This window comes from Sinohyriopsis cumingii, chromosome 19 (genome assembly GCF_028554795.1).
Source record: "Sinohyriopsis cumingii isolate HCF-2022 chromosome 19, ASM2855479v2, whole genome shotgun sequence".
In the NCBI taxonomy this organism is placed as follows: domain Eukaryota; kingdom Metazoa; phylum Mollusca; class Bivalvia; order Unionida; family Unionidae; genus Sinohyriopsis; species Sinohyriopsis cumingii.
Window position 1 is genome coordinate 50,603,742 of NC_142979.1, and position 53,642 is coordinate 50,657,383.

At 37.1% G+C, this 53,642-nt stretch overlaps 2 protein-coding genes across 2 annotated transcripts; one reads left to right on the top strand and one right to left on the bottom strand.

Annotated features, from left to right (window-relative positions):
• Positions 1-7,821: 7,821 nt before the first annotated feature.
• On the top strand, positions 7,822-22,312 carry LOC149775690 (chitin-binding domain protein cbd-1-like). Its single transcript, XM_089943995.1, has 4 exons — positions 7,822-8,040; positions 13,194-13,344; positions 18,717-18,862; positions 21,636-22,312. Exons 1-4 carry the CDS (start codon positions 7,980-7,982, stop codon positions 21,713-21,715), a joined length of 438 nt encoding a protein of 145 aa, XP_089800121.1. The 5' UTR covers positions 7,822-7,979; the 3' UTR covers positions 21,716-22,312.
• Positions 22,313-23,418: 1,106 nt separating this feature from the next.
• Positions 23,419-49,926, bottom strand: LOC149775691 (uncharacterized). The gene is made up of 5 exons (XM_089943994.1): positions 49,791-49,926; positions 48,385-48,570; positions 46,622-46,846; positions 43,864-44,015; positions 23,419-23,683 (listed from the first exon to the last, which is right to left on the bottom strand). The coding sequence occupies exons 1-5, from the start codon at positions 49,855-49,857 to the stop codon at positions 23,474-23,476; spliced, it is 840 nt and encodes a 279-aa protein (XP_089800120.1). The 5' UTR covers positions 49,858-49,926; the 3' UTR covers positions 23,419-23,473.
• Between the last annotated feature and the right edge of the window lie 3,716 nt (positions 49,927-53,642).

Sequence of the window (53,642 nt, forward strand, 5' to 3'; positions counted from 1 at the left end):
GTACCTTTAGACTTTGCCAGGGATCATTTGAGTGGAAACACAAGACACATAGATTTGTCAATGAAAATGTGCCAAATTGTGCCTCATTAAAAATACATTCCATAATGTCTTACACGTCCTCTGTTACAAAACACAGTTCTATTTGTCTTAATCCAAATTAATCACCATTCAAGTGGTATTACAGAAGCGTTATATTATCCGTATCTGTTGTTGGAATGATATCGGCACAATTATCGCTGTATCGGCACAATTATCGCTGCATCGGCGCAATTAACTACATCATCAGCAAAAATGAGTGCTAAAAGATCAGGACATTTTCTGAAATAAAAATACTTCGACCACAACTTTCTCCCAGAACCGAATCCAATCGTTAATAAAATAAAGAAAATAATAGCGGACTCAAAACACAACCTTGTCTAGTCCACACGTACAATCAAAGTATTTGGTTAAGCCTTCTTTTGAGTTAACCCATGGTTGCAAATTAGAGTACATTGGATTTAAAATTGTCACAAATTTCTCATCGATCTCTTTGAGACACTACACTTCCACAATATAATCCGTTGTTTATCTTGACATTAGCTTTCAAAACTATCTTCACAGATTTAAAGCAATATGTTATTCACAAATTATATTCAATTATTCGTATATACTCGGTATTAAAAAAAATACCAACCGGCAAAATATAATTCCCAAAGTTAACAAGTCTTTTAAGTGAGGGTACTGTATTGGATAAAATCCAAAGCATTCCAATTTATTCCTAGCAAGCAAAGCACAGAAGTGTAAAGCCGTCGTCATCAGCTTATTCCGTTAACGGAACCAGTCTTTACATACATTACATTGAATACAGATAACATTGGTGCTCGCATCTTTGATGGTATTTGGATGCTTCGATTGTGTCTCAGCACATCGACAAACTCTAAAAGTATATTGCATGTGACTTATGTCTGTTGTTTTGCTATCATCAATGTTTCCAGCTGCTCACATTCATGCTTCTTCCTTTCTTCCAGTCGATCAGTTTTTTCTTAATTACATCCTCTTCTTTTTCTCCTTCTTTTCTTCTTTCCTCATCTCCACATCTTCTTTCTTCCTTCTCTCATGTTCATATACGTCCCAATTTCATTCAACATGTTATCACCCTGATCCAGTACCTGTTCTTCTTCTTGTGGCTTGGCTGGAAAAAGACATAATATATCAGCGCAGTTTTCTTATAAACCCTTCAAGCTCCAATGGATTTCCTCTAAGATAGCTCCCACCAAGTGTTCTTATAAACCCTTCAAGCTCCAATGGATTTCCTCTAAGATAGCTCCCACCAAGTTTACAGGGTGTACATGTTTGCGTAATGGCTGCGGTTTGCGTAATGGCTGCAGATATAGACTGAGATAGCACTGTGCTTCTGTATTGCTTCTTTTCTGCTTTTTTCTGTCAGTTTATGGCTATTCATTAGTTGAGATATGTCGACAGCATCATAGCTGAAGTGAATCATGCTAGTCTTTCTGAATGCGTCTTTCACGTGTGCTGGTGACCAGAACTGGTCGATAGCATATAATTACTGGAAATTTTAATTTACCAGTACTTTGAGATTTATTGGCATAGACAAGATTAACTACAAGTTTTGAAAACGTGGATTTTACCAAAATATGGTAACATCTACTGGCTGCAAAATGTCTTTAGTATGGGGGCAGCTCTAGAAGCTCAATTTCATTTGCTCTTGCAAGTTTAAATACATTGAGGCCAACGTGGATGTCATGATTTTTAAGTATTACAAGAAGTGGACGGGATCTGCCACAATTTAGAACGAAAATCTTTTCAAAGTCATGTTTAATCAAATCTGTGTTTATGTACTCGCTTTCCGATGTTCCATGCAAACAACTTTCAGGCAAACCATATTTGTAAACGCCATGCGGAAGAGAAGATCCAAAAAATAAAAATGTTGGAATCAGTCGTCCGTCACCTGATATGCGCAGATGTGAGGTAATGTGTTTTATACTCGTGATGGCGTGCTGCGAGGAAGTTTCTTCTTTAACATCAAATACACTCTGGAGACTGTCCTCCTTTCCCCTCCAGTCTGTCTCATCATAACTAAAATACGTTCATGTTTAGAAATGATATCCTTCACCCAGAGGATTGAGAGTATCTGCAATCAGTTCAAGTACTCGTCCATGATATGACATTATCCCATCCTGTGTCGACTTCTTTCTTGTTTCTGTGGATCCCTCTGTGAAATTTCTGGGTGTCGTGCACTACGATATCTCAACAATGTGTTACTTGGGCCACTCTACCATGTCGTCTGACTACTGAGTATATGAAATGACGAATCATTTCACGCGTCATGGTAAAAACCTTTTCGTGACAACTATTCTACATGCAATGGGGCAACCTTTTCTTGACATATTGTACATGTCATAGGGCAACCTTTTCTTGACATATTGTACATGTCATAGGGCAACCTTGTCTTTACATATTGTACATGTCATAGGGCAACCTTGTCTTTACATATTGTACATGTCATAGGGCAACCTTTTCTTGACATATTTATACATTATATGTGTCATAAGGAAACCTTGACATGACATGTTTTATCTATTGAAGAAAGGCTTCTACATCTTCAGATGTCAACTGTGAAGATGGTCCTGGTGGTTTTACGGGTACTCTCATTTTTGTGTTCTTTAGCAGCGTTTTGTATTGAAATGCCTTTACATTTTACATCTGAAAGTGCAGCTTAGAGACCCTCTTTGCTGTAATGTTTGGACAAAGCTGTCAAAAAATATTGTCGAGATAGTGGGAATTAAATGATGAATGACAAAGTTTCAAATGCGTCTATTGTATGAAATCAGACATTAAGTTTATTGGGTATCTTTTGTTCTTACAATTAAAAATAAAATTTAAACCATGCACAATTTATGTACATATTCTCTCTCTCTCTCTCTCTCTCTCTCTCTCTCTCTCTCTCTCTCTCAATTTTAAGGGTTTCACTCTCATTGTTGTTTTTCCCGAAACGTCCCTAAAGCTTTAACAGAGAATACTTTATAAATTTTTACACACACACACATTTATTATTATACAACTAAATATCCCACTAAAAACTCGATTTTTGAAGCGATACAAATTAAAGACGTCTATGTATTTATTTGTTTAAGTGACCAATATAATCTTATCCAACCTACGTAACCAATGTACCGCTATCCCCTCCAAGAAAACAATTGGACAATGTGCTCATGGGAGAAATATTGCTTGACTGATTGCTGATATGACTTACTTATAGCTTGTTTTCGCATGATATCGTCAACTCTGCGTTTTCTTCATACCGTAAAAACCAGTATCTGAACCAGTATTCGCCAAAAATATAATCATGGCGACAGTTAATATGTAGCTACAATTAGTAAAACTTTTACACATAACATCAATAAAATATATTCCCCTAAAATTATTAGCATTAGCTAAAAAAAAAAACTTTTAATGTAATGACCATACAATACCTTCTCCACAAGTACCAGTATTAAAAAACCCCAGTTAAACAGTACTACTAATAATGGTGTAATAGCGGCATAGTATACTTAAAAAAGCCAGTTCCATATTCCAATGTATCTATGTATGTGTGTATCTATATTTTATGATTACATACGAGTGTGTCATACACTGTAACTAGAGTTATATTTGTACATTTGCATTTCCCGTCCCTCTTGGGTATCATAACCTGTTGTATCAAAGATCGGAGGTGAAAGGAGAATAAGGAAGTATGTGATCACCAAAATGATGCCTTCATGACGTCATCCAAGAGAGAATAATCTTAATATGCCATGTGGCAACAACGACTCGAACTTTATGGTCTTTTAGTTTCATAAAAAGAAAAATCTCTATAGTAAGGAATTGATATGCTCTTTGACGGTACTGACAATCTACCGTGAGATAGTGGAGGTCGAAATATCAACAGACACCTGATGAAGAAGGAAACAATACCTACCATTCCTTGGGGGGTGGGGCTGTAGGAGCACCCGGCGCCACTGCCCGTAGCTCACGGTGGCGAATAGTGGCTCCATGTGTGCTAGAAGTTCCAGTGGGAAGACAAGACAACCTGATGACGAGAGGTTGGATCCAGTCATGTAAAATGATATCCTCCCCCCAAAAGGAAATATCTAAAACATATCAAAACAATTTTGACACAATCCGTATGCTGTACACGAGTGCACATGCAGAGATGTCTTCAAATTATTGTGTACATCTATTCAAACCATAGTGGTTACTGATATTATGAGTAATTAACTACGATGTGAGATTTTTATGCTAATTAAATTAATACAAAGCAAAATCGGAATCTATTTTTACTTTATTTTAAATTTTTGGTTGCTGAGATTTTGAAATTAAAAAAGTGCTTGTGAAAGAAACAGATGAATGACTATTTATACATATTCATTATTATTATTATTATTATTATTATTATTCTCTGTACAGTAGTAGCTGTGGGTCGTGGAACTATCGCACCGGCTACCTGACGACAAGTAATTATAAGAGCAAATTACTTTACAGGGAATAACCGTTAGCACTAGTACAAACTAGTATATTCTAAGTCCCATACAGAATTTAATATTGCCTACTTTATAGAGAGAAAATGAATTCCAAATTTATTTTAAAAAATCATCAATTAATCGTATTAATTGACTAAATCGTTTACACACAGAATTCTCTTTTTCACCCAGTGCATGTACATAACACTAGAATTTCTAACTTTAATAATAAGATTCATCCATATTGGAGTACTTAGAAAATCATTCGATTTCTCTACACTAAATTTATTATGTAATTCAATATATGCTTCAAATACATCAGACCAGGATGCATTCCAAGTATTTCTCACTTTTATTATAAAATTATACGCCAAAAGTGAAACCATGTCTATATTTAGCATGGAAGTTGTTAAAAACTCTTTCTATTTAGATTTAGAAGTGACGAATCTTCACACTTAAGTAAGTTTCAAAGAATGTACAAACATGTTTATATCTAACATTTTCAAACCTCCTTCAAAATACTCTTGACATAAGACTTTCCTTATAATTTTATCGTTTCCACCACCCCATATAAAATTATGGAAAAGTGAATCTGACTCTTGAAGTTTGGTTTCAGGTGGGTTCGGTAAGCTTAGAAATAGGTGAGTAATCTTAGATAGGGCCAAGCTTTTCGCAACTACAATTTTTCCAAGTGTGTTAAGTCATATTTTTGACCACTGTAAAAGTACAGATTTAACTTCACTAATTTCGCTTTCGTAATTCAGCTGGACCATATCAACTTAGGTTTTTTTCTTCAATATTTATCCTGAGCAATGAAAATTTAGAATATTTGTAGATAAGATTTAGAGCTGACTTGAGGAACTTCACTGAGCCATCCAAGGTGAGAGCGATGTCATCAGCATACTCTGAACCGAATATTCTACTTTTGTTGATTTTAATTCCTTTATATTTGGTTTGTTCCGAATCAAATGTGTCAATATCTCTGCACATAAAAGAAAAATTTGTCGGCTATTTATACCTGTTTATAATGACAAAAATGTAGTCTATGTACTCCTATTAGTTAGAATTCATTTTAGGTATAGATTGTGCTGTGCTGATCGGAATTCATTTGGTCAAAATACATGATATAATGACCAAGAAAGGCACTTAAACCGTAATGGACATGGTACATCAGAGGTTTCCTTGTCTGCCTCAGGTAGACCTTAGCCGACGTCCTATGAATTTTAATCCCTTTGCACGGTCGACTACCACGCTACTCGTCGCATCTTCCAAAGGAAGCTTAATGTGTGTCTCGTGAGCGAAATGGGCGACTAATGACATCATTACCACACCCACGGCCCTACACTTGCCCTCTGCCAGGTTTAAGAGCACGTGCACTTTGTTTACCATCATATATCAGGTCAAACATATCCTCGTGATGCTTATAAATTAAATCATCAATCATTATCTTGTCATATTTCAAAAAATGCAAAACGGTTCCATTATTTAGCTTCATTTAAATATGGAAATAATATCTTCTTGATAGCTCGTACTGTCAGTGAAAAGTCCTCAGATACCCGTTGAGACGAACCTCTCCAAAGTGGTTCACGGGCTTTTTTGCAGTACGGTTTTATTGCCCTTAGAGCTGTTGGATTTGACAGATATGGGTGACCAGGCTTATTGTCTTTGGATGGCAGTCCGTGGGCACACTGTACGTCGAAAATCTCTGCATGCGGTCGATCAAGTTTGTCATGGATAAAGGACTTAATCTTGGACTCGCAGATGTACCAGTTTTCGTTGCATGGAAATAATTCCATAAAAAGCTAATTGATTCGGCGAGAATGTGTTTAGGGCTCCTCCATTTAGCTGCCATTAACATAATAATTCAATGTTTTATTTTCACATTTAAGACTCATTGTCGAAGCACAAACAAACTGACTTCAGTTTGATTTATGCAAGATAAGTGAAATATTGACAGGATCAATAAAACAGGATCAGTAAAAATGTTGTTATGATGATTCTCTGGGTTAGTGGAAAAAAATCCTTATTTCAAGCTCTTTAATACACTCTCTTTCTCTGTCTCTGTCTCTGTCTCTCTCTCTCTCTCTCTCACACACACACACACTTTCTGTGAGACAATAATTCTTAATCATCAAACACATTACGTTAAATTTAGTTACCGCTCCGGTGGCCTAGTGGTTATAGCGTCCGCCTCGGATACGGGAGGTCGCCAGGTTCGAACCCCGGCCGAGTAATACCAAAGACTTATCAAAATGGTACTAACAGCTACCTCGCTAGCGATCAGCACTAAGATGTTAGTGTTAGGACTGGTCGGCCTGGTGTCAGGATAATGTGACTGAGTGGGACTGAAACATTGTTAAACCTACGTATAAAATCCAAATCACAAATCACACGTTAAATTTATAATAATGTTTAAAATTATGCACCCAAAGTCCTCAAAAGTACAATGAGCTGACAACACAAAAATAGAGATTTTCAGTATTGTTCTCGCCTGTCACTAGACGTATACATTTCTGTCTGTCCCTTCTGTTAAAATGAAATTCCAGTAGGAGGCTATAGCGACATATGCAGTGTTAAACTTCCATCGTGTTTCTAACGTAATGTTAAATTCCCATATGGGGCTATCCAAGACTAATGTTAAATTCCGATAGAGGGCTATACCATCCAAAATTGTCCGCAATGTTAAATTTCCATATCCGCCAGAGATGCCAGAAAGTAATGTTAAATGCCCATAGGGGACCATGGTGTCGTTAGTAATATATAATTCTAATTGTGTGTCATACTGTCTTAATCTTTATCCGTGATCTTAATTTATATAGGTGGACATATCACCCGATAATGTAATATTAAATTCGCGTAGTGGGTCATAGAACCTCGACCCTTTCTAACATGGACTGTCCAAGTCGTCCCAAACTACATTTAAGCCGTTGTGATGTCTGCATTACGATGCTATCAGTCAACTCCCGAAACATCTAGCTGAATATACTCCTTGATGAATACCTAAAACGAAAGCAGGAGTAAACATACCAATCTAAACCATTAGCAACTAATCACACTTAGTCCAATATAGTAAAAGAGAAATTTAGTTAGAAATCAATTATCAAAGATTTCGACGTTGGCAAGTAACTGTTACAAACATCAACTCAAAGAAACGAAAAAAAAGCAGTTTTACGCCCATGGAGGAACGATGACGCATTTCTGATTCATATTACTTCATGTTGTAGAAGACTTTGACTTCCTAGTGCAACTTCATTTATATTTTTCCGTAATAGTTACATCAAAAGATGCGGAATAAATAAACTCGAATTAAAACACAGTGCTAGTAGAGAGAAGTTACAAGCGTATGGCATGTGAAGTGAAATTTGCTAATCCAAGTTTGACAAATATGCCCTAAGTACAGAACCACCCACCAAACACCAGATATAAGACTCCGATACTTAATGTGAAGTAGCAAATTATCCAGTACAGCTGTACAGCATGGCGTGTCTACTTGAGCTTGTTTGCGCCTCCCTAGCGTATGTGGCACTCTCGTCAGCCGGTAAGTTAAACAGGAATTAGTCCATAACACCTACTGAATACTAGTAGTAGTAGTGATAATAATAATAATAATAATAATAATAATAATAATAATAATAATAATAATAGTAGTAGTAGTAGTAGTAATAATAATAATAATAATAATAATAATAATAATAACAACATGAGATAGCTTACTCATCTATCATGATTTATCGTAACTGTCTCAAAGGTCTGATGTAACAAAACTTGGCCTGGTAATCTTGGTGGAAAGATCTAAATATCGATCATCAAATTTGATTAAAGACGTATTATATTCTTTGGAGTCGTCTAAACTGCTCTGTAGCAAATTAACGTTTAAACAGACTAAAGGCTATATGGTGCATTTCGTCCATTCTTGCAGAGATCTAAGTGCCCGTGATCTCGATCAAAGAGATTTAAATCAGACACCTAAGTGCCTAGACCTAAGTGCCTGAGATCTCGATCAAAGATTTTTAAAACAGATCTAAGTACCAGACATAAATGTCTGCGATCTCGATCAAAGAGTTTTAAAACAGAGACCTAAGTGCCTAAATCTAAGTGCCTGTGATTTTTATCAAATGCTTTTAAAACAGAGACTTAAGTGCCTATACCTAAGTGTCTGTGATCTCGATCAAATGGTTTTAAAACAGAGACGTAAGTGCCTATACCTAAGTGTCTGTGATCTCGATCAAAGAGATTTGAAACAGAGACGTAAGTGCCTAGACTTAAGTGTCTGTGATCTCGATCAAAGAGTTTTAAAACAGAGACGTAAGTACCTATACCTAAGTGTCTGTGATCTCGATCAAAGAGATTTGAAACAGAGACTAAGTGCCTATACATAAGTGTCTGTGATCTCGATCAAAGAGATTTGAAACAGAGACCTAAGTGCCTATATATAAGTGTCTGTGATCTCGATCAAAGAGATTTAAAACAGAGACCTAAGTGCCTATACCTAAGTGTCTGTGATCTCGATCAAAGAGAGTTGAAACAGAGACGTAAGTACCTAGACTTAAGTGCCTGTGATCTCGATCAAAGAGTTTTAAAACAGAGACGTAAGTGCCTAGACTTAAGTGCTTGTGCTCTCGATCGAAGATATTTAAACTGAGACCTAAGTGTCTAGACGTAAGTGCCTGTGATCTCGATCAAAGAGTTTTAAAACAGAAACGTAAGTGCCTAGACTTACGTGCCTGTAATCTCGATCAAAGAGTTTTAAAACAGATACGTAAGTGCCTAGACCTAAGTGCCTATGATCTCGATCAAAGAGATTTAAAAAAGAAACATAAGTGCCTAGACTTTAGTGCCCGTGATCTCGATCAAAGAGCTTTAAAACAGAGACCTAAGTGCATATACCTAAGTGCCTGTGATCTCGATCGAAGATATTTAAAATGAGACATAAGTGCCTAGACTTAAGTGCCTGTGATCTCGATCTCAGAGTTTTAAAACAGAAACGTAAGTGCCTAGACCTAAGTACCTGTGATCTCGATCAAAGAGTTTTGAAACAGAGACGTAAGTGCCTATACGTAAATGTCTGTGATCTCGATCAAAGAGTTCCAAACCAGAGAGCTATGTGCCTAGACTAATTGCATGTGATCTTGATCACAGTTTTATAACAAATACCTAAATGACTAGTCCTAAGTGCCTGTAATCGTTATCACAGAGTTTTTAAAACAGATACATACATGTCCATACCTAAGTGCCTGTGATCTTGATCAAATGGTTTTAAAACAGAGACCTAAGTGCCAAGACCTAAGTGCCTGTGATCGTGATCACATAGTTTTAAAACAAAACAGGGACCAAAGTGCCTAAACCTAAGTGCCTGTGATCTTTATCAAATGGTTTTAAAACAGAGACGCAAGTACCTAAACCTAAGTGTCTGTGATCTCGATCAAAAGAGTTTTAAAACAGAGACCTAAGTGCCTGTGGTCTTTATTAAATGATTTTAAAACAGGGACCTATGTGCCTATACCTAAGTGTCTGTGATCTCGATCAAAGAGTTTCAAAACAGAGACCTATCTGCCTAGACCTAAGTGCCTGTGATCTCGACGAAAGAGTTTAAAACCAGAAAGCTAAGTGCTTAGACTAACTGCATGTGATCTTGATCATAGTTTTAAAACAGAGACCTATATGCCTAGTCCTAAGGGCGTGTGATCGTGATCACAAAGTTTTAAAACAGAGATCTAAGTGCCTAGACCTCGATGCTCGTGATCTTGATCAATGAGTTTTGTAACAGAGACCTAAATGCATAGACTTAAGTGCATGTGATCGTGATCACATAGTTTTTAAAAGAAGATACATAAGTGTCCATACCTAAGTGCATGTAATCTTATTCAAATGGTTGTTAACAAGAAACCTAAATGTCTAGCCCTAAGTGCCTGTCATCGTAATCACTGAGTTTTAGAACAGAGATCTAAGTGCCTAGACCTCGATGGCAGTGATGCTGATCAAAGAGTATTATAACAGAGACGTACGTGCCTGTGATGGTGATCACATATTTTTAAAACAGATACTAGTTTTAATAAAGGTGGCTATTTTTTAGGGTGGATCGGCATTATTGCATAAATTTGAGGACCGATGCCCGGATGTTCTTTTTTTCAAATTTGTACAGATTCATCTGAGCGACTTATAAAAATCTGAACAATATTTCGCTCTCGATTAATATGTTATTTGTAATTTGTAACTATGCTATGGGTCAGTAGCTTAATCTACAGAATAATGTTTCTGTTCTTTTCTGCTCTGTTAATTTAAGAGATTTTTGTTCTTCATCAGGGCGGCCATGTTTGGTGGCCAAAATAGCATTGTTTGAACAAAATTGATCGGTATTGATAACAAAGTACTTTCCCTCAAATTTAGTTTAATTCTGTTCAGCACATTTGAAGAAATTCTTTAAAGTATTTTCTATTTTAGTAACGGGTGTCCTTTTAGACGGCTGATAGACATTACTTGCATCAGTTTGAAAGACCTTGGTATCATGATGCTTTTGAAAACAAACTGTTTTCTATATTTGATGACAGATTGGATATTGTTTTTTTTTTTTTTTTTTTTAAATAAAATGTTAAATTTTGATGCGCTGCTGATTCTTAATAAATTTGGTGATAGCTGATTTACGTGTTTTAGAAAGGAAACCGCTTTAATTATTTTGTCTATTGTTAGAAACAACGGAACTGTTATAATGTTGACTGATATCATGATGCAAACATTAAAGGTTTTTTTTATTTCAATATGCTCTGTGAAATGTGAACAAGGTAGTCAGACGGTTTTAGAGAAGATATTGTAAAGAAGAACTGGTGACATGTTAAGTATATATTTGTACTGAGTGTTTACCTTTTGTCTATGATTATTATAGATTGTAATGGTCATCTGTAAACAACATATTACCAATGTAACTTTGTAATTTTTGTCCATGATTGTAGATTATTCTTTAAGATAGTGGTCATTTGGAAACAACATGTTTCCTTGGATCTGAGTTCAGGACATTAGTTTTTAACTTGGAAAAACCATGGTCTACCTGATCTTTGACAGGTTGTTTGCTAACTTTTAAGTAAGAGACCTGACCTTGTGTTCTGTGAAAGAAGTTATTGGCGAAGATGCTCGATACACAGTGGAGGATATTTGTGTTACCACGGGCATTAATGTGTCAGCTATTTTTTGATATACTGAAAATGTATTTAGAGCTCAGAAAAGTGCATTCAAGACGAGTCCCGCTATTTTGATTTTTGATTACAATCTGCAAACAGTTAGGTCCCAAGTATGAAAAAGTGACAAGATATGTTTGAATGAGATGGTCACATTTGTTGTTTTGCTGGTGGTTTTCATCCTTCGAGTTCAAAGACGAACATGACATTACTATCTGGTTTGTTTTCTATCAGCACGTGATTAGCTAGCTGATCAGGCCAATCTGAGCTCTGAACTGTTGTCTATGGCACGCTGGACAGGATATGCAGCCTGGGCTTGCTTGATAAATAGAGGACATGCTGAAGTGTTGAGATTTACGATGTTCGCGCTTAAGTACGGCGTGGACAATTCACCTTAGTTCATAATCCAATATGGATAAGAATGCGCCAGGTGGAACAATCCGGGACAAGATCTTCCCAAGACGCAGAGTCACTGCTGAAGTGTTTCAAGGATGCCTTGACGAAGTCTTTGAAGCGTAATATCTGACCTCCCTGTGTTCGTTCTCCTTCGTTCAGCTCGCGTAGTCGCTACAGATCTTGTGTAGTCGCTCGTCTGAATTATGTTCAAATGTCTTGCTCATCACATCTGTGACTATTGATACTTAAAATCCTTGTCCTAGTGAGAACCTCTATGCCTGGGATTTTGTCCTACTATCTTATTTCCTCGGATTCCTGGAGTAGCCCATGCAAAAATGGCGCAGCTTCCTGGCATGGTGTCTTTACACCGTTCTGGTTTCACATGCATACAGAAGGCTCGGCAGCACAATATTTTTGTAGGCTTGCAGTTTTGTTTGCAGTTTGACGTGTCTGCGTTTCCTACCTTTTGCACGTAGTCTACCAAAGGGAACACATGGCTTAGCAATTGTGTCGCTGGTTTCGTATGTGACAATGTACTGCCGAGGTAGGTGAACTTATCTACCGCCTGAAGAGTAGGGCCTTATATAATGATGTTTGGTTCCACGTAAGACTTTCCTGGTACGGGTTGGAGCATTACCTCTATACGTTAGATATTGATTATGAGACCGAAGCTGTCACAAGCTGAAGGGAAATGGTCCATACTCCCTTGCATGCCAGACTAAGATTTGGCATTTAGGAAACTTTTGGCAACTTATATAAAGATGACGATTAGTAATTGTATGTATCTTCATATCTACCAGTATTTTCCTCTGACTGGAGAGATTACCATCAGTCTGGATTCTCATGTAGATCACCCGTGTCTTAGTCACAGAGGGCATCTGTAAGCACAGCAGATAACATCATACGGAAGAGAGTTCGGACCAACACAGAGCCTTGCTTGACTGCATAGGTGACTGGGAATGGTTCCGATGACTCACTGTTGTCTACGATGATATTCTCTGAAGAAGAAGAAGAAGAAGAAGAAGAAAAGAAAAAGAAGAAGAAGAAGAGCACGTGAAGAGTTCTACTTTTCATGAGAAAAAGTGTCAGTTCTGTATATCTCATCACATATATTCTCTCTTGCCAGCGTCCGTCTCCTCTTTCAACTGTGCTGGTAAAGCAGATGGGGTTTACGAGCCGGGGTGCCAATCTTTCGTAATGTGTAAAAACGGGACCTCTTCAATTGTTGAGTGCAAACATCCAATGGTGACCAACCTCGAGACACAGTCATGTGACCAGTAAGTACTGATATATATTTTGACGACTTTAACTTAACCTACAGTTTAAAATATGATACAGATTACAACGAATGAAAATAAACCGGCTGTTCATTTCTTGTTCGATCTCAAGTGACAACACATGCTGTGTAGTCACCCATTCAAGAGTGGGATTTTTGTTCTGGCATTTCAGGTTTCCTTATAATTGCTCTCACCGTAAACCGACATCTAAGCCTTTGAAATTATGGAATAGTGTACATGTATATACTCGCCTAAATAAACTGCATCGACTCATATCGTTTAGATACATTTATTTTTTATGAAAAAAAATCCATATACAATAACTTAGGAAAAATATATTTTCAAGGACAAAATTACATTGTTGACTGGAGAAGCAAATGGTGAGAAATGGAATTTGTCAACACTTCTGTTAATTGTAGTCTCAGTCTTCTTGATAAATACGATTCGATATTTGCTTTTCTTGGTTTTCGTTTAGAGTCGCATTTTATGAATATTCTGCATAACTCATACCTTATGCGATCAATTCAACAAATACTTACTATACAAGGCCACTCTTAAAGCTGTGATGAAAGAGTGATTTTACAATACATGAAATATCCTCGTTTTGAGTTTGTTTAAGATATATCTGCAGCCCTCAAGAGCCTCGATTAATTTAGTCATTAGGAAGATATATATATATATATATATATATATATATATATATATATATATATATATATATATATATATATATATATATATATATATACTCCTAATTTAAAGTTTTCACCCTACAATCTTGCTTTCGCAGAAGGTAAAGATTCAAGATTTATACATTAACCTTTCCCATCCTGGAAGCAAATTATGATAGTACGAGATAACAATTCAATCCAAATATTAAGGACCATTTCCGACTAGGCCACAGCCCACTTCAGCACTACTGCATAAAAACAAAAACAAAAAACCCACAAAAAACACGAAGCTACCTATCTTATTACAGCAGAAAAAACATTTCCCGTACTACTGCATTGAAACAACAGCATCACACACACACACACACACACACACACACACACACACACACACACACACACACACATGGGACCACGTAGCTTACCACTGTAATGAAAATAACAAAACGACGAGACCACTCCCTTTACTACTATCTAAAAAAACAAAAATAAACACGAGACCACTTAACTACAACATAAAAAGAAACCACGAAACCACATTCCTAAATACTTAATGAAACACACACACACACACACACACACACACACACACACACACACATTCCTTTCAAATGCATGAATGAAAAGGAAAACACTTTTCAACTGTCTAAAAATGTCTACAGACCTTATTGCCTGTCTCATTATTACAGACAAAATAATCAAAACACGAATCCACTTTTTCTTTATTAATGATTGAAAGAGAGCCCAATATTTCTATTGGAAGAAAACCAGAAAGGACTCTCATGCTTTAAAAAAAAACAAAAAAAAAACTATTCATGAAAAACAAATGCATGCATACAAATATTCACATGCGGTTTTTTAAATAAAGGTGACAACAGTTTACAATTAAATTGGTATCGTTTAATATTCTAGCTCATCTGCTTTCTCTACTTGTTTTAACAGTTAAACCAGTTGAAGGATATATGAAACCCAAGGTTACTGTCCTCAAGTTTACCGTATGAAAGGACATACTTGCTTGCCCACCCCTGCAGCCAAACTGCCCCTTTGATTGACACAACATAAAGTGCAGGCGGGCTTTCCTAAAATGTATGGAAAAATATAACCACTTTAAATTAGATATTCACTGCTGACGTCATATTTATAATTTGCTTTGTCAGCCCTTTAAATGTTAGGGTATACAGTGGACCAATATTGATTATTTATAATTTGCTTTGTCAGCCCTTTAAATTTTAGGCTATAAAGTGGACCAACATTGGTTATTTATTTCTGTCTCATCTGCATGCAAATTAAATAGCGTAGAGTCCACAATGCCGAATTACTTTACTGGACAGGTGTAATAAAGCAATCAACATCATCTGCACCAATCTGAATAAAACAGCAATTGTTTCAGCTGGAATCATTACAAAGTCACACGTAATCAAGACTGTGAAAGAGATGAATGAATTCAACACGTGTACATCAGACAATAACTTATGCACGGTTTGCCTCATACATGTGCAGTCCTTTGTCAATTTCGTTTGCAATGGAGATAAATTGTTTTTCGTGTGAATTATTTCTCTTTAGCAAGGGTCATGGAGATGTGCTGGTATCTCAAAAACCACTGTAAATATTACCCTGGGTCACGAGCATCTGACATTTCGAGCAGATACATTCGAATATATTTACTGAATTAGTTCCTCACGTTAAAGTGTGTAACTAGCATGTTTTCTCTGATTGCCCAGCCATAGAGGTTATTGGTTTTGGATACATGATATTTGGCACTGAACCCACTTTTTTCATCTTCTCACCCTACACTGAAAGTCTCAATCCCGTTTTTACAATGGAAGTCTCTACAAAATTTTCACACTGGAAGTCTTATCACATTTTCACATAGGAAGTCTTATCACGTTTTCACAATGGAAGTCTTATCACATTTTCTCTTTCCATCTTCGTCTGCATAATTTTCGTGATTTACTTTTAGATGCCTATGTGGGATCATACCAATTCCACCACTATGTGAGATCATGAAAATTCTACCACAATGTGGATCATGTTGATTCCACTGTCAATCATCAGAACTTATCAGTCTGCCTAGTTCAACATAAGAATTGTTAAAACTGGCACCCAGAGCTAGCATTTTGAGTTGTGTGATAATGTATTGGGTCAGTTTTGTAATGCTTCATGCAAATCTTTATGAACTCCTCAAAGATGTCAAATATCAATAAAGTATTTTTTACATGCTGTAGTCGTAGGGTCAACTAATGATTGAAGATCGAAGTGTGATATCACATCGAGTACATGATGGTAATATTCATTTATTATGGTTAAACCACACAGACTAGAATACACATTTTCTATGGTGGCAGAACTGTTTCATTAAACACTTCAAATCTGTTGAAATATTCATATAGGTAGAAGTCTCTTCTCAGATATTTAGGTGTCTATGCACCTACGGTACAATATTTTTCTCTGTGGCAATTTTATTGCGTCAAAATATTGAATTGTCTCAACGAAATTGTCTTTATATACATTCTTGGCTAATTGCGTTCTAAATTGACACAGGAATCAAAAGCTATCTATAAATTAAAAACTTTTCCTCCCTGGATGTTTTCTAACACTTTTTCTGTCCATTCAAGTATAAAGTCATAGCTGGATGAAATATATGTTTCGTCCTTGTTCGCTATGATTATTTTACTTATTACTTAGATCGTTTTTTCCCCATCTCCATGGTGAACAGGTGTGTATCATAGTCTGAAAAATAATGAAGGAAGAGTGGGATGAACTTCGTATATTTTAACTTTAAATTGCACATGTTAGTTGCTGGACCTCTATATAGTATGGGCAAGTGGTCATAATCGCAAACTTTGTTTCCAAAAAATCTTTTCATCGCAAATCTTAGAAATGTCGGATAAATCGAAATTCGTTTCTTCTTTTTTCAGTGAAGATTATAGGTTTTAAATTCTTTAACCTCATTTTGTGGTAAACTATTTCGATATCCTACCAATCCGCCTTTAAAACACCGGAACAGAATCAGTATATCTGTTAATGATTGGTTTGTAACATTTATGAATTTACCTGAGGTACATGCAAAACCCTCAAGCAAGCTGTTTGTCCAGTCCAATTTTTTTTTTTTTTGTTCCTCCAGAACAGTCTATGTTGTCTCATGCACGGTGATTCTTTCATAAATTACAATAAAAAGCATACGAAACTTTGATATGTTTTATATTTGTCAAGTAATTTACTTTCAGCCATTGCATATGTTGAGCTGACTATACTATAATCGTGTTTTTGTGCCCTGATAATGTTCTGGTGTATTAAAAAAATAAAGCATGTTTTTGAGACATATTTATGTACTTTATGTCTGTTTATCTTTCACGGCACCAGTCTGGATAGATTTTTAATTCCAACGTAACGGTACCTTCAACTCAGTAGTTACTGGATTGATTGAATTAAATATAATGAAAATGTGAAGGTTTTTTTTCTCCATCCCAGTTACACGATCGAGTTTAATGTATTTTATTTCATTGTCCATAAGGTCTTAACTGTTGTTCTTCTTCTTCTTATTCTGTAATACCCTGCCGTCGTCACAAAGGGACGAATCTTTGCGACAACTCCACTTCTCACCTTTCACCCACATTTACTTATATATCAAATTATTATTCAGATATACTAGGTAATACATTTTCATATTTGATCATGTCTTCAATTCTCATTGGACATCCATTACACCAACTTGATTACTTGTCAAATTGCAGTAAGAAGTCATGTGAGTTTTTTTAGGGTATTCAGAACTGATATTCAACTGCATAAAATAAACATGCGCTATCTTTCTTCTGTACATTAAGGAAAACATTTTTTATTTTTCACCCAGGAAGGCAAGTGTAAATATGAGCATCATTTACGCAGGGAATTCCTATCTATGAGTAATGTTAAAAATTCAATCAATCCTGTCAAATATTCAATCTTACTTTCGCTATATTCCTGTCCACATTTAGTATGCAAGATGTCAAATAAATATTCAGCGACATAATTCATTTGACCTCTATTCAACATGTCCGGAGGTCTTGTTCTGTGACAGAATTATCTGCACTAAGTTTTATTTCATTCTGATTTATGAATTCTGCATTGCACAGTATCTGCGGACAGCTGTTTCATATGTTTGATCATTAAGTATTGTTGTACGTTAGCAGAATAATTATCTCTTTAATCAGGGTTTAATGCCATTGAAAAGTTCATATAACAATTGATTGTTACCGCCGTAAAGTCTGTACTTATTGCTGAACTATTTCTTAAATGAATATCAGAGTGTTTTCGTGATGATTATATATATATATATATATATATATATATATATATGTATGTATATATATAGTTTATTTACGCTAAAAACTGATCAGAAGTTCAATAAACTGTCATTTGTATGGACACTCACTATAATTAATACTATTAAGCACTAAATCGGTTCCTTTCATATGAGAGTTCTGGAGCCAGGATAGCTCGGATGGTATAGCTTTGGATTCGTAATCCAATGGTCCCGGATTCAACGTGTTGAAAGTGCCGTTAAAAAAAAAAAGATCACACAATCGACTGAGTATTCCTTAAGGTGCATTCATTAGAAAGAACCAATCATTCAATCGACTGTATAAAATAAACCGTATTGCTGTGATCTAATGGTTGCATTTGCATATTTTCATCCAGTGAATTTCCTATGCACTATTTCAGGCCTATCAACGTGAACACTCCGTGCGGAACGTTCAGAGATTGTTCGTTTCGTGACGACGGCAAGTACCCGGATCTAGAAAGTCAGTGCCGTTGGTTTCACACCTGTTCCTTTGGACAATTTCAAGGTCACAGTCCATGTCCAACAAGTGAGTCTAGCAAAGGGGGTCGTTATACACAGAGAATATACTTCTGATAGATTGACAGGTGTAAGGTGAAGTTGTCTGCATTTGCATCATGCGCAGTGGAGAGTATTTTGGTATGCCTATATATTTTCATGTGTTCGGGCTGAAATTTCTTTGGATATTATACTTGTGGAAATTATACAATATCTAAGCGCACAACTAACCAAAATGGCTGCTCACATGTGCTTTAAAAATCATCCTAAATTAGTTTAAATTACACCATCTTTAGTAGATAGAGAGATTCGGAAAATGAATTTTGCCAAACTAGACAATACCAGCTGCTGAAAGTGCAATGAATGAATGAACTACAAAATATATATGAAAAAAGTTAAAAACATTATGGCTCTTTTCTTCACAACGTACCTTTGAAGTCCAAGAAGTGAAAATAACCAAGCGGAGCTACATTATTTTTACAGGAGTACATCTGAATTAAGGCCATGCTGTATACTCTATAGTCAAAGTACAAACATCAACACATCAATCATAAACCAACATAAAGATGAGTAAACGCTCTTTTAGCAATACCTACGATACGCCGTCTTTTGAAAAAGCCAGGATAATCTGTGAGGACAATGTGTGAAAGTATTTTGCTTTAAAAATGTAACCCAAAATGTGAATCCAGAAAGGTGGCACTCTACAGTTTCGTATTTTGCATAAGGTTAAATGTTTTAAAGAAAAATAATTTCACAGGTTTTCCTTACAGGTTGCAGAGTTTGGGTTATAGAGTATACAGCTTGGCCTTATTTCAGATGTGCATCTATCAAATAACTGCTAGTACTGCTTGGTCATTTTCACTTTCTGGACTTCAGAAGTACATTGTAAAAAAGGAGTCAATAATTATGCTTCCTTTCTTATATTTTTTAATTCATTCATTGTACTTTCTGATGCTGGTTTTGTCTAGTCTGGAAAAAAATCGTTTTCCATATTTTAATAACTACTATTAGATGTGGGCTTAGATCATGTACAACTTCGATGAGTATACTATCCAAAGAAATTTCAGCCGCAGTACATGAAAGTAACATGTACGAGTACCAACATTATCTCCATGGTACATGTTACAAACGCAAGCAACTTCTTACATCTGTCACTCTCTCAAAGTTCGTAATATCTGTAGAGAGTCCCGATAAAGACCACATATGTATTATTATGGTATGATTTGAATTTGGTTGTATAGCTGCAACGTTTAAGTCACAATAATCAAAACAGTCCTTTAAAATAATTCTCATTTTTTCCACCACAGAACAATATTCAATTTTAGCAAAGTCCAACACAAGCCCAGTGACCTACCCAACCATCCTCATGAAAAGTGAGCTATTTTAAAAATGCACATCTCATTTTCTTAGAATAGCAACCGATGTTACTCAGAAAGACAGGAACAAGAAACTTACCTCAAATATTCCTGAGATATCACTAATAAATTCTGAAGTTTTATCAGGGATGGATCAAACCAGGTTCATGTAGATCAAAGGTCAAGGGGTAAAATGTTTGCTTATTCTTCGAACACTAGTAAACGAAAAACGAGAACCTGATTTTATCATCATTGTTTACCTTATCTTTATTACAAATGAATAAAAACTATAATTTTCGCTATATTTTTCATTCACTTGATGCATCAGTTTTAAATTTAAGTTGACTTCACTCCTGTCTTCTAAGACTTCTAATTTCCCTACAATTAGGCCATTGCTTACACAACAGGCATGTTGTTTGTTAATGTACGTTTTATTAGGAACGACAGACATGATGATATGAAAATAGGAAAATAATTGCATACATTTTCATATTTGTATTAAGGTGGCGCTCTACAGTTTCATATTTTGCATAGGGTTAGAATTTTAAAGAAAAAGAATTTCCCTGGTCTGCTACACTAGTTAATGGCTATTTAAAAAAGAAATGAGTATTTCGAAATACCATATGGTTCGTTCAAAAGAAATGGTATTCCATTCTCGATAGAGCGTGTCACCGTCTATATAATTGTATTATTATGCACAGTCATTTATTCTTAATAATGCAGTTGGTCTTGGAAGAGTTACATGAAGGGATTTATTCATTTATTTAATGTAATAATCATTCTTTGGAATTTTTGTGATGTAATATTCATTCAAAGACGTTTGCATTAATGGCTGTACGAATTAATAGCTATCATGGAATTACCGTGCATTCATTTAAAGACATTTGGCTTTATAACATAATAATTCTCTTGTAGTATTGGTACATAAGTACAATACAGTCATCATTCGGAATACCTTTGAAACGAATTCGGAATACTTGGAACTATTGGAATAGATAGAACTTTTAGGATTTTTAGGAATTCATTAACCAATGTAAGTTATTTTAAATTCTTCACTTTGTATTTTAGGAGCATAATAATATAAATTAGACACACACACACACGCACGCACGCACGCACACGCACACACACACACACACACACACACACACATATATATATATATATATATATATATATATATATATATATATATATATATATATTCAACGTATATTGTAAATATATCGACAAGTAGCTTTTACATGTAGTCCTTAGTGCGAAACACCAAATGGCTAACAGATTGTCGGTGTCATGTTATTTCTTACGTGCGATCGATTTGTTCATTTATTATGGGTGATCCTTTGTAATTATTGAAGTTTACATGTATTCCATTCATATATTTTTATGCGTGGTATTTGCCTTTGTGATAATGCTTTCAGAATTCAAACGTTTTTCTTATTATTACAGCTCTGGTTTTTAATGTGAAGCTACAAGTCTGCGACTTTCCTTTTAACGTGGAACCTCCGTGTGGCACGAAGACGATTTAGTCCTAGCAAGATCAACAGTGGGGACAAAAATCAGAATTTCGCAAGATTCACATAATACATTTAAATGCTTGCTAATGTTCATCCTTTTGTCATATACCGACACACTAATTATGAATCTGCATTTTTCGGGGAGTAAGCAAAAAATATGAAAAATCAACAATATAAAATCAAATGTCCAACTGAAGGGCTCTGTCTTTTTCAGTAAATTTAATATATTTTCTTACTTGGCAAAGATACACAGTCTCAAGAGCGAGAGAAAGAAACATGTAATATATATTTTATAAAACGAATTATTTAAATATGTAAGTTGGAGAAAAACGATACGGCCACGGTGGCGATACCATTGTTGTAGCCACAGTTGCGATACCGTTGTTGTGGCCACGGTGGCGATATCACTTATTAAACAACTTTCCTTTTCCATTTAGATTTGATATCTGAGCTTTCGTATGTGCATTCAGTGACTGAACATATATGACCATGCTATGTGTTATTCTGTGTCACCTATACAATATCGTATACTTGTTACTACGACAAACGATACGCATTTTTAGGACAAACTGTTGATTGAACATTGTAATAAAATTGCATAAGTAGCAATATTAGTTCTCGTTATAATCATATTCATGTTTGAAACAGATGGAGAAATTGGGCAGTGATGGGTATCGATTGCAAATGGAAATTGAGTGACAATCAAAACATGGGTGCACGGGTGCAGCCTCTGTTACCGTACACGGCTGCAAACTTGCCAGGGCACACACATATTCACATCTGAATGCAAACATAACCAAAATCTTTACAAGTAAACTGAAAATCATTATAATATACTGTTTAAATATGTCACGCTCTAAAGTCTGTCGAATATAACCGTTCTGTGATGTTTATACAGTATCCCACCCCAACAATGCTCACTGTGTCAATCAGCGCAAAATATATATTAACCAAAATAAAATACTCTTCATTTTTGTACGACAACAGTTATCAATGTTACAAAATAACACAATTTGAAGCATTACATGTACAAACTAAATTTTTAAAATGTCACGAACCTAAAGGTATTCCAAAAATTCGGAACGTCTTTTAATCAATGGTGTAATGCAGACGTTAATCGCACTTACAATGAATAGAGACATAAATCCCGACGGTTTAGCCTTAAAAATATATAATAAACAGAAAATCTACGTTTTTATGGAAATTTATGGAAAATGCTTCACTCATGAAGTGGCAAAACCACTCGTGGCAATATAATGTTTCCACCTCATTCGTGAAATAGTTCTTACATCTACTAAAGGAAGGAACCAAAACAAACAAAGAACCTAAAACCGTATATGTCCTTTATTGAAGTAAATATCATTTCATTTTCCTTTTGTTCAGAAAATAAGGCTGATGCCAAAACATTTAAGGGCTTATAATTTTCCAGACTAAAATTTCATGCAAGAAGAGCATTTAAAAAATCTAAAAGAACTCTTTGAATTAAGTTCTACAAGTATGGACATTTTGTTTATGAATATTGGTTTCCATTTCTTGTTCGAACGGAAATATTTATTCATTAAGCATGGACTTCATACTTTGGATGGAAAAATTACTTCCGTTCTGATTCGAAATTTAACTTTACAAGTAATTATATACGGGATAAACAAACACTCAGCGTTCAGCATTTCTGATGTTAATGTTAAGTTGATAACAGAAATTAAAAAACGATATACCAGTTTTCCATTTTGATTTATTTGATGGAAGGAAAGCGGATAACAATTCTCAGATTTATCCAGCTATGACATTATCTGTGTTCTCATTCCATTTATGAGGGAATGTGTGCATCACAGCGCGCATTCCTATCGACTGCTTTTCGCACCAAATTCCAGACCAATGATATTGCTCACAGTAGGGCCCTTTCTCGAACCGGAAACAATGTACGTTCAACAAGCCGAAAAACAACTCACCAACTTCATTTGATGTTGTCGTGTGGACTTTCTAAATAATAATAATAATAATAATAATAATAATAATAATACAGATAATAATAATAATAATAATAATAATAATAATAATAATAATAATAATAATAATAATAACTACAACAACAAACAAAAGTGAACTGAGTTTAAATAACATACATCTTTCGAAGTCCAATCCAAAAAGTTCCGTGTCAGACTAAGATAAAACTGCTAAAATGCTTTTTTAAGAATAAGTTTATACTTTTTGATTTAAGTAACATTGCTCATACTGAACAGCACACAGCATAATCACGAATCGAAATTTCAACGGCCAGATTGGGTCAAAATACGTTCAACAGTCACGATGTCTCATTACAGTGATGCGTCACTCTTACTAATGGCAGCCACAATTGAAATCACACTCGCCCTCTGTGTACGAGCTTTTAAGGTTTGAAAGCCACTGTACTGACTACAATAAAGCATTATTTATAGTTATTTCTTTTTTCTGATAAAGATATTTCTTAGCAAGTTTCATTAGAATTGTTTCAGCCGCTCTGGAGAAGTCGAATATAGAAACTATTGACGGAAGGACGACTTCATTATCGATAATGCAGTGTAAAAAACAGTTGAACCAGTTCTGATGCTGCTTTCTGAAAACAGAGGCAAAGAGTAAAGTACTTTGATCTAAAGACAATTATATGTTATGGTCACTAGATTAAATTTACCTTGTTTAAAATTATAACTCGTGCACGATAAATTTGTGATAAAAGCCACTCTTTTATCGTATTTTAAGGTCGTAAAGCTGCTCATTTTAAATGGACTTCGACCATAATTTTAACCACCTTCAGGTAAAGCTGGATTTGATAATGCATGTCATTAAAGACAGACATATATCTAACTGCATGTATTCTTTGACGGACAATAGTGTACAACCGTCTAACGGCCTATATATATTATTTCTAGAATCGTGTATACGCTGATGTGATGTGTCACAATTACAGGGGCACCAGATGACATGATACGAGAATGATCACAATTACGGAGGTCCAGGATGTTGTGATACGATAAGGATCATAATCAGAGCGGTGCCATATGTGATACGACAATGATCAAAATTACAGAGGTCCGGGATGATGTGATACGAGAAGGATCACAATTACGGAGGTCCGGGATGATGCGAAACGACAAGGATAGCAATTACGGAGGTCCGGGATGGTATGATACGAGAAGGATCGAAATTACGGAGGTCCTGGATGATGCGAAACGACAAGGATCGCAATTACGGAGGTCCTGAATAATGTGATACGACAAGGATCGTAATTACGGAGGTCCGGCATGATGTGGTACCACAAGGATCGCAATTATGTAGGTCCAGGATGATGTGATACGATAACGATCATAGTTACGGCGGTGCCATATGTGATACGACAATGATCACAATTACAGAGGTCCGGGATGATATGATACGAGAAGGATCACAATTACGGAGGTCAAGGATGATATGGTACGACAATAATCTCAATTACGGAGGTCCGGGATGATGTGAAACGACAAGAATAGCAATTACGGAGGTCCAGGATGGTATGATACGACAAGGATCAAAATTACGGAGGTCCTGGATGATAGGAAATGACAAAGATCGAAATTACGGAGGTCTGGGGTGATGTGATAAGACAATAATCGCAATTACAGAGGTACTGAATTATTTGATACGACAAAGATCGTAATTACGGAGGTCCGGCATGATGTGATACGACAAGGCTCGCAATTACGGAGGTCCGTGATGATGTGGTGCAACAAGGATTGCAATTACGGAGGTCCAGGATGATGCGAAATGACAAAGATCGAAATTATGGCGGTCTGGGGTGATGTGATAAGACAATAATCGCAATTACGGAGGCCCTGAATAATGTGATACGACAAGGATTGCAATTACGGAGGTTCGGCATGATGTGATACGACAAGGCTCGCAATTGCAGAGGTCCGTGATGATGTAATACCACAAGGATCGCAATTACGGAGGTCCGTGATGATGTGATGCGACAAGGATCGCAATTACGGCGGTCCAGGATGATGCGAAATGGCAAAGATCGAAATTACGGAGGTCTGGGGTAATGTGATAAGACAATAATCGCAATTACGGAGGTCCTGAATAATGTGATACGACAAGGATTGTAATTACGGAGGTCCGACATGATGTGATACGACAAGGCTCGCAATTACGAAGGTCCGTGATGATGTGATACCAAAAGGATCGCAATTACGGAGGTCCGGGATGATGTGATACGACAAGGATCGTAATTACGGGCGTCCGGGATGGTGTGATACGATAATTTGTGCCTATTTCTATATGTGCAAATTATGATGAGCTTGAATTTGTCAACGCGGGGTATTGGTTCTGCAGCAATTGATCTCCGTATTAAAAGTATTGCAGGGTATTTGTTATCTCAAATAACTATATTATAACGAAAATTCAAAAAGAAAGATGCTCACGCTAAAGAGTTGTTCTCCACAAGAACCTAAACTCAGAACTCAAAGGAACACACCAACGAATAAGGACGGAAATGTTAACACGCTATCTATATGTTGCCTCTGTATTCGTTCAGGGGCATGAAAGGATTAAATCAGCCTGCCATTCAATAAATTCACCTACTTACAAATATAGCTCAATAGTTATGACAAAATATATTATATATTTCGATCTCATGCTCTTTTGTACGTATCTCGCTGTCACGTGTATCGAGCTGGAGTGGATAAATAACCAGACAATTGCCAGGTGACAGACAAATAAAACAATACAAATCAAACAAAACAAGAAGCAAGGAAGAAGAAAAAAAGCTACAACATCACGACGGTTCTCTGACTTACTACAATCTTGATGAGAAATGTAGTGGATATGAACAAATTACATGATCATTAAAACGCAAATGTCTCCCTCATAGAACTTATTGTATGACTTAAGTAACGGTAATTAAACAACTTCTTTGTAAATAAAACTATTTATTTTACACACAACAAGACAATTAATACTCAGTCAGTGCAATGAAGGTTTCCTAATCAGATAAAAATTAAAATGATCATTCAGGCAAAAATTCCCAAGTCATCTAATAGATTGCAAATATGTTATATTCAAATAATGGGTTGAAGAAAGTGTTCCATTCAAATAACAGATGGTATAAAATGTCCTGCTCAAATAATATGCGGCAGACAAATTAACACTCCCTATGTGGGTACGTTTATATTAGAATCCACTTAGGCGAATAATTGCAGGTAAGCGGACTGACCTGTCGCAAGAACAGAGACAAACTGACCAATCTTTAGCATAAAACGTCAGCAGCAGGGAAGTTCTACAGACCAGACTCCCAGACCAAAATAAAGCCTCCTACGCGAACTTTCTCCGTAGAAGCCTCAGATTTCAAAAATAAGCCTTCCTACGAAAATTAATTTGCGTAAATTCGTCCCCGAATGCAATTTTTGTGAGCAAATTCGATGATTCTGGACAAGTAAAAAACGAAGATTTTAGGGGGGGGGGGGAAATTTATTCTGGTGTTTTTTTGCACAAAGGATTTGGCTGCAAGTCTCATGAATAAATTTGATCAAGACCGATTCGATATCTACTACGCTGATCATGAAGATTAATCGTAATAAAACCATGCGGTGTTGCCTGGGCGCGGCTGAAGAAATTTTTGAATTTGTTTATGTCCATATCGCCGTTGCACCAAGTCTGATGAATATTTCTTAGCGTGTGAGTATCGACGCCATTGAAAACCGACAAAATGTTACAATTGTCCCTAATTACCTTTGGAATTTGCGTATATCGCTGCGTCACGTAAATCACATCGGTGTTCTTGTGTCGGCCACGCGAGAATATCCTAGCCGGATTAGTTTGCTTATCCAGCATAACATCATCGAATACAACAAGATTATTAACATCGCCGTCTAAATTTTCCACTGATGGAGCTTCATTGATGTCTGTGATGAATTCGATTGTGCCTTCGTCGGTATTGTCGCTAAATTCCTTTAGCACTTGATAACAACGCTGATCATCAACGGACGGTGCAACCAAATACAACTTATCCCATTTTAGCCATCGCATTATCAAATTTAGCAACAACTGCGTCTTTCCAGAACCAGACGGGCCAATAATTATCATCCTTATCGAATTCGGTAACACCGCGTTGTGTTTCACCTGCTCGCGTCGCTTCGTGGCTGAAAAATCAATTACATTCATGTTACTAGAATACATGGATCTATATTGTGTTAAGTGTCGCACGCGCACAGCTACGATAAATCCAATCGAAATTGTCACACGCAATAACAGGAACGCAATTGCAGGAGAATGCGAAGTTTGTAAGACACGCAAGTTCAGATTTGTAAAAAAAAAAATAGAAGAACCGGAGGAGACATTACCGCCTCCATGAAAAATCTACCTGGGTTGCCCTGGGCGAAATATCCCGGAGAAAAGCATCTGCCAGGATACAATTACTGCGGACCTGGTACGAGGCTCGATATAAGACTCAACGATAATAATCAACCAAATCCCGGCGAAGATCCAGTAAACGCCATCGATAACGCGTGTTACTATCACGATCTTGCGTATCGCAGCGAGGATTTACAACAAAGACATCTCGCTGATATTAGGCTAATTCATGCAATAGACGCGATTCCTGACAAAAGTTTCAAAGAAAAATTGGCAACCTGGTTGATAAAAGGCGCGATGAAAGGTAAATTAGTACTCGGCGCTGGTAAATAATAATGGAGCAAATATATTATTCTCCGCGAGGATTCTGGAGAGGAAAATCAGCAATTGCCAAACTCGCTAAAGCCGCTAAAGTAAAACAATCCACCGCTGAATCGTGGTTATCGAAACAGGCAGTCTGGCAAATATATCTTCCTCCGCCTAAGAAAATACCATATGCAAGTTTCACCGTCAGTGTCCCTAATGAAGTCCATCAGGCTGATTTAATGTTTCTTCCTTACGATACCGTCGACGGAGTCACATATAAATATGTCTTGACAGTCGTTGATATCGCCAGCAGGTATAAAGAAGCGGAACCGTTATCGAATAAAACAGCAACGGGGATCGCTAAGGCGTTTAGCGAAATTTATTCACGATCTCCATTAACATGGCCGAAGCTTCTCCAGGTTGATCCAGGTCGAGAATTTCTTGGCGCGGTTACTTCACTGATGAAAAAGAACAATGTTAAAATCCGTCGCGGTATTGTAGGTGTTCATCACAATCAAGCTATCGTTGAGAGATTCAACAAAACTCTTGCAGAACGATTATTCGGATACCAATACGCGCGTGAATTTATTCAAGATAATCGATCTCATGATTGGGTATCAAGATTGCCTCATGTGATTAACGCACTAAATAACGAAGTAACACGAACAATAGCAATGAAACCCGCAATTGCAATTACAAAATCGAATATACCCCTAAAGCGAGATTCCACAATTCCGCCTGTGCTAGGTAGCGTCACGGTCCGGTATTTATATAAAGAAGGCGAGGCCGAAGGAGGAAGAAAAAGAGCAACCGATCCAAATTGGAGCGTTACGACACATAAAATATCCGCCGTAACAAGATCATCGGGAAGACCAGCAATTTATTTCCTAGATTCGCTAGCGCCACAACGCGGATTTACCAAGGAGGAATTACAAATAATACCGAAAGATACTCAACTACCGCCAGCGTCATTAATGTGAAACCGAATTCTACCTAACTGAGATAATTTTCTTACTCTTGACACGGCTAAATACACTAAATTTGACCAGGAAATTCTATCATCGACAATCCAAACTTGGCCATCTACGGTTAATCCCTGCGACGAGTGTATCGTTGTTGCATATCCTAATTTCCATGGCGATCTTTCTGCGTTTATCGCGTCATTAACAAGATTAATATCAACAAGAATAATATCGTTCAGTACCAAGATCTTTTCCTCTCCGCAGGGTAGAGTAACACTGATATTTTGTTTCCTGGTATCAGCGGGCCTGTAACACAACGGCACCTGCAATGTTGGAAATTTCTCGCAATGAAGCTTGAATAACATATCCTGAATAACATCGCGAACAATTTTCCTACTAGCAACAATCAGATGATCGGGACGCCACAAATTTAGAAAAATATCCATCGGAGTCTCGTCGATTATTCTTCTCATCACATCGCATTGAAACTTATTCGGTTGTAATCGAATTATTTTCTTAAACTCAGTCAGTAAAATATCATCGGATCTATAATCGGCGTCGATTTCCTCATAATAGTCAACGAAGTTCCTGAGCCATTCGTAAGGAGATTCTCCATCAATAGGATCAGGCTGGCCATGATCTCCGCACATTACCACGGCGGTATTTTTCCCCTCCAGCCAGGTCAGGAACGATTTTAATACAACTAAATTTACTGTGCAAATTTCATCAAATATTATAATTTTATTGATATATTTATTTCCCATACGAGCCGAATCCCATAATCCACCGCTGTATTTGAAATAACTGTGATACGTGCAAGAATCAACGTCGCGTTGCCTTATTTCTCGCGCTAATCTGTGAGTTGGAGTCAACACTATCATATCAGATTTCGCAAATAAATTTATCGCTCGCGTTGTTTTACCGCTACCACCAGGACCATTCATGTAAACGAATTTGTTACGTGAAATCGGGTCAAATGCAGATGCAGCCGTCGATATTTCCTCGCATTTATCTCGATGAAATTTATCGCAATCTTCGACATCAGCGTCCTCACAGTAATCTAGGATATCCTCGTTTTTTATCCTCCAAGTTCCCCAAGAACCATCAGCGATTAAATTATCCAGCCTATACTGGTATTTCTTATCGATATAAAACGAGTCCGTTGCGACCCTTACCGCGATATCAGAAAATTTATTTATCATCGACAGTAAATTTATGCTCACATAAGCGAGCATCGATGATCTCAAATGCGTATACTGCGCTGATTCTCCGTCGAGATAGCTAATTACGGTACCCAACTTTACTCCGTCAATAATAATATTTTCTCTGTTGCAGAATATTCCTCGCGACACCGTATCGGCAATAATAAAGTCCATCTCGGCATCGTTGATAAACAACCTAGCGTGTCGGTGTTTATGATCAACGGATCCTCCTTGAGTAAATTTGCCAATTATTTTTCTTCCGATATCTTTCGCGTTTTCACAATCCGTCGGTAGCCATACTTCAGTTTGTTTCCTATATGATATAATCGCCTCGCTCACCGTCAACGATACTAACATTGACGAATCCAGCATATACCTCAACAACACCGTAGGGACCCATCTGCGTTGAGATAAATGCCGACCGAACCAAATATAACAAATTTTATGTAAATTTTCAGCAAACTCGAATGAAGTTACATAAGCGAATCCCGTCATGACAAAATCAGGCAACGGTCCGTTAATTGCTACCCTTGTCATTTCGTTGGTGGGATGGCCAAATTTAGCAAAATAATCCGCACAATCACCATATCCGAGGAAACTTCCAGGATAGCACGCGCTCATATCAACGGAGATCATATCTTCGAAATAATACTTGGTATTCCACAATCCGCCATGGCCGTATTCGATACAACTAAGTTGAATATCAGTGAGGTATTCGTTTCTCGTAGGTTTCCACGAATTTCTTTCTCTGGCAGCGTGAGCAGCAACAGACGGAACCGTAAAACAATTCGTTAATAACTGATCAGGATTTGACGAATATTTCACCGCGATATTTTTCATAGATTCATGTAATTTTTCATCACGGTAAATATCTCCTCGCGGCAATATAAACTGATCATATCTTTCTTCGCTCGAAAATAACCAAACCGATATCGGATCAGATGCGGATAATATTTTGATATATCGGAACATAGCATCGGAATTGTCCTTTGCGCCTTCCACGGGATAAAATTTAACAACCCGATCTCGCGGAAATATCATTACCGACTGCGACCACGCATGTGAATTATGATCAACAATTTCGATTGGTACTCCTCGAGATCTATACGGCGACGAATATAATATTTCTCCCGATAGCGTTTTCACGGTAATAGGAAATTTAAGTTTCTTGCTCAACACAGCAACATCGTCAATCGATGCGCCATCAACAACTGTCTTCGCCCATGAATTAATTTTATTCAATCTCAACTGTGTCAATCCAGATCCACGACGAGCGTTTTTCATATGCTCGATAACACGCTCAGCCACGCAATTTATCATCGGCGATTCTTTCATCGCAGGTAGATTTTTCATGTCGGGATTATTATTTAGCCGATAAATTCCATAAACAACAGCGCTAGATGGATACGCCCTAGCATAATAAGGACCGTCAATTCCCAATAATAATCCTGGCTTCGAATTTTTATCAAGAACGACGTTTTTCTTACTGCCACGCACTGGATCTCGTTTATCACGAATAATCCAAGTATCGTCAGGCATTTGTGCAATAAATTTTATTCCGAAGATAAATCGTTCTTCTTTATGTTCGTTTTTTATATGCTCGATTATCTTCTTCGCTCGCTCCAGATTCATCGTAGCATCAATAGAATTAGTTTTCCATGTCGACCAAGTGTGAACCGCTCCATCATCGAAAAATTCTTTTTTGGCACGATCAACCTCAGGAATGATATATTCTGCCTCATCAAGATCAAATGTATCCATTATTATATTTTAGACAAATGTTTAAATTATATAATGCAATGCAAATGGATACCAATCGGATCAACAAAATCATGCGACAAATCCTGCAGAGGCGATTATTGTGGCGCTCACATATATGCAATTCGACGAGGCAGTAAAGGACCACAACGGTGTTTAGTTTGCCAAGTTGGCACGCGAGGAAAAACTCGATTGTGTTTATCCTGTGGAGGGAAAAATTATCGAGAATTGCGCCGATATTACAAAAAGAAATCTTCCTCGATAATAACTTGCGAAGAAGATTATATTAATCGATTCAAGGCAAATTATGATTTAAACAAACAGAATATTGTATATGGAACTGAAATCGACGATTCCTCCAGCAACAATCACGCACGAGTATAGATCTCATCCAACCATTGATGGATATGAAGCATCTTCGGATGGTGTTGTCAGAAATATCAAAACGAAAAATCAAGTCGGTAGTGTTAATAGATTTGGATATCTCAAAATTACCATCGGTAATGATAAAAAACGAAGATATACGACTTATTTCTGTCACAGGTTCGTATACGAGTGTTATCACGGACCAATAAAAATCGGTCTTGTTATCGACCACATTGACGGAAATAAACTTAACAACAAACTATCCAATCTCCGGGCTGTAACTCAAAGTGTAAATTGTAAATTTAATGGCGGATATCGATCAGCTAAGGCGGTAAAATCATTAAATCGAGAAACAAATGAAGAAATTGTATTCACGTCGATGAACGCCGCCGCAAGGTATTTTGGTATTAATCAAGCATCGGTGCAACGCGCGGCAGAAAAAATAATCAACGCAGCATTTTCCTATGAATTTGGCGAATGGATCGAGTTTTACTATATTCCGATAATATCCGAAGAAAATTAATTGAATATTACAAAAATTATATATGGACGAAGAAAATATAAATAACATCATCGAAGCCATCGATGATCTGAGAAAGAAAAAAATAAATCTTCCATCGGATCTAGACACGAATAAAATTCGATCCGAATTCGAGACGATTGTTCAAGGGAAACTCGAATACAAATACACGCTGCCGTCAGAGTACAAATTAATAAAAAAGATCCAAATTGCCATGTATCAATCACTTGCGACTGTCAGCGATGATCAAATCGAGGATTTTGTTAAATTATCTACGCTAGTGGAAAAAGCTAGGTTAATTTTATCGGATGCATATGAATCAAAAAAAATTACAAGCTCGCGTGTCAGACAACTGAAAAAACTTGTCGATGAGAGCAAGGCCAAGGAAATTTCTGATCCTTGAATTTTCCTGAAGATTTCCGCAAACAAAAAAATACAAAAATTAAAAAAATCTTCCAATTTTGAAAATTTCCCCGGTTTTTATTTATTTTTTTGGCCCATTTTTCCCTGGTGTACAGATTCAAAAAATCTGCGATTCTCACGATTTTACCAGCAGATTGATACTTATCGTTTCCCCGCGTATATCAAGCAAATTTCCTTTCTGATCTGTTAGTTTGAAATTTATCCTCGACAATAATCGATTGTGGCATCGCAGGTAAAACGGATTCACTGGTTCTTTTATTATCAAATAACCAGGAGATGCGCTAGGTGAAAACGAATACAAGATAAATCCCTGCTGTGCTTGATTTGACTCTGACGAATCAACATTGTAGCTGCCCTCGACAACATCCGCGTGAAGATAAATCGCGATAACTTCCGTTATGTTAACGATACCTGGCGAGATATGCCGCCCCTGCCCGGCGGGATCGTTATTGTGTTTGAGAATTAATTCCGATTGTATTTTTTTAGTCCACGCGGCATGTAACTTCGGAAATAAATCATCGATGGTATCAGTAACAGATTTTCTCATTTTATCAACATCATAATCGGGAAATTTGAAATTTGGTAGCGTTTCCTCGGTTAAACCAAATACTCTCATGAATTTTTGTTTTTCTCCTGAATTTCTGATCAACTCGAATTTGCTAATAGGAAGAACATAATCGGCAATTGATATATCGTCGACTATCGCCTGAATAAACATACCATGATAATATTCAACATCATTCGCGAGTTGATTTAAAATTTTCACGCGTTTGATAATTTCGCTACATGAGCCTGATTTATTTAAGATGCATTCATGAAAGGATTCCCGCAATAAATTTAAATGTAATTTATGTTCTTGATTAAATTCGTTGATGGTTCTTCTTATCGAGATGCCTTCTATGGGGAATATTTTCCTGTTAATGTGGGTAGCGTCGAAGATTTCCACGCCGGGGGAAATTTTGGGAAGAACCAACCACGAGAGAATTTTTTCGTCCCTAAAAGTAAAAGCGAACATTAACATGTTAAATTTGTGGATGTTCACGAAGCTGATGGCAGTGTGGATTAGAGACTTGTGTTTGATATCTCCGTACCATCCTTCGTCGGTGGTAAAATCTTCTTTTTTTGGTTCCGGTTGCTCTGGAGGAGCTTCCTCGTACCAACCTGGAATAATAAAATCAGATTTTTCTGGTTTTGCCAGAGGTGCGATTTCAGGCCAACCTAATATGGTCCTAATCGATGATTGGTAAATATCTACCATGTAAGGTGATTTCACTTCTATCATCGATGATAGTGTTGGATCGTGCGAGGATATCTTTATTCCCGGGGTAGCATCGCCGGTTATATTTGATATTCTGGTGGTAAATTCCTTACCTAGTTGCTCAATTTCGTAACTGCCTGTTGGTATGCCAACGACGATCCAATCAGGTGTTCCATCGGGTTTGCTTTTGTTGGCAAAAACAAGTGAATTGTTTGATAATAATTTGCCAAATGATTTCGATCTAACATTGGGCCAGCTATTGTAGACACGCAATTGTGTTAACGCAATTTCTTTGACGCTGATTGGTGTTGAAAAATTAATGCTAAATTCTGGATTGGTTGAGCTTAACGATATTAGTGTTGTTGTCGGCGGTGTCGTGTTTGTCACGATCTGGGCTAGTTCGGACATTATTAATATTCATTTGTTCAATCTCCGAGTAAATACTGATCATTGCCGAAAATTCTAGATCGGAGATAACGCCATCGTTGAGACTCTCGGAAAGCAGCGATGATAATTTCGAATACGCGTCGTTGACCTGGGATAATTTGTTTTTGTACAATGATAACTTTTCACTCATGCACGAGGATATCTTTTTCGCTACGATATTGAGAACACCAGCGATTATCGTTGTTGACGAGATTATTATCGTTGCTACGATCGGCGCTATCGTTGTTACCGCGAATAAAATTATTCCAGCACCAGCGACTACCGCGGATACCGCGTACACGGCGACGTCAATGATAACTAATCTACGCTGGTATTTTTTTATTTTTATCTGATACTCGTCTAGGAGTTTTTTTAGCGAATCCTGCCATGACCTCGCCTGATTGTAGCGGTAATCGGATGCGGTCATTTATTAATCTACGATAACAATTACGGATTACCAATTGTGTTTATCCGGGATAGATATTCGAAAATTGCAAAATAGGCAATTTGTTCTGTGAAAGATCTATCTGGTGGATCTAACATGAAAAAAGTGTTGCTATTTTCTTTTAACGAAATAATAAAAAATCCGGGGTAAAATTCATGAAATTTATAACCAGAATTTGGTTGTCTTTCTTGTACTGGTCGTACCTTAAATTTTATCTCGGAGATAATATATACTCGATATACACCAGTAACTGGCGCGGTAAAAGTAATTTCGTTACTCGCAGGTGTCCAGGTAAGATTATATGTCCTAAACACAAATAGCACATGACAGGGTAGATTTTTTGTTTCTACCTCCGTTGGTATCGAAATACGCGATAATCTTCCAAGATTCATTGACGATATTTTTGTGCTAATATCACTAATTTTTGTAGTTGCGTCGAAAAGTTTCGCGTTGATTTCTTGAATTTTTCCATCGTTCGCTGATGTATCGACCTTTTGACGCGCTAATTCACGTACCATGTTAATATCCTCGTTAATTTTTTTCGTTTTCTCATCTATCGATTCACGTATCGCGTTAACCCCCTTGGTAAATTCGGGAACAACAACATCGCTGAGTTTATTAATTTCCTCGCTGATTTTTTTGTTGAGATCGTCGATTGTTGTTCTCTGACCCAACGAGATATTTATTTCGTTAATTTCGGCAAGAATATTAGTAATTTCCTCGTTGATTTTTTTTATTTTCTCACTGAGATCGCTGTGTGTAGTTGAGGAGGTATCGATGAATTTTTTTATATCCTCGTCGAGTTTTTTACTGAGATTTTTTGATACCTCCTCGAGTTTTTTAAGATCACTATTTAGCTTGTTAAATCTTTTTGTTATTTTTTCCTGGAAATCATCAGTTGGTGCCTTATCGGACTTTAGAAGCATCGCCGCTGATAACTCACTATTTTTTTGTTTTATATCCACGAGATCGGCCTTTGGTGGGAACTCCGCGATAATATCGGCGATATCAGCGATAGATTTTAATACCATCTCAGATTGGCGAGTAAATTGACTGATATGATCATTATATTCTTCTCGCTTGATTATATCAGTTATTTTGACATTGCTGGTGTGTAATCTTCCCTCGGTATTTTGAAAAACAGCAACTTCGCCAGGATCTACTTCTGACAGCGATAGGAGATTGTTAATATCGCTCTTGGTTGCAAATTTTGATGTATCGATGTCGCCTGTTTCTGTTTTTTCCTTCCTGTAGAGGGATCTACCATAAATGTCAACCATGATATTTATCTACGGTATATTCAAATAAAATTTTGTTATAAGGGTCGGATGATTTTGAAATTGCGTCAAGAACATTAATTGACTCTGGGCCGCATATCGGTGGATCCGCTAATGTTTGTGTTGGAAGAGTCGAATACCAAATCGGAATATTCAGCGAAGACACGTAGTTGATAAATTCTTTCGGTGGTGCTAATCCATATGAGTCAAAATAAACGACTTCGCGAGGATTAATCGCGTAGGCAACCCAATGCGTGCCAGGGCCGGTATTTTTATCGAGATTTATTATTCCCGTCTCGGTAGGGTTTGGTTTTTCTGGTAGTTGATCCCGCATAAATACGCCTCTGAAAAATTTTATTTTTTTATTCTTTGCTTCGCTAAGTAGATCTAAATTTGAATAGGCCGTGCTAATCTTAGGCCGGATCCGTATGGGGGGCGTCTTAGATAAAGGCCGTTCCCCTTTTTTTTACCGTATCTTCCTCCCATCACTTTTTGTGCTAATTTGGAACCTATACCTCCGAGCGCACCTAATCCTACTGCTTTTGCGGCTGCCGGAAGAATCCCAGCTAGCAGTCCCGGAAGAGCGGCAAATAGAGGCAAAATACCGCCTGTTTTGACCATATCTCTGATGGCGCCTATGGAAAGGCTCACATGAACGCCAGAATTTGCTGATTTGGCCTTGGTAAATCGTTCACGTTGACCTCTAGTTAGCGACAGTTTGTTAGGCCCACCGTGAATCTGATCGTTTTTCAGTGTTAATTTCATACCGCATCGCTTTGATATCGCTGTTTGGAGTTTTTTCATCTGACCTGGGGTCAGAGTTACACTGACGTGTTCGTATGGCATATTAATAATCGCTTAATCTAAATTTGGAATTTGTCACATGTTTTCGACAGGAGCATCGATGACTCTCATTCTGCCGCTGATTCCTTCCAAGATCATTGTTCTATCGCTGAGGATCACCGCAACTGCTCTATATAAATTATTTCCTGTGCGAATTCTGGCTTTGAAATGAATATCAACAACGGATTGCTTTATCAGGTCGAGATGCTCCAGGGAAAAGTAGTATATAGGATAGCGAGTATTAAAATCTAACTGTGATATTTGCAATCCGGTATCGATATTTTGATCGCGACCCATAAAACTTAGCAATCGATAATACGCGCGAGCTGTCGAATAATTTTCAAAATTAATTGATATTTCCTCTGATGGTTCTTGTTGGCCATTTACTCTCAGTGACACGTTTGTTGCGTGGATACTATCGAATATCATATGGCTGTATAATTGATGATATCTTCGCGTGTGCAAAAAAGCGATAAAGATATGCCTAGGTGCAGAGGTACCTTGCTGCGATGCAATACGCCAAGTAAAATCACCATCAATATCGGTAGTTATGGAATCTGTTGTTGTTGTTAGCCATGACATGACAGATTTACCGCCTTGGTTCATAAATGACAATAATTTTTCTTCTTCGATTATTGATGGAGTTATCGCTGGCATCCACAAGGTAAATTTAAGTAATTTTACCTGGCCGGCATTTGGGGGATCGAGATTGGCATCTATCACGTTAGTATTGTAATTGATAACACCTTCTCGCCAGATAGCATCATCGCTATTTCCTTTTCTGATAAGTGTTATGGTATGTTTCGCTCCGTAGATAATTTTTCTGAAATGCCTGCAAAATCCGAATATATGAGATAACGGAATAGCACAAGAAAATCTTCTGCGATCTCCTTGCAGCATAGATTTTCGCGTGGCAAATCCGAGATTATAATCATTATTAACGCCAACAGGGAGATCTTGGATTACAACGAGGGCTGGATTGGGGTGGGTGCGATCGACGGGTTGTCTGATGTCAAGCGGCCTACTATCGGGACGATCAGAATTATCTTTGGCAAACATCATACTAGGACCAGCTGATCTAGTAAAATCATCCGAGTATCTAGCTAGGCCTATTATCGTCGTTGCTAAGTCAACATCATTAGTAATTGACTCAATCTCTCTTCCATCAATCATGTAAGTTGCGCTCTTGAATAACGCCATAATACCGTTGTTAACAAATCCGACTCTAAAATCTGCTGCATAGGCGGTATTATCCGCTTTAACAACTTCCCCGGTAACTTCGATATATGCCTCAGATGGAAGAAAATATCTTGTTGTATCGTGAACTTGAATTTCCAAGCGATTAGATGTATTTGGTTCAACTGCATCGTACGAGAAATACTGGAAATCTCGCACGGATGTGTCTCTACCTACAGGCTCGTCCATGTCGAACACTTCATTTGACACTTGTGCGAACATTTATTATTAAGAATATCATCTAAAACGAAGACCACTGCCTGAAATAAAACTTGTATTAGCAACTTCATTTGCGAGATTTGTCTTAGCAACTTCCTGCGCTAGATTTGTCTTAGCAACTTCCTGTGCTAGATCGTTTATTTTTTTATTTGCCGCGTCGTTTATGACTTTGCTGATTTCGGGTGGCATTTCTCTGGTGCTAGGTAATTTGACGGGTTGTTTTTTGCGCATTAAATTTAATATTTTACTTTTGACAACATTGAAGCCTTTACTGGCCAAATTACCGATACCAGAGATAGCAGTCTCGCCGATCTTTCCTATTGCTTTTGACGCGAATTGCTTGATCACGGGTCCGATTTTAGGTATTACTCGCGTAACGAGACTTCCAATGATATCGCCGAATCCATTACCGTGAATATATTTGTACACGGGCAATCTAGAGTTTACTATGCGGACCTGTTTAGGTCTGCGCTGATGTTTGTGAACAATCATGTTATTTCAATTGTGTTGTTTTAATCGATGAGTTCATCGACAAGTTCCTTGTAAATGTGAGAATTAATGATGCCACCGCGGAATAACCGCTGACAAATATCTGAGGCTTCGTTAATTACTTCGCGAGAGTTATTTCCGGCTCGTTTTCCTCCGATTAATACTTCGAGGCGAGATACATCGTTGACAACACTGTCAGGGCAAATGGTATATCCGCTACCTGTTTTTGGTTTTGGAAATTGCGATGGCGATAACGCTTCCTCGAATACTTCTCCTGACGATGTCCCTGACGACGTTAGTGGCGAATATATTTCTGGTGGAGTGTCGCGTCTACCAAGTGGCGAAGCCTCATCTTTCGGAATATTCCGTTTTCCTGGGGGTGAAAGTTCCTGTAGTTTCCAGTTTGTCGATGTTGGTTCTGGAGGTGGGGGGCGCCAAGTGGGGCGCTTTGCAGGACTCCCCATTGGATATATTGAAGGAGAAGGGGGGGGGGGTGGCGAAGATCAAAAGGGGAGAAAGAAGGACTATCACTCTTAGGTGATTGTTCTGAAGAGAGTTGGAAGGAAGGGGGGGAGAACTGGGGGATTAACGTGTCACTCGCCACTTTAGGTGACGGAATTTTCCTTCTTATATCCGTAAATCTGTATTTAATAACATCTGATGAAAATTTTGCAAAATTTTCATCATCATATTTTACTGGTTTTCCTAAACCACCAAAATAAATTATCGCTAACCAATCAATTTCTTCAACTTTATCGGCAATATCCTTATTATTCAAAAAAAATCTTTTATTTTCCGGAGAATTATCCGCAGCCATCTGAATTCTTGAACCATCGTTACTGAGTAAATGCAACAAGTTCTTGTTCAAATAATTATCAGCGGATATTTTAGGATCAATTGTAAACGAACCATTGCCCGCAGATGGTTTATATTCGCTTGGTTGAGTTACTGGTTCCTGATCACTCTGATCTTTTTTCTTTTTTGATTTTCTCTCTTTTTTCTGAGGTGTAATTTTTTCTTTTGGTCTGGCTCCTAATTCCTGTGGTTGAATATCTTCTTCCCGTAGTTGAATTATTGGTTCCTGTGGTATTACTTTTCTTTTTCGTGTTTTAGCTATTTCTTCCTTCTCCTGTTGTTTTCTTTCTTTCGCTTGCTGTTTTATATCTTCCGCTAGTTGCTTATTATGATTATATCTATCGTCTGCTGCTTCTAAAAATCTTCTAAAAAATGGATCCCTTTCACTCGCCTGTGTTTTTTCCGCATAAACTTTATATAACATACCATACCAACTATTACGGGTTTTATATTTTCCCTTTCCTATTTCAGTCAAATATTCATTTCGAACAGTAAACATATCTTCAGCAAATTGACCAATTCGATCTATGGAATACAGTGTCGAGAGCGGTCGTGATATTATTTCCCATCCCTCATCGGTGAAATTTTCTCTTAAATTCTCGATACTAAACTTCCCTTTTTTTACTCCCGGTTTTCCTAATACGGTTTTTCCCTTACTACCTATTTTATAAGCAATTGCAGGTTGTCGCCCTTGTGCTGCTGCTGCTATTGCTAATTAGCAATCGCTAATTATATATTATAATCGCTCGGGTAATGTTCGTGATTGTTCCTCAATACCTTTCAACATAGGAAAAATTCCCCTTTTCTTCGTATCCGGATCTTTTTCGTCACCAAATACAACTTGCTCGATTGTTCCGGTAACTGGCTTTAACCATTTCGATGATGCCTCGGCAATTCCATGTTGTACATCTTCGTAACCACGAACATTTCTCTTAAATAATTGTTTTGTCGGAATAAGCTTCTTTAATGCCGCTAATTGCTCTCGCGCTAATCTGGCAGAATGAGGCTCTCCAACTGTACTAGCTTTCGGACTCATATTATTTTCAACTATATTGTTTTAATGCGAGGTAAAATTAGGATCAGCAGCCAAATCTTGACAAACTTCGTCGACGGAATAAATTCCCCCCCCCCCCTAAAATCTTCGTTTTTTACTTGTCCAGAATCATCGAATTTGCTCACAAAAATTGCACTCGGGGACGAATTTACGCAAATTAATTTTCGTAGGAAGGCTTATTTTTGAAATCTGAGGCTTCTACGGAGAAAGTTCGCGTAGGAGGCTTTATTTTGGTCTGGGAGTCTGGTCTGTAGAACTTCCCTGCTGCTAAACGTCACATAACATCCGAATATTTACGTTGACCCTTACTCCTTGTAAACCAATGGTCATTTGTAGAGTATACTGGACACTCATTAAAGGTGTTAATATGGTTTGAATACTTATGTGACATTCAATGAAGCTGGCCTGAATGTCCGACAAGCTTCAAGTGCTCATGCCAATCACCTTGACCAGCGATATTATTTGGTCGGTGTCCATAGCTACTGGCCACCTGCTAGAGTCTGACTCCATACATAGATGACTTAATTGTATGCCAACGAAAGCCCTGCGTACACCTGGCCTTCTGTTAATGAAGTGCAACTGTCAAACCACTCCCACGCTGCAAAGGACGAAACATGGGTTTGAACCCCTTTGGTTCAATATCGGTATCGTCGTTCCTGGTCAGTTGGAAATTTACTGAAGCATGCAGTTCGTTATCTCACAGTACGAATGTAAGACAAATATACGTGTGAGTAAATGTGAAATATCCAATGATATACACTGAAATCTATCCCCGATAAATAATCACTTTATGGGATTACGTGACACACAAACTATTCTCGACATTAACTATATACAAAAATGTACAGTTTATACCAATATAAAAACGAATGATTGTGATTTTTGATGGAACAGTAGATATTATCTAATCAAGATGGTGTAACGCAATAAATTTTACTGGCATTGCGACAATCTTGAAAATCGGAAAAACAACAATAAAGAGAATCAATCTACCATCCAAATATATGTATTACAAAAAAAAAAAAAAAATAATTAGAGAACGTACCTCCTCAGCTAGTGATAGGACGTTGCCATCAAAACGACGTCCATGACAAGGCAAATGAAATATCACAAGGCAGTATAATATGGCCTATCCTATTCTCCAGTTTATAAGAGACATCACTGGGTGTGCCAAATCAAAGACCATACTCTTTGCCAATGTCATTTACAGAAAAGTGGCATCGGAAGAGAATTACAGTATCATAAAAGAAGACCTAACCGAACTGAGCAAATGGAAGAGAGCCGTTGGGGCATGTCCTTAAGACACAACACATGTAACATCCAATGTTCATATAGATCAGGAACTCCCACACTCCGCCAGTATACACTCAACGGACAAAAGCTGTCAACCACAAGAAATATTCAGACATTTAGGACTGAAAATCTCACGCGACTTGTCTTGGAAAAACCACACACACACAAGCAACGACGGAAATAAATATCACTCCGAGGTGCTCGAGAAGAAACGTAAGAACTAGTAATGAAAAAATACCAACATTAGCAGTCTACTCCTCACAAGCAAGACCCACACAAGCTTACTAATCTACAGTAATTAAATACCCAGAACCGAACCAGAAGGTTTAGATGGTAAAGGGTTGATGTTGTGGTAATGTTTCTTGCTCTATCGATGAAGTAAGGACATTTACTGTATCAAACAAAAATAGGTAAATGTGACCTACTTTCCGATGCAGTGCTACAGAATGATGCAAAAACACAAAATCTAAGTTTCATAAAAATATAAGTCCTAACGCTGGCAGCTGTAGCAGCATATATAAAAAAAATTGACACTGATCACGTGACTGCGGGCGACGGTGACAACGCCCACGCCAAAGATATATAAGTTTTCCTGTACTTTGTACAAGCGAGCAGAAAGGAAATCAAACCAGTTTACAGTTCAAATTCCTACGTTAAAACAAACGAGTCCGACGTGTCAAATGTAAAGAAAAACGTATGCTACTATTTATAGTTAAAAATACATACCTCCCCCACCCCGAAAAAAATTAAACTGACAAACGTGTCTGACGAGTCAAATATAAAGAAAAACGTATGATACTAGTTATAGTTAAAAATACATACTTCCCCCCACCCCGAATTTTAAAGCTGACACGGATGTACATACCTTGAGGCAATCATAAAGGCTTTGATCGCATTCACAGTGGCTCACCGTATAGGGGTTCATATTACGGAAGTTGTACTTAGTCTCAAATCTATCAATGAAGTACGGGCAATGATCATGGATCCGGCAACAAGCGTCCGTGGCTTGATGGACACCTAAATGAAGTTAAATTTATTTTAAGGAGAACAAATAGCTACGATGTCGTAGCCTCAGTTTGATTTGTTGAGGTTGAGGCTACGAATTGATCCCATATCATGTAATGGAGCAAACAAAATGATCACTAAAGTCAGAAAAACAAATATTGTAGAAATCTACTACATAAGTATAATCATGTTGTGAAAAACGTTTGGCTTATTTTAAATGTATTAAGCTCTTACACGATAAAATAAATTGGCATGTTTACACTAACCTCACTGTGTCCGCCATGACAGATAACGCGAGACTGTTGCCGTGACCCCTTTTCTATATAAGGCTTGCCAGACCATATTTGACTATTCTACGCTATATTATTATCAACCAAGTGGCGCATAAATGCTTCTTGGTAGAATTTCAAAGTTGCCGATAAACCGTATTTACTTTTAATGCGCTGAATTTATAACTCAAACCGCGCCATATTTTTACAATGATTTGTTTACGTTTCCAAATAAGGCCTCAGTATCCTTATATGGCACACAAACAAACGAGGCTGAGAACGGAATTAATCATTATTTGAACTAATATGGCGGAAGATCTAAACGAAAATATAGGATAAGAAAGGTAAACGAGATTTTACAAATATTTCTAAAATGATTTGCGATGCTTCCGGTATTAAATAAGAGGACTACTCAGTTTATTTCATTATATGCAAGGAATATGTTCAAATTGTTGATATTAGGCTTAAAGAGCACCGGGTGTGAATCACATCCGGTTTGCTCCATGGACACATTGGCTCATGTTAGTACCCCGTCCACGAGGTAGGAGTAGGGTTACTAATATTAGTACTAGAGAACAAAGTAATGACAAAATGAAACATCTCGACTAGATTAGTACAAGAGCTGTCCAAAACAGCATATATGAAGGTAAAGTATGCTTAAAACTGTTAGCTTGAGACCGTCGTACACATACATATTTTATATTTTGAAGAATGCATCGGCAACAGTGTCATATTTTATTTACCTCTAGTAACAGTCCTCGTTCCAAGGTTTGGGTGTTACAAAGCTATTCTCGCAGGCAGATGCTTCGCACTATCTGCTGGAAAAAAAATCTAAACCTATTTTCTCCAAAAGGGTGGTGGTGGTGTGTATGCGTGTGTGTGTACGTGTGCGTGTGCGTGTGTGTGTGTAATATAGTGATTTTTTCTTGTAGGGAAAAACCACTCTAGGTCTATTGTTTCCGGTGTGGAAAACTCCTCTACAGCTACTCATCCGGGGCAAAAATTTCCACTGGAGTTGGCTTTCTGTAGGAATTAATTATGATCCGCTTGACGAGAACTGATTAAACGGTATAAGTAGAATGTATCAAACAGGTTTGTCACTGTTACATATTTAAAGAGGACATGGACCAAATACAACAATGAAGGAATGAGAGCTAAAACAGGACAGTATTCAATTCAAAGAAAAAACACGAAGAACGAGAATGGTGATATGACCGGAATGCAAATTATTGTTTTGTCTAATTGGTGTAGTACTTCTTATGATCAAGCTGCATCATGCTTCAGTAATAGTAACTAAGCAACTAAAGCAAAGATAAAGTTTAACGCAGTTCACTGCAGCGTGAAATATAGGTCGGAGTGATTTAGCTTTAAATGAAGAGAATATTACAACCTCGTTACAGGACAACTAAACTAAACGCAATGGTTGCCACGGGATACATTTGTGGGAAATACAGGTCACAGTGACCACATTTGACTGAAGGGTGTATCACTCCTCATGATGCATCTTTATTCGAAGTTAAGTATTATTCTGCCGGCAAAAGTGTCCAAAACGCTGAGGTGAAAATCAGTAACCACGAAAAACTATGTTGTAGGTAAAGGTAATCGTACATTACTAAACTGTGAAACATGTGACCTTTTTCACGAAGGTTGTAGCACTGCTCATTAAGCATCTGCATCCGAAGAGTGTGTGTGCGTGCGTGTGTGTGTGTGTGTGTGTGCGCGCGTGTGTGTGTGTATGTGTGTGTGTGTGTGCGCGCGCGCGCGCGTGTGTGTGTGTGTGTGTGTGTGTGTGTTTGGGATTTTTAACGTAGCTTTAAAAAAATTCAGTCATATCGCTACAATGTCTACAGTGGGGCAGTTTATAGTGATGTCTAGCACTGGGGCATCATGCTGCAGACATGTACCATGATGTCCCACCCAGTAACAGTATCCTGACACCAGGCCGACGTCCTAACTCTAACCTCTTAATGCTGAGCGCCAAGCGAGGCAGCTGTTAGTACCATTTTTGTAAGTTTTTGTTATGACTCGGCTGGGGATTGAACCCGCATCCGAGGCGGATGCTCTAACCATTAGGCCACCGGAACGGTCTGCATCCAAAGTCACGTGACACTACAATCAATAACGTCTAATAAAATGGACTAGAACATACCCATATGTCGAAGCCTGACGGATGGACATACATATATCACCAACTTATAAGCAGGAATTGCTTTGCAATCTGCTCAAGAAGTAATCACGACGGAAAGCCCGTAAAACGATGAAGACAATTAAAATCTACAATGTAAATATTGGCTGCTAAATTATAAGCGCCGAAGAGGTATGTTAAAATACATCATGCGCAATTCTTACCGAGGTCGTTCATATCCTTGGCATTATTCTCGTAGCCACACCATTTTGTACCCGGAAAGATGGCCAAATGAGCACCACTCCCATCGGGCTGCCCGGTTTTGTAATCCGGCTTGAATGGCATGCCGTCAAACGTGTCCTTGGGCACAATATTATAATCCCGCCTGGACTTCTCAAGTACTTTGCTCTGCATACATTTCTCGAACATATCTTTAACGTAGTCTTGACCTATTAACAACTACATGTTGTACATAAGTTACGAGTCTATACTCTTAAAATAAATAACAGAAAAGAGTGAAAAGCAAACAAGCTTTGTAAAATACAACAAATAATTTATTTCCCTTGAATACAAAGTGAAAATGAAAAGAGGAAACGTACCGTATTGTGAATTCAATCCCAAATAATTCAATAATAACAGATGCAAGTCCTAAAAATACAAATTCTTCATAAACTTTAGTGTAAATCCAAATTAACTCCAACGCTGAAAGTGTTGATGTGCATGTGATGGTTCGTAAAGTGTTGATGTGCCAACAGTCTCTTGTTGGATCACAAAAATACAATCCAAGAAGAAATCGTTATAAATATTTTTAGTACTAATTCAAGTATGTTATCAGAGCACTTTTTTGTATTAACAAAATCACTTGAATTAAAGAATTTGAAGAAAAATTCCATTCCAAATGAATTACTGGACACAACAATAATATAATTTGATTCTAATAGATCTTAAAGCAAGAAGAATATTTTTCCAGTGACAAGATTATATAGTCGTCTACTTGACCTCATGTCACAATTAGCATTTTCTAAAACTTAAGCCATTACCTAATGGAAAATAACGTTCTAGAAACTTCTTAAAGTTTACAAAATAAAATGTCGATTTTAATGAGAAGACATATGATTAAAATTATAATATATAATCTGAACTATGTTAGGTACGACAGTGGAATCCCAATAAATTAGATCAAGACCCAAATAAACGTTTAATTATATTAATAAAGATAATAATATTAAACCTATAAACATAGAATTTTTAGCTATGTATTAGTTGTTTACAGAATATAATCAATAATTCATGTCAGGTAGAACATAAACTTAATTTTGGACAAGGTTAAGAATAACATACAATGTTATATTACGATAGCATACAATGAAATAAAATATTTAGAAAACGAACAAACTTACTAACAAACAATGCAAATAAAATATAAATAGCACATGCATTTTTGTCGACTTTAGTGTGTGTGTGTGTGTGTGTGTGTGTGTGTGTGTGATATTAACATCATTTGTTAAATAATCTTTGTACAATAATATTACAATGTTGAAAGTGAATATTAAACTAAGTATTGAAACAAACTCACGCCGATATTTCAATACAAATCCAGACGGATCGGCTTGTACTCTTCTGTTAACAAACGCAATATTTTATTATTATCATCCCTTACATTCACCGTATCACATGAAACGATTCCAGCAATTATCACTCAATGGACGCTATCCGAATTGGTGAAAATAAACCAAGCCATCTGAGAAATCGTTATAATTATCTTATTACGTCAACGTTTTGGCTGGAGAGCATAGTTTTGCAGATGTTGTCATCTTTAGAAGAACTCAAACAATACATTTATTTTACGAAAAATAATTATGGATATCTTGCAAAGACTGTCCTACCTAGAGGAAAATGAGCTTACAACTGAAGTCGACAAAAATGTAATTGTAAGGCAAATTAATGATGTTGTATGAGAGAGAGAGAGAGAGAGAGAGAGAATTACCGATGAAAGTCACATTTATTCTAGCTTGCAGCAGCATCCTATCGATACCATCACCACCTTCATGGATGTCGCATAACAAAACCCCATGGATACGAGACACAATAGCTTCCAATAGACGTCTGCCGTCCGTAACTAAAAACCGAAACCTGTCCAACGACAATGGCTCACTGACATGTGCGATCTCACCTTGTTATAAAACCAAAACTTCTGATTAAAATTTATGTTCGAAAACAGTTAAACCTGACAATTATGGACACCAATATTACTTTGGAAAATGTATCGTAGTTGTAAGGTGGTCTTATTTCCGAATTTCAGAGAATATGCTTGCCCATTTATGAAGTAACATAGACTGACTAAATGTAGTTGTAAATGGGATTTGGTCGTGGGAAGAGAGGTGCAAAGAGAAGGTTTTACTATAATTCCGTATATTTTTTAACACGTCAGAATCTTAGTTGCTCTAACCTCCCATGGCAACATTGAATCAGCTTTAGATATCAGTAGTTCGAGTCAAAAAGGCTTTGTTGAATATTAGGCTTTATTTTATGTGAGGCCATAAATTACTAAATTTTCCAAGAGAAATAATTTTAATAATTCACTGGAGTGGAATATCATGGATATTTTTCACTCTCCCATCAAACGACGTTGATAAATTTCATGAAATGAAATCTGAGCTAACTATAGACGCATGCGTAGTCTAGAAGTAAGTTAGTCCGCCTCGCATGCCAGCGAAATCCTACAATGTACATTTATTTTTATCTTCATGTTCTTTTATATATGGTTTTATATTGAACTGGGAAGGAGAATTATGCTAGTACTGATATTTTCGATGTGAATACACATCAAACACGGCAGAACACAACGGTAAACTGCCAACATTATCGTGCGAATTGCAATAAGAAATCTGCTTTTATATATATATATATATATATATATATATATATATATATATATATATATATATATATATATATATATATATATATATATATATATATATATATATATATATGTGTGTGTGTGTGTGTGTGTGTGTGTGTGTGTGTGTGTGTTATTAACTCGGAGCAAGAAAATTTCATGCCTTCAAAGATCAACAGTATTCCAAGCAGAGAGTTTCGCCTGCATTTATTACCAATGCCTTTATTATTTATGTTGTTATTGCTGTTATTGTTCTTTAAACAACTTCAATGCAATAAAACACGTGGCCGATCCAGTAACGTGCCTAAGACGTCAACATGGGATAACCTAAAAATTCATATTATTTCAGCATGTTTCTTTATAACGCAATTATTATTATTCTTTCAGCTTGCTATCATCTTGTTGAAGAGATGTTTACTTCTTCCAGAAACAAAAACTGCTTAAAGCTACAGCAGACTGCTTGATTCATATGTCAAATCAAAAATACTAACCAGGGTACAACAGCTCTCCAATACAATACTGACTCAAAGTTAGCAGCAATATTCCTGAGATGTACATTGCTTCTTTCGGTACCGCTTTTCAATCTGCAAAGGAGAAGATCGATAGGGCTTGAAGACCGCGTTTGACATGACCTAATACAGATATTTATCCTCTACCTGACTGCCGTTTGGGGAACGGAAACAATCATTCGACAGTGTATATATACAGTGAAAGCATATTCAGCAATATTTGTCAAGTTAAAATCAGCAACTACTTGTCATTTTCTTTTTCACATCTTTGAACACAGGTACTGTTACCTATGTTGAATGAAACCGGTTGTAATATTTTTTTAATGTTGCAAAAATCTTTGGGGGCTTAATTATACACCATTCAGTGGCATTCAAAAGGAGAAGATAAGCTCTCTATTTTCAGCCTAACCTTCGATAACGTTCATAAAACGTGACATTCTGTGCTTAGTATACGATAGGAACAAATACCACATTACAATAAATTTACATGACGGTGAAAGTTGTTAAAATTCAAATCTGATATTAGGACTTTCATGTTGCCGTATCCAAGCGGATTTTAAATGTCACGCGACAAAATCAACTGATATTCAAGTTAAGCAAAACATTTTTCTCAAGTAATTTGAAATACCATGAAACAGCGCAAATTCATTCCCTCTTTCACTCTATCTCCAAACTGACACTATTCCTTGCAGCCGCAGCATAATATTGCAAACATGTCAAATTTCTAAAAATGTAATACACTCCTACAACTGTACGTTTCCTCACCGTATGCTAGCATAATTCTGAATATTTCCATCTACAAAGGTCAAGGAGAAATGCTACTACTACTGCTACTACTACTTGCTCCGAGAAATTCGACTAATTCAGAAGGTAGACACGAGTGACGTTCCATTGCATAAGGTCACAACTACACAAATTTACACCCCCCAAAAATGCAATTTACAGTAGGTATATTCCAGGACAATTTTGTGTTTATTCAAGGACAATGCTGTGTTTATTCAAGGTCAACGGTGCTTGTGATATAATTAAAACACGTGTATTGTCGCATAAAGTATATCAATAGACATATCACAAAGGGGGAGGAATCTAATTGCTCGAAACTAGCAAAATCGTAGAAATAAACAATATGTAGATATACAGATATACGGTATTCAACAAATAAGTACACTTCTGAAAGTATTAACTTTGGCAATATAACTGACAATAGATCACCAAGCTTGCGGGCTCAGTATAAACTGATTACTAACAAATGTGCTTTGTGTAAAAACTTGATCTTATAATCATTTAATGCTCTGATGTTTCGAAACTATGTGTGTATATATATATATATATATATATATATATATATATATATATGTGTGTGTGTGTGTGTGTGTGTGTGTAGGTCTATGTGTATTTGTAACGAAGTTTTAAAAAATTTCAATCATGCTGCTACATTGTCTGCAGTTTGACACTTTATAGTGATGTCTAACATTGGAGCATCATGCCGCAGACGTGTAACATCATGTCCAACCCAGTCGCCTTATCCTGACACCAGGTCGACCTAGTCCAAATACTAACCTCGTAATGCTGAGCGCCAAGCGAGGGCAGCTGGTAGTACCATTTGTATCAGTCTTTGGTACGGCTCAGCCTGGGTTTGAACCTGAGACCTCCCGCATCCGAGGCGGACGCTCTTACCACTTAGGTCACCAGAGTGGTCGAACCGTAATGATGTTCAACGAAGAAACACATAGGAAATTACAATCACGTATATTACCTGTTCAATTTTTGAGACGGCTTATTAATCTTTTTCAATTTTGGAATGACCCACTAACAATAGACCAGCCTTTTTATGATTTTCTCATCACTTAAATCGCTTTTAAATAGTGCTAGGAAAAACCCGTCTTCCGAGTCAGCAACGACATAGATATTATAATTTATGCTGGATACTTTAAAGTAAAATATTACCAGAGCTTGTAAATGCATCAGAAACCCCTCACAAGCTAATACAAATTAAATATGAAAATTTCAAAATAAACAAGCATAAGTTTGAATACATGTTGCACATAGTTCAGGTGACATCGCTATTGAATCTTTTTGCACGATATTCTCAGTACCTGATGTTGTCCTTGTTATATAGTTTAACGCCATTTTTCAGCACAAGATAGGCTATACATGGCGGCCTATATAAAATGGTGGAGGAAGAACCCGGGAAAACCCCGGAAAGAACCGACCCACGAGAAGCTACCGCCAAGCTTTCTCACACACACACATTGGCCGAGCCCGAGACTCGAACCCACGCAGACAGAGGTGAGATGGCAGTGATCCGTAACGGGGAGCGCTTTTGACCACTCGGTCACTTGGAGCCCTCTCAGCAGGGTATGCAGCAATAGATTGTTATCGTTTTTAAGGGAGATAATTATAAATGTTCGTCAATATTTTAAAACTGACCGAACCGAGCGCACCTCTAACTTACTTTCTAGAACGAGCGGTCTCTTGAATCAATAAGGGGAATTATTTCATCGGCGGACAGAAACATCTTACTGATATTGAGAAGTTAGGTACCAGATAATAAAATATGGTTGATAACCATGGATAGAAAATGTAAAGAAGACAAAAGAAACTTAGTCCTTAGCAAATACGCTGCTGCATTTACTTCGAAAGTAGCGTACTGGGAGAGAAAGAAAACTGAACATTCAAAGGGCCAAAATAAATCTATATAGGAATTTGAACTCAAGTATAAAGAATTCTAATCCCGGTACTGAAGGCCCATACTAGGGGCGGCTAATAATACGTGTCTAAATTATCTGAAATAAACAGACAAGGTCATTTACAACCCCTTTTGTTCTTTAAATAACACCCTTTTTGAACTGGTAGGGACCATTGGGTCCCACTTTTCCATGTCTGAAATCAACACTGTATATTATATGGGTCCATTCTGAGCTAAAGTGTTGAAATTGTTGGACAAGATGTGAATAAAATATACGATTACATGGCCCATTTTATTTTACTGTACCCGTGGGAAGAGAGTTTGAGTTAATTGGAGGTGATTTCGACTCTTTTTGATACGTGGTGGTTGTGTGTTCCGGAACATTTAGCTCTGACATTTAAAATAAAGGTAGGAACCAGAATAGTCAATACATTATTATCACAATTAAAACTTAATGCTATGAATGTTACTGACTACGTTTTACCTGCATAAAATCATCTTAAAACGTCTTTTTCCCCACCGGGGGTGGAATAATTCATAATTATTTTGCACTTTTACGTGCCAGTATTGTATTGCTGTATCTTTTGCTGGAGCTAGTCGCCAGTCCAAGAAACTTTATCCCTTCTACAATAAGTAATTAAAGACAAGACTTAAAACACGATCCCCGTCTGATACCTTTGTCTATTTCCAACAATCAGAATATCTTCCTTCTTTGTCTTGGATCCAAAGTGAACGACATCCGAACAGGGTGTGCAATAAGATGTAAATAATATATAATAAAACTTAGCCATCCCAGCTCTCATATATAAAAGGGCAGAAGAAAAAACAAACATTTTAATATGCTTGTACATTACCCATTACTTCATTACTAAATCTGACAGCCCCGTTGGAGGCTGAAAAGCCTAATGCTGTCAACAGGATGTTCGACTGCCCACAGGAGGATCACTTGACAACTCGTTTGGCGAATACAATTTAACCCATATAAAAAATACCTTCACTCAGGTGCGTCATTGAACGAAATTAAAATGACGATTCTAAATCGTGTCTCTGCTACAGACTAGTATAGAGTCCATTCCGTTGGGTTCCTTGTGTTTAGGTAGGTCAAGCTGCCAGGCAGAACGTTACTCTTGCCAGAAAAGGAGGAT

Excerpts from the sequence above, each read along its gene's own strand:
- LOC149775691 (XM_089943994.1), bottom strand. The coding sequence starts at position 49,857 with ATGTACATCTCAGGAATATTGCTGCTAACTTTGAGTCAGTATTGTATT. Across the intron at positions 48,571-49,790 it reads TGGAGAGCTGTTGTACCCTG|GTGAGATCGCACATGTCAGT; the intron begins GTTAGTATTTTT and ends TTTTATAACAAG. Across the intron at positions 23,684-43,863 it reads GCCTTTATGATTGCCTCAAG|AAAGTCCACACGACAACATC; the intron begins GTATGTACATCC and ends ATTATTATTTAG.
- LOC149775690 (XM_089943995.1), top strand. The coding sequence starts at position 7,980 with ATGGCGTGTCTACTTGAGCTTGTTTGCGCCTCCCTAGCGTATGTGGCA. Across the intron at positions 8,041-13,193 it reads TGTGGCACTCTCGTCAGCCG|CGTCCGTCTCCTCTTTCAAC; the intron begins GTAAGTTAAACA and ends CTCTCTTGCCAG. Across the intron at positions 13,345-18,716 it reads GAGACACAGTCATGTGACCA|GCCTATCAACGTGAACACTC; the intron begins GTAAGTACTGAT and ends GCACTATTTCAG.